A 72,089-nucleotide genomic window follows, 5' to 3' on the forward strand; every position below is an offset into this window, starting at 1 on the left:
ATGCTTTCCATGAGCATGCCTACCCAACCACGTCGTCAGTCCGCCACGAAAATTAGCGCAAAAAGAATCAGACGTCGAGCTCCATGCATTATAAATAGTGAGCGGCAAATCTCCAAAAGAGTAAACATTGATGGTAGAGCCAGATTTTTTGCCCCCCCTGGCAGAACTTGCGACGGTTGGGAGATGCCATCATACGTTGGAGATGAGGCAAACATAGCTTGAGCAAATGACGAAAAAGAAAGCCTAAAGTGTTGTGGCCGGATCGGGACCCAGATAGACCCAATCTTGACAGCATGAAATGAATTCACCGGGTTATGAAGATTTTCAATCTGCACCCACATCGAGAAGGATAATTTTTGGGAAGGCCGTTTAGGATTTCGACTTGCAGGATGATGCTCCAACCAAAAAAAAATTTAGTGATGAGATTCTACCCCGACGAATGGGAATGTGAGGGGTTAGATTGCTTTCGCTTCCAAACTGGGTGATGACGAGAGAGAAAAGATGAGCCACACTTATGACAATGACAACGTTTGTAGAAGTTCAGAGAAAAACAAGCAGCACACCAGAGCATGATTTTAGTGTATGAAAATAGAAGTGTTCTTATTTTTGGAGTACGGATTCCATGCTAGGCATGGTATTAGTTAACGAGATATTAGAGTGTGTTTGCTGGAGGTACATGTTTGACATTATTTTGATATAAATGACTTGAATGTATTGCAATATTTGATATGATTGTATTCATACTTGCATGAAGTTACTTTCAATTTCATTATGACTTTCATGTGAAATTGTATCATGAAAACATGAGAGAGATGGTAGATGCAGACGAAAAATCATTTGCTTTACAGTGAGAACTTAATAAAGGTGAAGTTGTGTGTGAGTAAAAGGTCATGTTCTACTACAGTTAATGGTAATGGTTTTCTCTACCAACAGTCCTTCAATTTTATCAATATACGCAAGTTAAGAGGCCACCATTGGCTGGCTCGATATTGACTTAGTTTGTCACTTTGTAGAGAGTCTATGTTGTAATACAATAAAAAAAAGAGAAATCTCAATATATGTGGTAATGATCTTATCTGCCAACAGTCCAGTTTTATCAATATATGCAAGTTAAGGGGACACCATTGGCTGACTCGATATTGACTTAGTTTGTCACTTTGTAGAGAGTCTATCCTGTAATACAATAAAAAAAAAGAGAAATCTCAATATATGTGGTAATGATCTTATCTGCCGACAGTCCAGTTTTATCAATATATGCAAGTTAAGGGACACCATTGGCTTGACTTAGTTTGTGGCTTTGTAAAGAGTCTATGCTGTAATATAATAAAAAAAAAAGAGAAATTTAAATATATGTGGTAATGATCTTATCTGCCGACAGTTCAGTTTTATCAATATATGCAAGATAAGGGGCCACCATTGGCTGGCTTGATATTGACTTAGCTTGTCACTTTGTAGAGTCTATGCTGTAATACAATAAAAAAAAAAGAAATTTCAATCTATGTGGTAATGATCTTATCTGCCGACAATCCAGTTTTATCAATATATGCAAGTTAAGGGTCCACCATTGGCTGGCTCGATATTGACTTAGTTTGTCACTCTGTAGAGAGTCTATGCTGTAATACAATAAAAAAAAAAGAAAATTTTCAATATATGTGGTAATGATCTTCTCTGCCGACAGTCCAGTTTTATCAATACATGCAAGTTAAGGGGCCACCATTGGCTGGCTCGATATTGACTTAGTTTGCCACTTTGTAGAGAAATTTTAATATATGTGGTAATGATCTCTCTCTCTCTCTCTCTCTCTCTCTCTCTCTATATATATATATATATATATATATATATATATATATATATATATATATATATATTATTCATTCAACAGTAAAGCTCTACGTTAAAACAACAAAGTTCCCGAGTTACATTATTCTCGCCTTGTTCCATGTGGACCTCTTCCTCGTGGCATCACAAAGATGGACCGTGCCTAATTTAGAAACTCATTGACCCAAACTCTATTCTTACTCATTTTATGTTATGGGATTTGCTTAGATCCAACAACTTGGAACTTGGAAGGCAGTTTCAAAGTGATTAAACAAAGGAGGGTGGAGGTGGCCCCCATTATTGGATTCACTTATTTTTTTCTAGTGAAAATCAATGAAAAATATGGAATATTTAATTTTAAATCAAGTATAAAAATTATAAAATATAAAAAAACATGACAAAGACTTCTAATCAATGTGTTTTTGGTTAGCTAACTCTTTTATATTTTTTGATTTGTCCTTTTGGTATTTCTGCATTCTAGCATGTTGTTTCTTTCTATGGTCAAACTAATGTCGTAAATCGATCACTTGTAAATTTATTTTATGCATTCAGTAGGTGATTGGTGCTAACCCATTTTTTGGGGTAGATTTAGCCTCAATTCCTTCTACAGGGTCGGTTCATAAGTTTGTTCAAGAATGAATAGATGCACTTCATAAAGATTTCACCGGTGAGGAACAAACTTAAGGATGATGCCTTTTGAGCCCTGAGAGGCTGATGCAACGCATCTAGAAGTCCTCGAGGAGAGAGCGTTTAAGATACACTTTGGGAAAACGTATCATCAAAATCGATTGCTAAGACCAAGCTTGCACCAAAATATGAGGAACTCAAAATCTACCTATATAGTGTACTTGATCATATCCAAGATATTTTGTGTAGAGATTCGAGACAATCTCATTTTTATTTTTTATTAGGATTAGTTCTGACAACCGTTAGGGTCCATTTTGGGTCTTCGAAGGGTGTATGCAGGTTCAAAGTAGTTTTGTTTTAAGTTTCTAATACTTTTTGTGAAGATTTGGATCCATGACCTATCCAAATGATAAAGAATGGATTTTTTCAGACTTCAATTTCCTCTTACTTGCTAAAGTATTTCTTCCTTCCTACCTAAAAAGGATCAAGATGAAAAGATTTGCTAAAGAAAAACAAAAATCAAATAAGGGTTTTTTTAATGACCAAAATCCAAAAGGTCGGTAGCGACATTACTTGAAACCACACACTACTTTATGTTGCCCTCCGAACTAGGAATGCCAATAGATCAGATTATATCCAGTATCCAATCAAATCTGACTCCATTTGGTCGGATATGGTAATAAGCCAAAACCATATACGGTTACAATCGGATGCAAATATGGTTTTGACTTTTTGCTACCATAGGTGATTCCATTTGATGGATATCTGAATCGGTTCACCTGTAAAAAATTGGATCTGGTATAATTATTTCACCATTCAAATCCATTTAGCCAACATTTGATAGTATTGACCACATTCAATCGGAATCCAAACAGCTAACATCCCTACCCCTGACTCCTCAAATGGCCTTAAATAATGCAACCTCTTTCCATATATTTTCAGTTTTTCCTCCATCAGACAATATATATCTCGTCTACCTCATCTCTTTTTCTCCAAGAAACTTACTCTATCCTATTCTTTTCTTCTTTTGAAAGGTTTTTCCAATTGCACAAGCATGTCATCTAGTTCTTGTCTCAAGAGGGGTATGGCAGGCTGTGCCAGCGAGAAATCGCTAAACATGGAAGTTTTGAGTTTGCTTAAACAAATATATGATGAATTAAGCTTTTTTTCTGAATTGAAATAATTTTCTTTTCTGAAGTGTTTTACCTATTCAGTGTTTCTCTTGTTCAGCTGACTCGATTTTTTCTAAAATCAGATTTCTTGTTTAGCATTTGTCTTGTGTTCTACTGAATTGAATGCAGAGTTTTATTTCTGCATTCTAGCATGTTGTTTCTTTCTATGGTCAAACTAATGTCGTAAATCGATCACTTGTAAATTTATTTTGTGCATTCAGTAGGTGATTGGTGCTAACCCATTTTTTGGGCTAGATTTAGCCTCAATTCCTTCTACAGGGTCGGTTCATAAGTTTGTTCAAAAACGGATAGATGCACTTCATAAAGATTTCACTGGTGAGGAACAAACTTAAGGATGATGCCATTTGATGGATATCTGAATCGGTTCACCTGTAAAAAATTGGATCTGGTATTAATTATTTCATCATTCAAATCCATTTAGCCAACATTTGATAGTATTGACCACATCCAATCGGAATCCAAACAGCTAGCATCCCTACCCCTGACTCCTCAAATGGCCTTAAATAATGCAACCTCTTTCCATATATTTTCAGCTTTTCCTCCATTAGACAAATATCTCGTCTACCTCATCTCTTTTTCTCCAAGAAACTTACTCTATCCTATTCTTTTCTTCTTTTGAAAGGTTTTTCCAATTGCACAAGCATGTCATCTAGTTCTTGTCTCAAGAGGGGTACGGTTCATAACCTCAGAGTTTTATTTTGCTAGCATGATGACCATTGGTATGGCAGGCTGTGCCAGTGAGAAATCGCTAAACATGGAACAGCACTGTCGCAGAACTTGAGCATTGCTTAACAGGCTGAAATTTCGATATATCATTATAGTTACGAAATCACTTTCATATATATATATATATATATATATATATATATAGGATTACTTTGTTGGGTCCGCGTCCAATCTTCATTAGTAAATGGGTACGTAGGGCGTACATTACTCCATTCTTGCTCATTTTACGTCATGGGATTTGCTTAGATCCAATAACTTGCAACCGAAAGTAGACCATGTTAAGGTCTTGTCCGTGTGCTGACTGTGTGAGCGTAATTTGGCCAACGAGAACATCGCTGGAGCTAATAAACTCAACCTGCTTACATCCATATTGATCAAGTGTCGTTGAAATTCTTATTCTGAAGTTTGGAAATCATGTTGTCATTGAAATCATTTTCTCTGTCAAAAAAACTTTGTGCTTTTCTAATTGGTTTTTACAAGGCCTAAAAAAGGTAATGAAAAAAATTAAATCATTTTTTTAGAGAATTTGGTGTTTTCTTTTATTTGTCTCTCCAGTTTCTTCATTTTTTTTTATTTTTGTAATGCACAACTTTTTTGCTCATTTCCTATAGCTCCCCTTATAAACTTCTGCTTCTTCAAAGCCCTGCTATCAAATCATTTATGTAAATGTGCTTACCACCTTTTTACTAAAATCATATAAAATGCATGGACAAGAAGGCATTCACAAATGTGTGAGGCGATTCACATGTGAAAGTTAAAACATTAACAAGCTTAGGTGTATTTAGTTGAAGGAGGTTTGCAAATATAGTATGACCTTTACAAATCATGTTTGCAAATATTTTCAAAGTGTGTGATCCTCCTTTAATAAAATTGCATAAGGGGGTAATGCAAAATGTGTAAGCACATTCACAAATATAAGAGTATTTAGTTAAAAGAGGTCTCAAAATATAGTATGACTTTCACAAATCATGTTTGTGAAGGTCCTCGAATGTGTGAACTTCTTTTTTACTAAAATCATTTTAGTAAAAAAAGGTTCACACATTTGAGGACATTTAAAAAAATAATTTGTGAACATGCTATATTTGGTTTAGAGAAAAAATATCATAAAAAAAGTCAAGAATCAAAATTTTGAACATGAAAAGGATTTTAGCAAATTATAAGGTATTTTTTTAAAAACTCTTTGTTTTACAATGATGGTACAATCATTTTTTGATGATTATGGTCTTACTTGATCTTGATTCCTTCGTGTTAGCAGCAGCTTACGAAGAATCCCCCTCTTACTTAATTCTCCTAAAGGCTCTTCCTCTTTTATAATTTTCTTTGGTAGTACCACTGCATCCTTCTTCTATCCTACAGTGGAAACCAGTTTTTTCATACTTCAGTTTCCTCTTACTTGCTGAAGTATTTCTTCCTTACTACCTAAAAAGGATCAAGATGAAAAGATTTGCTAAAGAAAAACAAAAATCAAATAAGTTTTTTTTAATGACCAAAATCTAAAAAGTTGGTAGCAGTACTACTTGGAACCACACACTACTTTATGGCCCTCCGAACTAGGAATGTCAATAGATCAGATTATATCTAGTATCCAATCAAATCTGACTCCATTTGGTTGGATATGGTAAGCCAAAACCATATCCAGTGATAATCAGATGCAAATATGGTTTTGACCTTTTGCTACCATAGGTATCTCTCCATTTGATGGATATCTAAATCGGTTTACCAGTAAAAATCTGGAAACAAACGTTTCGTAGGACAATTTAAGCCCCTAACATTCCAAGAAACAGTCTTTATGGCACAAAATCTGAAAAAACCCATGGTTGGTGGCACCGAGATGACCTTCTTGGGGACCTAGCATCGGTAGCCAAAATAATTGATGAAGGCCTCCTCCTTCGTTGACCATGCATGATTTGCCGAACACCCCCAACACTGACAGACGACCTCGAGTGACCATCGAAAATGCTCAACTGCTCGCAGTCTGCTCCACCAGAGTGGCAGAGAGAGTCCCTAATAATAGCAGAGATAGCTGAAATCGTAGAATCCATTTCAACAACTATAGCTTGCCGCTGCGAAGAGGAGAGAGAGATATCCAGCAACTTAGCTGCATCGACAACCGTGACACCCAGGGGTTGTGGACTAGGACGTTGCTGAAGCAAAGTGTGAACACCCCAAATTTTTCAAAATGTTGTAAATATTTCTCGAGAAAAAATAAATAAATAAATAGTTGTAAACCCCTTTATTTCCCTTGAGTTTTTAGAGTTTTATTTCAAAAACACAAAAAAATACAAAAAGGGAAAAGAAAAAAAAAAGTAATACAAATCGATTTTAGAAACCTCCTTTTTTAAAAGCCTCTTTTAGCTTAAAAAGCCCATTTTCAGAAAAAAATCTTTTGAAAACAACCATCATTTTGCAAAAATCTCCTTTTAAATTCGTTGTTTTTAAAATTCTCCTTTATATTCTATTTAACTTAGATTTTAAACCCTTTAAAATCATAAAAAAAAGTTTTTTTTTTTTTAAGAAAGGTCGCCCGATGTTGCCTCAGCCCCAAGACCCTCCAGAAAAATGGGAAGAAAAGGAGGAGGAAACAGAGGAAGAAAAACAGGAGGAAATAAGGAGGAAAAGAAGCATAAAAAAAAGGAAGAAAAAGAGCAGAAAAGCTGCAGGAAAAGAAGGAAAAAGAAGAATAAGAAGAGAAAGGAAGGAAGAAGAAAGGGCCAGCAATTCAGCGATTTCAGACATTGAGCAATTGGTGGTCATCTCTCTCTCTCTCATCTCTCCTCTTCACTTTGAGTTTACGAAGTTTGGAGAAGTCTTTCAACCCTTTCTTTCAGATCCTTTCAGCCAAGGTGAGTATTCCTCTTCTATTTCCTTTAAATTTATTGTCATAGCATGATTAATAGATTAGAATCTGAGTTTTCATCTTCTTATTTGCTGCATTTTTAATCTCTGTTTTATATGTTTTGATTGAGCCAAAAGAATTGAAGTGATTTGATCTTTTTAGATCAAATCCTTCTTTCAAATGGGCTACAACAAGTTAGATTTGTGCCTCAGCCATTTTTGTTTTCTCTTAATGCATTTTATTCCTTAATTTTTCATCATCCATGCATGCATTCATGTTTTAAGGCATTAGATCTCATGTTTGAACATCTATGGATGTGCAGTTTGCTTTCATCATGTTCAATTTTTTTTTTTCGAGATTATACTTTGAATTCTGGTGCATTTTATATCTATTGATTTGTATATAACCAGAGCTCATTTTAATCTGAATTTTTTACTGTAACTTTATGCATATGCCTTCATTTTCTCCACCAAAAATCAGATCATTCTGAGTTTGTTTGGTCCACTTTAAAAATCAAGATTCAGAACCTGTTATTTTGCACCGTCACGATTTTAGCAGAATCAGGATCAACTTGCGGGAGTGATTTCTCTCTAACCAGAGATGATCTTTCTAATCCGTAAAAAAGGATGTTTTCTAAATTGAATCTAGTTTGTTCATGCCAAATTTCAGCGATTTTTATAGAGTTTTCATACCGGTTTTGGGTCGAAAACCACAACCCTGTCACCCTGTATCATTTTAACGGCCCAGATTTTGATCCATTTTGTCAGAATTTTATTTCCCTAATGGAAGATCATTTTTCAATTCTGTAAAACAGGTTCTCTTCGTTTATATGTCTAGTTCATCCCTGTAAATTTGTAGAATTTTTTATGGTCAATTGCTATTTTATTTTGATTTAATACCAGAACCCTGTATCCAGATTTTGTAAATATTCTGATTTTGGCCTCCATATCATGACTCTTGTAGCACTCCTTCAACAAATCGTTGTTTGATTGATAATATCCTTCAGAAAATCATGGTTATGATTTTTTTGGGTCCCCAACGGATCTCTATTATAATTTATGGTGTTTTCGGGTCTCCAACGAGCCCCACAACGATTTGTGGTGTTGTTTAGTCTGTTAAACTACGATTTGTAGTGTTTTTGGGTCCCCAATAACCCATACAGCGATTTATAGTGTTGTCCCATTTTTCTACTACGATTTATAGTGTTTTTGGGTCTCTAACGAGACCCACAGCGATTTGTAGCATTGCTGAACATTGCTATAGCGATTTATAGTGTTTCTCGCTAGACACTACAGCGATTTGTGATACAAATCGCTATCCGAATCAGGACCAACTTGTCAGGGCCATATCTCCCTAACCAAACATCGGATTTCAAATTCGTAAAAAATGGTGTCTTTGTTATGGAGTCTAGTTTATTCCTATAAATGTTCAGTGATTTATATGGTCATTTGATACCCTGTTTGAATCTATAATCATACCCCTATCAGTCTGTCTTATTTGAATGACACAGGTTTTTAGTTCATTTTGTAAGAGTCATATCTCCCTAACGGGAAATCATTTTCCAAATCCGTAAAAAGAGTTTTCTTCCTCTATGTGTCTAGTTTATATATGGAAAGTTTTATAACTTTCTATGATCATTTGGTATTTCAAAACCTGCTAAAAACCGAGACTGGTTACAGAATTTTAAATTCTGTAACAGGTTCATTTCCTGTTTGGAAACAGTGATTTCTCGAAGTTGCCATTTTCAAACCAAAATTGATTTTTTTAATTCTGTAAATTGGGTTGGTTTCTTGATTGAATTGATCAACTTCTCCTTCAAATTTGGTAGAAATCGGGTCTGTTTAGCATATGCAACATCCAGTTTACTGAAACCTGCCTGTTAAAATCCAATTTTTTCACAAAATCATGCATCATATGTGTTTATTTTGTTTATTTTTTATCTCTGAGGCATAAAAGGCTAATTTTCGATGTATCCTTCAATTTTTCAATAATTGAGGGAAAATCCATAAAAGCCTACACTTATTTCTATCAAGTTTGCTCATTTTGCTGGATTTTCTGTTTTGTTATTTCTTTTTTTAATTGTTATATCAATTCAAAGGTTGTAATAAATCAATTAATGAGAAGTTTACTTTATGCTTAGATTAGAATGAATGAGCATGTAGTTTAACTTTTCAATTTTCATAATCAATGTGTTGCATTTTTATTTTCATTTTCAATAACACTATAGTGAAACACGAATGACACAAGCACCATTCTAATAAGAGGTGATTAAATCCTAAGTTGATGATTTGCATTTATGGCCATAGTCAAAATGTGAACAAAACTTAGGGTTTTCATCTTTTATGGAATAACATTGGGTCTATACTGGATCTCTTTCCAAAAATCATCATGTTTTCTAAATATTTTCCTCATTTATCAGTGTTTAATTTAAAATTAACTCAAAACATATATCAATGGCCATAGTCAAGATATATTAAGAGTTAATTTTATTTTAAACCCTATAAAGGCACCAAAATGTATTTTATTCTTCAAATGAATTTAAATACGATTATTATATAATACATTTTATGGCATGAGTCAGAAATGTATTATATCTTCAATCTTATTTCAATTCTCTTAAAGAATGAAATATGCTGTCAAAAACCTAATTTCAAATTTCTCTTAATTCATTCATCATTTAAGATAGAATTGCATCATTATCTTTCAAATTATTCAAGTTATTTTTTAATTTCTAAGTGAGTTTTGAAATAATTGTTTTCAAAAATAGTCTTCATTTCAAGGTTATCCTTTTTCTAATTTCATTCCCAATTTATACAATTTCTTATTTTCAAATTAATCCTCTCCATTCAATTACATTTTTAATTTCAAATTCACTTCTTCAAATCTTCAATTTTAAGTCTAAAGTTCAATCTTTTGACTTCTAGATTCAATTCTAACTTCTGATTTTCAAATTCAATTTCAGAATTCGACTTCCCGATCTTCGATTTCAATGCTCTTAAATTCATTTCAAATTCTTGAATTTCAAAATCGTCGTCTGATTTGTGACATCCTTCAGTAAATCTCTATTGCGATTTACTGTCTTTCCATAAACCATTGTGCGATTTACAAAGATTTTTGGCAAATCATCCTCGATTTATCGCTTCTTTCAGAAAATCGCTATTGCGATTTATAACATTCTCCAATGAATTTTAAACCAATTTCTGAATTTTCGGGCCATTTCTTAAAGGATGTTTTCAAAATTTATTCCCAAAATCACTTGGAAAAACTCAAATTTTCTGAAACATTTCTAAAAATATGCATTCTTTCTCAACTTCAAAATCATTGCATAAGCATGATTCAATATGCATTTAGGACTTAGAATAAATACTTAGATAATGTTTTAGCAATGCAAAAAGGCAGAAATTCGATCCTTGGTTCGATTACCCCTGGTAAAGGCGCCAGGAACGGTTGGACCTCGTACCGACGAGCGAATCCCGTCTCTCCATTTTCTCGCAAATTTTTTCAAAACGGAGGCGATTGATTTTCAAAACATTTCTTTGGTCAAATGAGACCTTGCGAAATAGTTCCTCTTCCTTCTTCCTTTTCTTTTTTCTCTTCTTTTCTGTCTTTTATTTCCCCCTTTAAAAAGGGAAATAGAGGCTAGAAAGGCAAAGAGAAGGAAAAGAGGAACAAGAGGAAAAATTTTGCATGATCACAGAAGTTGGCGACCGTGATGGGACACGTCTTCGTCCGGTCAAATTTGTGCCTTTTGCTTTGCTTTGATGTTTTCTAAGTATTTATTCTTCAAATGTCAGCTTCATTTCCATGCAAACCTTAGGAGCTTAGACTCTGTCCTAAGCTGACATCATTGCATATAGGATCTAAGTATGGTTTGGTAGGACCGTATTGAGGAGATTATGCCATGTTCACTTACACTTAGGGTTGAAATACAACTCTCCTCAATTTTAGGGATTGATTGTAAACAATATATGCAAGTGTATGCTCCTGTTCATTTAAATTTTATCTCTTTTAGGACTTGCATTAGAGCTTTCTATTTTTTTTTTTTTTTGCATGATGAACATGTTTTCGAAAACATCCCTACCTATATTGTCCCGGTCTTCACGTTGCTGGGCTGTCTCACTGAACCATAGTTCGGGAAAGAGCCTCACAACTGGACCACTTATTTGGGTTCGCGCCCCCCTACCACGTACCTAAGGGCCATAGTCCAAGGTATATTGGTAGGTGCTCAAGGATGTTGGAAAGCTATTGCCTTAGAACCGGAGAAATATTTTTATGCCACGTACTTCGAGCTTCGGCTTGAGTATATAGGCATACCTTGATTGGAATCAGATGATCCGAACCATAGAGTTAGGATTAAGGTCCTACAAGCCATTTCAAATATTGCATTTAGAGTCAGCCTTTTAGGGAGTGCTGTCTGTGCATCCTTGTTTGCGCAGCTTTAACTTTGTGATGTTTCCTTGTATTCTCCTATATATATCAAACATTCTCGAAACCCTGGGTGTATTATTCAAAGTTTTCCCTTATTTTCGAAAACCCCAGGTGTATATTTTTCCTCTACCCACATTCTTTCTCTTTTATATCAAGTTTTTTTAACAATCCTGAAAATCCTTTTTTCCTAAAATCCCTTGATCTTTCAAAAATTTCCAGAATTTGTGTTTATCCTCTTCTTTCATCAAGAGTCTATCCATAAGTCCTGCATTCTATCTGATTCTCTTCCTCTTTTGCCTCAGTATCATTCCGATGGCGTCAGATTCTCTCGATGCTGTCTTTCCCAAAGATCATGTCTTTTATCAAATGAGAGATGAAATCTCGAATCATCGGGTCATCCAGTCTCATTTCTTCTTCCCTCGGTGGTACTATTCTTGGTTCGCGACCTTCTCGCGTATGTTTCCAGACCACTTGGATGATTGTGGATTGGAGATGGCATCAGTAGTGGGCAACCGGACCATCAACGGAAGTCTGATTCAGGCTATGGCAGAACGGTGAAATCCACGCACCTGCACCTTTTGGTTCCCATGGGGGGAGATGACTCTGCTAATGGACGAATTCAATGACATTATGGGATTGCCCGAACCAGCTGGTCAACCAGATGATCCTGTCGAGCAACAGTTCCTGATCAACATCAAAGGGGTAGATGTTCGAGAAGCTTTGTCCAGAGCAACAGGGAGCAGATCGTGGCCTCTCACTGAGATCAACGGAAGTCAGTTCATCGATCTGTTTGGACTCTATCGCAAATATGGAGCCTACGAAGAAGTTGACACCTTGTCCCGAGCAGCGAAAGATAGAATCCAACATGCCATGGTCCTATGTACAGTGGGATTAACATTCTTCCAAGACGGTCAGAATTTTGTCGATATCAGAATTGTCCAGCTCTTTCGAAGATGGGGAAGCAAGCAGACCCGTCAACTTTCAGTGTCCATGGCAGCTCTAGCCTTTCTCTATCGAGGCTTAGCTCATTTCGCCCTTGGAGAGACCATTCTGGTGGAAGGATGCACTTGCGCTTTGCAGTCGTGGTTCCTGCGACATGTGCCATAGAAAGCCAGTTCCTTCAGGTTTAACAGCAAGAAGCCGAAGTCTACCATTCAGTATCGAGCTTTGATCGAGAGTCTGCATCAAGAAGAGATCCTTTGGGACTACTTTGATAGGCGAGAATCAATTCCTCGCTACACTTATGCTCGTGACAAGCACTACAAATTGCTCAGCTCTTTCTTCTGCGTCGATTATCAACCAGAGAGGTGTCTCCGACAATTCTCGCAGCGGCAGATTTGTGTCAACACCCGCTTCCCGATGGGCCGCATGCCAGAGTTTGATCTACGGTCGGATCAGTGGTCTGGGGCATACCATGTAACCAAATACACTTGGGACTCCTTCATTCCTTTGTCTATATTTCCTGGACCTAGTGTATCTTCTGAATATCAAGAATGGTGGCAGACTGTCTGCCCACCTTCCCTTTGCCTTTAAATTTATCATCAATAAAATTTAAACTTTTTGTTCTATTAAAAAGCTTTTTGGGCCAAATTTTATGTTTTACATCATAAATGGTCATGATTTTCGTAGCGACCTCATCCCTAGCGATGAAACTTTTTCTTCTATTCCTCTTCAAATATCTCTTATCATGATGAACGACCTCGCCTAGGTAACAAGGCACATTTTCTGTTATCGCAAAAATGGTAACGCAATTATCACAAATTTTGTGGTGACCCGATCCCTGGTGATGGGATAACCTGTTTAATTGTCTATCAATTCCTCCATTCTCATCTTTTCTAAAAAAAAAAATTAGGTTTCGAAAGTTCTTCCGCACTCTGACCATTCCCTTGTTCTACAGAAATCATTGGCATTGTCAAGATGGTTCAGACAAGGACTGGGAAAGAGACAGTCCCCCAGCATAGTGGCAGTGAGATCGAAACGATGGAGTCTCCTAAATCAGTCAAAGGACAGGGTCAGAGCAAAGGAGATGACATTGATCCCGCCATGTATGGTATGTTTCAGAAAATGATGGCCAGAATGATGTCAGAGCAAGCGGAGGCAAGTCTGAAGAAGGTCGTTCCTAAGAGCAAACCGAAAAAGAAGGCTGTGAAGAAGCCGATCAGAATTGTCAGAAAGAAGGTCCAATCAGACACTACTTCTGAGGACGCAGAATCAGCAGAAGAAGAGTCGAAAGAGGAAGAGCAGTTTGTGTTCAATCAGAACCCTCCGCGACAGTTTGTAAGGATCACCGAAGAACCCGAATCTGTGAACAAACCTAAGTATGGGATTCCGGCTGAGGATCCGATGCATGAGCAATTGAAGGAGATGACTCAAGCAATCAAAGATATTCAAGCCAAAAGTAAGAGCAAGCAGACCTACACTGGCGAGGATTTTTACGATGGCCTGAACGGGAACGATGATCTGGAAGATCTCCCTCGCAAGTTCATCAAGTTTGATGGAACGGGCAATCCAAAAGCCCATTTGGCCACGTTCTATGCAGAATGCAGTCGTTTCAAAAAGGACAACAGGGCCTTGTTTATCTGCTTCCCTCGTAGCTTGGAAGGAGTAGCGGCCAGGTGGTATTCAGACCACATCAACCCTATCGAACTACGAGAGTTCGATAAAGTAGTAAACCTTTTCATCGAGCGCTTCATGTTCAATGTCGAGGCCTCGCCCACTCTCAATCATCTGTACAATCTAAGGCAGAATGAAAATGAGAGAGTAGGAGAATTCATCCACAGGTGGAGGAGCACCTGTAACAAGATGAAGGTTCCCATTCCAGAGGAACATGCTCTGCAAATTATCCTCAATAACTTCTCTCAGCCTCTGAGGAATCTCATTTCCACGTCTCCTGCAAAGTCATTCATCAAGTTAATCGAGAGAGCCGAATGGCTCGAAACAGGATTGGACAACGGCCTTTATGAAGGTTACCCATTCGTCCGAGGTAACCCTGAGCAGAAAAAGAAGGCACATGTTACTTATTCCACTGATTTTTCAGGCAATAGCAGCAGTTTCAGCGACAAGAAGAATAAGAAAAACCGTAGCAAGGGCTCAGGAAGCTCTAAGGCTGAAAGAACGAATTCTGCAGCTCAGAAAGGCAAATTCATCAAGTCGCAGCCTGTTCAGCCAGTGCCACAACCTGAAGCAAAGCAGCAAATGAAATCAAAACACGATGGTTGGAGTTATGACAGAGAGTTCACCGCCCTAGAGCAATCCCGGGAAGATATCCTGGAATACATGCTGTCGAAAGGGATGGTTAAACTCCCTAAGGTGGCTGATCCACCAGCTGTTATGGGCAAATGGACGGAAAAATTCTGTAAATTCCATCGTACTGTAGGACATGACACAGAGCACTGTTTTGTCCTCAAAAATATCATCCAAGATTGTATCGACAAGAATTTGTTGATTGAGGATGAGGACGAAGAGCAGCCTGAGATCCTGTCTAAGCCCTTTCCCAAGCATTCAGCTTCAGTCATTTCAGAGCAAACAATCCCTCTTCAAAACGGTATTCAGCCATGTTCCAGCCAGGACGTTCAGGATCAGCGTCAGGTCCTCGTACTGTGTCAGGCACAGTCCTCCACCAAGAGGGTGGATATCACTTCGATTTTTAGTAACAAGAAACCAGTCAGCGAGGCAGCAAAGGTAACGGCAGAAGCCACCAGGCAGACTCACGGATTACCAAAGCGCTTCATTAAGTCAGCTTCCAAGAAGGGCAAAGGTGCTGAGTCAGTTCAGAAGCCTATCACGGCATTGTCAAACATCTCCATCCTAGATTTGACCCATGCTTCTCCTGAACACCAGCAAGTGCTAGACGATTTGTTAAGGAAAGTCAAAGTCAAGCCAAGCACGACTCCATAGGACATGGAGCAAATTGTTAATCAAGCCATGACCAACGCACCAATTACCTTCTCAGATGAGGATTTGCCAAAAACCTCATACATTTCACAATAATGCTCTATATATAGTGGTGCGGACCAGGGGCATGACTGTCCCTCATGTGCTTGTTGACGGAGGCAGCAGCCTCAACATCTGTCCAGAGATGACTGCTAAGGCCTTGGGTCTTAAAGAGGAGGAATATGTTCCGGATCCCATTACGATCTACGGCTTCGATAATCATGGGCAAACAGCCAAGGGGAAGGTCTTCCTTGAAATTTTTATCAACTATTCGGTGCATACCGTTCTGTTCTATGTGGTGAACGTATTGCCTACATACAACCTTCTTTTGGGGCGTACTTGGATTCATAATGCCAATGTTGTTCCTTCTACCCTTCACCAGTGCATCAAGCGGTCGAAAGGAGGTATGATCACCACAGTCTTGGGGGAAGATCCAGAAGAGAGACTCCCGCAGCCCATGATTCCTCGTCCTACTTTCACCGCTGACATCCCGAGCATCCGGGAAATTGATGAGATCAATTTGAGTGACAGTTTGGATATGCTGAAATTAAAGGAAGTCCAGCTAACAGAAAATGTCACAGCAATAGTTCGGTGACAAGGACCTCACTTCTACAAGATCGGAGGGCGTCTTAATTGTGCTGCTCTCAAAGATCACCCTCTTTTTCCTCAGTTCTCTAAAGCCAAGAAGGGGTTTGACCTTTTGATAAAACATGGCTACCAGCCCTTCAAAGGCCTCGGTAAGAATGAGGATGGCATCCTAGAGCCAATCGTCCCCAGTCAGCATGTCACTGGTGCAGGATTGGGTTTCACGGGTCAGTCGTCTGGCAGAAGAACCACCTTCGTCAAAGGAGCAGAATGAAGACAATGCCTCTGTTTCCTATTTTCTTTTTCTTGTTTTCCTGTCGTCTTGCAGGGACAGACCCGGTCCCAGTTTCTCCTTTGTTCTTCGTCTGTAAATATCAAGTTGATCTATCAATGAAATTTTGATCTTTTCTCTTCATATCTTGGCGTATATCATTAAAAAACTTTACATCATTCTCTGTTTCTGTACAAAAGGCCATTTTGAATTTCTTATTTTCTCTCAAAAACCTTCTTTATGCTTTACAGGATTGCCAAATCATGGCTCCTAAATCGCTCAAGAGGCTCATTATCAATCCCAGTTTTTCTCAAAATAATTCCGAACCGGCCAGAATCTGCAAGGCAAAGGCAGGGGCAGGAGCTAGGAAGATGGCAGACCAGATTGAAGAGCTAGCAGAGTTTAACTCAGCTATTCAAGAGTTGCCAGAATTTGCCAGTATTCAGAAGCAAGATGAGCCATCACCATTTGTTCAGGATCCGACAGAGGATGCCAATATTGGTTCAGAGGATGATCCGAAGATCCTCAAGATTGGCTCTGGTTTAAGTTCATATGAGAAAGAAAGGCTCATCCATTTTCTCAAGCAACATCAAAAAGTCTTCGCTTGGACTTATGAGGATATGCCAGACTTAGACCCCAAGTTGGTCGAGCATCGTCTTGTGCTGAAGCCAGATGTTAAACCAGTCAAACAGAAACTCAGGAAAATGGATCCCCGAGTGGCACCCCAAGTTAAAGAAGGACTTGAGGAGTTGTTAAAAGCAGGATTCATCCGGACCATTGATTATCCGGACTGGTTGGCGAACATCATAGCAGTTCTCAAAAAGAATGGCAAGGTCCGAATTTGCATTGATTTCAGAGATCTCAACAAGGCTACCCCAAAAGTTGATTATCCACTCCCCAATATCGATCTTCTGATTGATAGCACGGCAGGCCATGCCATGTTTTTCTTTATGGATGGGTATTCAGGCTACAACCAAATCAAACTGGCCACTCGTGATCAATCAAAAACTTCTTTTACCACGCCTTGGGGTACTTTTTGCTACACAGTCATGCCGTTCGGGCTCAAGAATGCTGGGGCAACCTATCAGAGAGCAATGGCAGTTATTTTTCATGACCAGATGCACAAGAACATGGATGCCTATGTGGATGACATCCTGGTCAAGTCTAAAGAAGGAGAGGATCATCTCGATGCTCTCGGCCAAGTCTTCGAAAGACTTATCCTCTATAAGTTGAGGCTCAATCCGCAAAAGTGTGTCTTCGGAGTAGAGTCAGGCAAACTGCTTGGCTTTATGATCAGCAAGAAAGGCATAGAGATGGATCCAGCTAAGGCAAAGGCAATCATTGATATGTCACCTCCCACCAATCTGAGGGAACTGCGGAGCCTTCACGGGCGCATTCAGTCAATCCGGCGCTTCATTTCTAATTTGGCCATGAGATGCGAGCCCTTCAATCACTTGTTGAGAAAAGAAGTGAAATTTGAATGGGGATCAGAATGTCAGCTTTCGTTTGAGCACATCAAGCGGTACCTCCTCCATCCACCCGTTCTGAAGCCACCAAAATTCGGGAAGCCACTCCTCTTATACATTTCCGTCAACCAAAATGCTTGTGGCGGATTTCTTGCGCAGTATGAGGAAGGCAGCCGGATAGAGCACGCCATCTACTATATAAGCAAGACTTTCATCGATTACGAGAAAAGATATTCTCAAATGGAAAAGACATGTCTAGCCTTAGTGTGGATGTGTCAGAAGCTGAGACATTATCTGTTGGCATCAGAAATCAAAATTCTGTCAAGGCTTAATCCTCTCAAGTACATCCTTGAGCAACCTTTCCTTACTGGATGAATTGCAAAATGGCAAGTCCTCCATATGCAATATGACTTAGAGTATGTATCTCAGAAGTCAGTCAAGGGCCAAACTATAGCAGATCAGTTGGCAGATTTCCCGTTGACGAAAGAGATCAAGACAGAAGATGATTTTCCCGACGATCGCATCTGCAACGTTCAAGAATCCTCAGTTTGGACTCTATTCTTCGATGGAGCCAAAAATATGTCCGGCATTGGGATCGGGATCTTATTGATCACTCTCGAAAAGGAGATGATCCCTTATTCCCTCAGACTCAACTTTCAATGTACTCACAACATGGCCGAGTACGAAGCTTTGATACAAGGCCTCAAGATTCTGCAAGACTTCAATGTCAAAAAGTACATGCCTTTGGCGATTCCTTGCTTGTTGTCGGTCAAGTTAATGCTGAGTGGCAAGTCAAAGATTCCAAATTGATTCCTTATCAGAAGATCGCTTTAGCTCTCACAGGCGACTTTGAAGAATTTCAGCTCAATCATGTCAAGAGGGATTACAATCATATCGCAGATGGCCTAGCTTGTCTGGGTTCCATTTTGTCGTTCAAAGACAGCGAATCTTGTCGTTTCTTCGAGATTGGCAGACTTAATCAACCTGCTTTCATTCCAGCTGAGCAAGTAAACCAAGCCACTCAGAAAGAGAAGCCTTGGTACCAAAACATCAAAAACTTTATTAAAACTGGAGAATTCACACCAGAAATGTTAAGAAAGGAGCAACGTGCGATACAACGCATGTCTGTCCATTATTTCATCCTTGCCAATACTCTCTACCGTCGTGGGTTCAGTTCTGAGTATGCCAGATGCTTAGATAAAGATGAAGCTATGAAGGTTGTCCAAGAGGCACACGAGGGAATTTGTGGTGGTCACGTCGGCTACCAAACACTCGTCAAGCAGATTATTCGGGCAGGGTATTATTGGAAAATCATGCAGCAAGATTGCCATTGATTTGTGAGGAAGTGTGTCAAATGTCAAATGCACGCACCTTCCATTCACGCGCCAGCCGCATATTTGCAGTCTGTGGTTTTTCCTTTGCCTTTTTTGATGTGGGCCTTCAACGTGGTAGGTCCGATCACTCCTTTAGCTTCCAATGGCCACAGATACTTTCTCGCAGCTACGGAATACTTCATCAAATGGGTCGAGGTTGTAACTCTGCGAACAGTGAAAGGCCGACACATGGTTTCTTTCATTCATAAGAACATTCTTTGTCGTTTCGGCATCCCACACGATATTGTGTTTGACAATGACAGCCATTTCAAGAATGAGAAGATGAAAACCTTCTGCTCGAAGTTCAGGATTCATCATCACTTCTCAGCTCCTTATTATCCTCAAGGGAATGGTCAGGCAGAGGCCACCAACAAAATTTTAATCCGCATCCTGGAAAGAACTGTAGAAACAGGCCGTGATTGGCATGAGAAGATGCACGATGCACTTTGGGCATACCGAACCACCATTCAGACTCCGACCAATGCTACTCCATCAGAGCTTGTTTACGGGACTGAGGTAGTGTTACCTCTCCATGTCCAGAAGCCTGCCCTCAAATTTGCCTCACTTATAGAATTGCCACTTGATCAATATCAGCAGCAGAGACTGGTGCAACTTGACCTACTAGATGAAAGGAGACTCAAGGCAGCAGAGCATGCTCAAGCTTATCGCCAAAGGATAGCTAGGCATTATGCCAAGTCAGTCATCGAGAGGAGATTCCGAGTTAATGATTTGGTACTCAGATCGACAACTCATCTCAAGCATCGACCACGGGGCAAGTGGTCACCCAATTGGGAAGGCCCTTATGTGGTTAAGGAAGCGCTGCCTCGTAATTCGTATCGTCTGATCAATGCAGATGGAATGGAATTGCCCGATCCAATCAACGCTCTGTACTTGAAGAAATTTTATACTTAAAGTTTTTATTCTAACCTATGTATTCTTCAAAGAGCCTCTTTCAATAAAACGATGATCTTCTATCATTCTCATATTCTTCTCTATGATACTGGGGCATTCTATTTTTATATACATCTATCTTCTCTTTGATGCATGCAAGCAGGATCAGACAAACTCTTTACTTCAAATTCGTCAAAATTTTCATTAAATTTTTGATCAATCTTTATTTTATCAAATTTTATTCAATCTTATCAAATTTTATCATTTTTCATCAATCTTTATTTTTTTAACCCTTTCAGGTTAAGGGACAAACCTGAACCTTGTTCTTTGAGGTATGTCCCCTTCAGGTTAAGGGATAAACCTGAACTATTTCCTATAAATTCCTCAAATCACATCAAATTTTATTATATACTCCTTCAGGATAAGGAAAAATCCTGAAGCCGTAATTAATGGATTCGAATCTTAGGCCATCTTCGGTCAAGGATATCAAATGAATCTCTCATCTTCTTCATCGTCGGAATCTATTCATACATTTTGTCAATCCTTCCAGAATCCGACTCCCGGATTGGAATCACTTCCTTCCCATCTGAGTTCTGACTCAGGTTTCGTTTTGTTCTCTTTTATATAAAAGATCTGAGTTCCGACTCGGGTTTTTCCTTCTTATATTTCGTTTGAAGTTCCGAGTTCTGACTCGGACTTCCTATCAGATTCGACGCTCGTGTTGAAACCGATCGTTCATTTGAAATTTCGGGTTTTCAAAAAACTCGATTTTCCCTTTTGTCTTTTATTTTGAAAAACCGGGTTCCGACTCGGGTTTTCCCTTTTATCTTTTCGCTGGAAGTTACGAGTTCCGACTCAAACTTCCTATCGGATTCAACGCTCGTGTTGGAATCGATCGTTCCTTTGAAGATTCGAGTTTTCAAACTCGAGTTTTTCCTTTTTTTCATTATTTTAAAGATCCGGGTTCCGGCTCGGGTTTTTCCCTTTTATATGGCGTTTGAAGTTCCGAGTTCCGTCTCGGACTTCCTATCGGATTTGACGCTCGTGTTGAAACCGATCGTTTCTTTGAAAAATCGAGTTTTAAAAAAAAACGATTTTCCTTTTGTCTTTTATTTTGAAAAAACCGGGTTCCGACTCGGGTTTTCCCTTTTATCTTTTCGTTTGAAGTTACGAGTTCCGACTCGGGTTTTTAAAAAAATCGATTTTCCCTTTTGTCTTTTATTTTGAAAAACCGGGTTCCGACTCGGGTTTTCCCTTTTTATATTTTCGTTTGAAGTTACGAGTTTCGACTCGGACTTCCTACCGGATTCAACGCTCGTGTTGGAACCGATCGTTCCTTTGAAAATCCGAGTTCTCAAAGTTCGATTTTCTCATTTATCCTCTTACTTTTGAAAAATCGGGTTCTGACTCAGATTTTCGCCTTTATCTTCTATTTTACAATTTCGAGTTTCGACTCAGATTTCCCCTTTTGATCCGATGCTCGTATTGGACCAAAGTTTTCTTCGTTCCCCTTCAGGATAAGGGATAATCCTGAAACGCCGACAATCATTCTCGCTTCAATTTCTAAATATCTTAGGAGTGTCGGTCTCTTCTTCAAAATCCAGCGCTCGTACTGGTGTGCACTTTCAAAAAACCAGTGCTCGTACTGGTATGCACCTTCGAAAACCCAGTGCTCGTGCTGGCATGCATTTCGAAAACCAGTGCTCGTACTGGTATGCATCTTCAAAAACCAGTGCTCATACTGGTATGCACCTTCGAAAACCCAGTGCTCGTGCTGGCGTGCATTTCGAAAACCAGTGCTCGTATTGGTATGCATCTTCGAAAACCAGTGCTCGTACTGGTATGCACCTTCGAAAACCCAGTGCTCGTGCTGGCGTGCATTTTGAAAACCAGTGCTCGTACTGGTATGCATCTTCAAAAACCAGTGCTCGTACTGGTATGCACCTTCGAAAACCCAATGCTCGTGCTAGCGTGCAGTTCGAAAACCCAGTGCTCGTGCTGACGTGTATTTCGAAAACCCAGTGCTTGTACTGGTGCATTTTCGAAACCCAGCGCTCGCACTGGCGCATTTTTCGAAATCCAGTACTCGTACTGGTATATTTTTCAAAACCCAGTGCTCGTACTGGTACAACTAGCGCTCGTGCTAGTGTTTGGCTGACTGATCAGTTAGCCCTCCAGGTTAAGTCTTAGTACTAACCGTTCATCACAATTCAAGCTCCTAAATCTCAAATTCAACCTTCGGGTTACCATTTTGTCAAAATCAATCATTTTCCTCTTGCGAAGGACCCTCTTTCGGGAGAGTTCGAGGGAGCTCGTTCCTTTCGCATGCAACCATCTTTCGTTCGCAAGAACCCTTTTTCCAGGGAGAGTTTGAAGGGACTCATTTTCTTCGCGAACCGTTTGCAAAACAACAACCAACTTTACACAAAGGATCCCCTTTTTGGGGAGAGCTTCGACGGAAGCCCGTTTCCTTATGTGGCCCCTGGTATTTTCTCATCTTGGCCAACCCCTTTATAGAAGACCCTTTTCTAGGGAGAGTATGATGGACTCGTTCCTCTGTGATACTTTTTCAACTTTATTGTCGGCCGCCTTTCCATAAGAGAAGCCTAGAGATAGAGAGTTTTGACGAAAACTTAAATTCTCTTCGAAAGTTTCGCTTTGCAAACACCTCCTCTTCAGGGAAGAGAGGAGTATTTCTAACTTCCCATTCAGGTAAGGGCCTAAGCCTGAGTCTCTCTTTTTGGGGAAAAATAGAGGAGAATTTTGTCACGGACGTGTCAATTCGATATCGAGCAATTACTCTCATCAAGGATTTCAAGAATACTTTGCCAATTTGCTATCAAAAACCATTGTTGATCTCAAAGCTTTCATCGCATGAAGAATTTCCTCAAACTACCTTTAGTATTATTTCCAAAAGAGCGAGACTTTTGCAAAATAAGAACAGAATTCAAGCTTTTTCTGTTGGTCAACCAAGAGGATGAAGAAAAATCTTCGATATGACCGGCAGAGGAAAATTCAATGATGTTAAAAAGTCATAAGTGAACTGATATTGATCATAGCTATGGCACATTCCTAAAGATCATTTTTCTAGCAGTAAGGCAGTGGAAATATCCTGGGCAGTAAAAAATGACCTACTCAATCCGTATTTCCTTAGTCATCTAAGCTGCAATCAAATATCCGCAAAAGGGATCTCTCAATTGTCGTCAAGATGAAGACGAATATGCGAGCTAGACCCCCGGGGCCAAAGAAGATTTGAAACATCTCCAAGATGACGGAGTTTGTGACGGATCCTTCTAGGGAAAGTTCGGATCACCGTCAAGATGAAGGCGAGTGTGATGGACCTACTGACAAACTCTAAAAGATATTTGATTTCTGCTATCATCTAGATATTTTGACCAATGAACTAATATCATCAGCCTAATTCCTGAGAAAGAAAAAGAAGGATCAGAACATCTCCAAGATGAAGGAGTTTGTGACGTACCCTTCCCCGAAAAAGAGAGAAAAGTCAGGACATCTCCAAAATGAAGGATGATGTAAAAGCCCAAGAAATCTCCATGATTCAAAAGAGTGCAAAAGGATCATCACGGGAAAAGCCCCAGGATATCAAACTGCCCGAAACTGCCAGAAATCATCTTTATCTATGTGAAATTCTTTTATCAATATCTTCTCACCAAATTGCTTTTATGAAGCTAAGAATATTTTTTCTCTTTTCATATCAAGGAAATTGATATCTTCCTTGAAGAAACTCAACAGCAACAAATTTGAATTTGATTCTTGATTCTACAGAGTTAGCCCAATTGGAATTAATACTCTAGGTAGAAAGAGGTGATATTTTCACACATATATGCACAATTCAATCATTCTGAATCATCTACAATTTTGGCATCTTATTGGCAATGTTTTCTCATTATCCCAAAATGAAGCAAGAACTTGACATTCGTTTTGACGTGTCCTGACGTCATCCCTCCTTAGGACTGAAAAGTCCTTTCCTTCTGCTTGATCTGAGTCTTTCGGATCTGCACACTTCCCTGTGTTCTCCACTGTCTCGCCATAGACAGTTCCCGCTCAGGATAAGGGTTAAACCCGAACCTTCTGCAAAAGGTCTGTTATTGTCAAAAGCTGATTTAGTCTCAGCAATGAGGCGCCCAAGATCATCCCTTTTCCAAGCTTTAGGGACCCCCATTTTTCCTTTTGCAAACCCCTCTTGGACTTGTTGTGCAAAGTCTAAAGGCCCCATCACAGTTACCTCACTTCTCGAGGTATCACCCAAGCTGTCTGCGAGAGGTCGTCTGTTTTTAAAAGCTGATTTAGTCTTAGCAATGAGGCGCCCAAGATCATCCCTTTTCCAAGCTTTAGGGAACCCCATTTTTCTCTTCTCGCAAACCCCTTCTGGATTTGTTCGTCCAAATTCCGAAGGTCCCATCATGGTTTCTTCACCCGAGGATTCTGTATGGTCGCCCCTTTCAGGTTAAGGGTTAAGCCTGAACCTCGCTCTACGGGGTATTTTCTGCTCAGGATAAGGGTTAAACCTGAACCTTCTGCAAAAGGTCTGTTATTGTCAAAAGCTGATTTAGTCTCGGCAATGAGGCGCCCAAGATCATCCCTTTTCCAAGCTTTAGGGACCCCCATTTTCATCCTTTTGCAAACCCCTCTTGGACTTGTTGTGCAAAGTCTAGAGGCCCCATCACAGTTTCCTCGCTCCTCGAAGATTCTGTATCCATTCAGGCTAAGGATTAAACCTGTTACCTCACTCCTTGAGGTATCACCCAAGCTGTCTGCGAGAGGTCGTCTGTTTTTAAAAGCTGATTTAGTCTCAGCAATGAGGCGCCCAAGATCATCCCTTTTCCAAGCTTTAGGGAACCCCATTTTTCTCTTCTCGCAAACCCCTTCTGGATTTGTTCGTCCAAATTCCGAAGGTCCCATCATGGTTTCTTCACCCGAGGATTCCGTATGGTCGCCCTTTCAGGTTAAGGGTTAAGCCTAAACCTCACTCTACGGGGTACTTTCCATTCAGGTTAGGGTTAAACCTGAGTCTCGTTTCGACTAGATATCCTTTCTAATCCCATCACGGTTTCTTCATCCGAGGATTCTGTGTCGTCCCACTCGGGTTAAGGGATAAACCCGTTTGCCTCAAATTTCCATCAGGTATCTTCCTTTTCAGGTTTAGGTAAAACCTGAGTCTCGTTTCGACGAGGTTCCTCGTTTCAACGAGGTGTATTCTCCCAGTCCCATCAGGGTCTTCCTCACCAAAGAAATTCATATCAATCATATCCACCTAGGAAAGGATCGTACTTGAGTTTCATCTCACAAGGCATTCTTCTCAAAAATGTCCCATCAAGGCCTGCTCATATTCCTTTCCTCATCCAAGTTATCTTGATCTATCTTCGTCCCATCCAGGTTAAGGGCTAAACCTGAGTCATTCCAAAAGTTGATCGTCTCACTCATGAGATATGATCAAAATTCATATTTTTACCATTACAGGATCTTCACCCAAAGTCCCATCATGATTTCCTCGTTCCTATTATTCAGTCATATCATCTTTCGAGGATTTCGTCTCCCTAATGTCATTCAGGATAAGGTGTTAAGCCTGAGGATGATAATGCTTCCACACCCAGTTTAGATCTGCTGGCTGGGGCATTTTTTTCAAAATTTGGAGTGTTTTCTTTGCCACTAAGCTCGGCTTTCAACCGGCTTAGTAGCAAAGAGGGGCATCTGTGAACACCCCAAATTTTTCAAAATGTTGTAAATATTTCTCGAGAAAACAAAAATAAATAAATAAATAAATAGTTGTAAACCCCTTTATTTCCCTTGAGTTTTTAGAGTTTTATTTCAAAAACACAAAAAAATACAAAAAGGGAAAAGAAAAAAAAAAGTAATACAAATCGATTTTAGAAACCTCCTTTTTTAAAAGCCTCTTTTAGCTTAAAAAGCCCATTTTCAGAAAAAAATCTTCTGAAAACAACCATCATTTTGCAAAAATGTCCTTTTAAATTCGTTGTTTTTAAAATTCTCCTTTATATTCTATTTAACTTAGATTTTAAACCCTTTAAAATCATAAAAAAAGTTTTTTTTTTTTTAAGAAAGGTCGCCCGATGTTGCCTCAGCCCCAAGACCCTCCAGAACAATGGGAAGAAAAGGAGGAGGAAACAGAGGAAGAAAAACAGGAGGAAAGAAGGAGGAAAAGAAGCATAAAAAAAAGGAAGAAAAAGAGCAGAAAAACTGCAGGAAAAGAAGGAAAAAGAAGAATAAGAAGAGAAAGGAAGGAAGAAGAAAGGGCCAGCAATTCAGCGATTTCAGACATTGAGCAATTGGTGGTCATCTCTCTCTCTCATCTCTCCTCTTCACTTTGAGTTTACGAAGTTTGGAGAAGTCTTTCAACCCTTTCTTTCAGATCCCTTCAGCCAAGGTGAGTATTCCTCTTCTATTTCCTTTAAATTTATTGTCATAGCATGATTAATAGATTAGAATCTGAGTTTTCATCTTCCTATTTGCTGCATTTTTAATCTCTGTTTCATATGTTTTGATTGAGCCAAAAGAATTGAAGTGATTTGATCTTTTTAGATCAAATCCTTCTTTCAAATGGGCTACAACAAGTTAGATTTGTGCCTCAGTCATTTTTGTTTTCTCTTAAAGCATTTTATGCCTTCATTTTTCATCATCCATGCATGCATTCATGTTTTAAGGCATTAGATCTCATGTTTGAACATCTACGGATGTGCAGTTTGCTTTCATCATGTTCAATTTTTTTTTTTTCTAGATTATACTTTGAATTTTGGTGTATTTTATATCTATGGATTTGTATATAACCAGAGCTCATTTTAATCTGAATTTTTTACTGTAACTTCATGCATATGCCTTCATTTTCTCCACCAAAAATCAGATCATTCTGAGTTTGTTTGACCCACTTTAAAAATCAAGATTTAGAACCTATTATTTTGCACCGTCACGATTTTAGCAGAATCAGGATCAACTTGTGGGAGTGATTTCTCCCTAACCAGAGATGATCTTTCTAAACCGTAAAAAAGGATGTTTTCTAAATTGAATCTAGTTTATTCATGCCAAATTTCAGAGATTTTTATGGAGCTTTCATACCAGTTTTGGGTCGAAAACCACAACCCTGTCACCCTATATCATTTTAACGGCCCAGATTTTGATCCATTTTGTCAGAATTTTATTTCCCTAATGGGAGATCATTTTTCAATTCTGTAAAACGGGTTCTCTTTGTTTATATGTCTAGTTCATCCCTGTAAATTGGTAAATTTTTTTATGGTCAATTGCTATTTTATTTTGATTTAATACCAGAACCCTGTATCCAGATTTTGTAAATATTCTGATTTTGGCCTCCATATCATGACTCTTGTAGCACTCCTTCAACAAATCGCTGTTTGATTGATAATATCCTTCAGAAAATCATGGTTATGATTTTTTTGGGTCCCCAACCGATCTCTATTATAATTTATGGTGTTTTCGGGTCTCCAACGAGCCCCACAACGATTTGTGGTGTTGTTTAGTCTGTTAAACTACGATTTGTAGTGTTTTCGGATCCCCAACGACCCATACAACGATTTATAGTGTTGTCCGGTTTTTCTACTACGATTTATAGTGTTTTTGGGTCTCTATCAAGACCCACAGCGATTTGTAGCATTGCTGGATATCGCTATAGCGATTTATAGTGTTTCTCGCTAGACACTACAGCGATTTGTGATACAAATCGCTATCCGAATCAGGACCAACTTGTCAGGGCCATATCTCCCTAACCAGACATCGGATTTCAAATCCGTAAAAAGTGGTGTCTTCGTTATGGAGTCTAGTTTATTCTTGTAAATTTTCAATGATTTATACGGTCATTTGATACCTTGTTTGAATCTAAAACCATACCCCTATCAGTCTGCCTTATTTGAATGACACGAGTTTTTAGTTCATTTTGTAAGAGTCATATCTCCCTAACGGGAGATCATTTTCTGAATCCGTAAAAAGGGTTTTCTTCCTCTATGTGTCTAGTTTATATCTGGAAAGTTTTATAACTTTCTATAATCATTTGGTATTTCAAAACCTTTTAAAAACCAAGACTGGTTATAGAATTTTAAATTCTGTAACAGGTTCATTTCCTGTTTGGAAACAGTGATTTCTCGAAGTTTCCATTTTCAAACCAAAATTGATTTTTTTAATTCTGTAAATTGGGTTGGTTTCTTGATTGAATTGATCAACTTCTCCTTCAAATTTGGTAGAAATCGGGTCTGTTTAGCATGCGCAACATCCAGTTTATTGAAACCTGCCTGTTAAAATCTAATTTTTTCACAAAATCATGCATCATATGTGTTTATTTTGTTTATTTTTTATCTTTGAGGCATAAAAGGCTAATTTTGGATGTATCCTTCAGTTTTTCAATAATTGAGGGAAAATCCATAAAAGCCTACACTTATTTCTAACAAGTTTGCTCATTTTGCAGGATTTTCTGTTTTGTTATTTCTTTTTTTAATTGTTGTATCAATTCAAAGGTTGTAATAAATCAATTAATGAGAAGTTTACTTTATGCTTAGATTAGAATGAATGAGCATGTAGTTTAACTTTTCATTTTTCATAATCAATGTGTTGCATTTTTATTTTCATTTTCAATAACACTATGGTGAAACACGAATGACACAAGCACCATTCTAATAAGAGGTGATTAAATCCTAAGTTGATGATTTGCATTTATGGCCATAGTCAAAATGTGAACAAAACTTAGGGTTTTCATCTTTTATGGAATAACATTGGGTCCATACTGGATCTCTTTCCAAAAATCATCATGTTTTCTAAATATTTTCCTCCTTTATCAGTGTTTAATTTAAAATTAACTCAAAACATATATCAATGGCCATATTCAGGATATATTGAGAGTTAATTTTATTTAAAACCCTATAAAGGCACCAAAATGTATTTTATTCTTCAAATAAATTTAAATACGATTATTATATAATACATTTTATGGCCATAGTCAGAAATGTATTATATTTTCAATCTTATTTCAATTCTCTTAAAGAATGAAATATGTTGTCCAAAACCTAATTTCAAATTTCTCTTAATTCATTCATCATTTAAGATAGAATTGCATCATTATCTTTCAAATTATTCAAGTTATTTTTGAATTTCTAAGTGAGTTTTGAAATAATTGTTTTCAAAAATAGTCTTCATTTCAAGGTTATCCTTTTTCTAATTTCATTCCCAATTTATACAATTTCTTATTTTCAAATTAATCCTCTCCATTCAATTACATTTTTAATTTCAAACTTCACTTCTTCAAATCTTCAATTTTAAGTCTAAAGTTCAATCTTTTGACTTCTAATTTCAATTCTAACTTCTGATTTTCAAATTCAACTTTAATTTTGAATTCAATTTCAGAATTCGACTTCCCGATCTTCGATTTCAATGCTCTTAAATTCATTTCAAATTCTTGAATTTCAAAATCGTCGTCTGATTTGTGACATCCTTCAGTAAATCTCTATTGCGATTTACCATCTTTCCATAAACCATTGTGCGATTTACAAAGATTTTTGGCAAATCATCCTCGATTTATCGCTTCTTTCAGAAAATCGCTGTTGCGATTTATAACATTCTCCAATGAATTTTAAACCAATTTCTGAATTTTCGGGCCATTTCTTAAAGGATGTTTTCAAAATTCATTCCCAAAATCACTTGGAAAAAATCAATTTTTTTGAAACATTTCTAAAAATATGCATTCTTTCTCAAGTTCAAAATCATTGCACAAGCATGATTCAATGTGCATTTAGGACTTAGAATAAATACTTAGATAATGTTTTAGCAATGCAAAAAGGCAGAAATTCGATCCTTGGTTCGATTACCCCTGGTAAAGGCGCCAGGAACGGTTGGACCTCGTACCGACGAGCGAATCCCGTCTCTCCATTTTCCAGTAAATTTTTTCAAAACGGAGGCGAGTGATTTTCAAAACATTTCTTTGGTCAAATGAGACCTTGCGAAATAGTTCCTCTTCTTTCTTCCTTTTCTTTTCTCTCTTCTTTTCTGTCTTTTATTTCCCCCTTTAAAAAGGGAAATAGAGGCTAGAAAGGCAAAGAGAAGGAAAAGAGGAACAAAAGGAAAAATTTTGCATGATCACACAAAGGCATAAACGGGTGGCTACCCTGACCCCGTTTGACGAAAAACCAAAAGATTTGGTAGATGAAAAACCTTCAGAGACATAATACGATACAGAAAGAGGACGCGGAACCGAGGAGCCAAGCACCATGTATCTGATTGCCAGGTTGGTTCTAGCATTAAACGCAATAAGATTGATAACCAAATAGTCAGAGTGTCTGGAGGGAAAAATAATAAGGGACAATTTCAGATTCGTCCTTTGTCCACCACGCGCAAGCGTTCCCAACTGCACCTCCAAGTTGTAACGGAAAGTGGTACAAACAGAAGCTGACACCAGGCCTCGAGCTTGAGAAATAATTAGCGACTGAACTCCAGTAGAGAAAACATTGCTATCATGGTCAAATTTTTGTGGGCCCACCTTTGACAGAACTTGCGATGGCGAGGATGGCAAAATTTTCGTATGCTTTCCACGAGCATGCCTACCCAACCGCATCGTCAGTCCGTCACAAAAATTAGCGCAAAAAGAATCAGACGTCGAGCTCCATGCATTATAAATAGTGAGCGACAAATCTCCAAAAGAGTAAACATTGATGGTAGAGCCAGATTTTTTGCCCCCCCCCCCTCCCCCTGGCAGAACTTGCGATGGTTGAGAGATGCCATCATACATTGGAGATGAGGCTGACATAGCTGGAGCAAATGACGGAAAAGAAAGCCCAAAGTGCTGTGGCCGGACCAGGACCCAGATAGACCCAATCTTGATTACATGGAATGAATTCACCAGGTTATGAAGATTGTCAATCTGCACCCACATCGAGAAGGATAATTTTTGGGAAGGTCGTTTAGGATTTCGACTTGCAGGATGATGCTCCAACCCAAAAAAAAAAATTAGTGATGAGATTCTGTTCCGACGAATGGGAATGTGAGGGGTTAGATTGCTTTTGCTTCCAAACTGGGTGATGACGAGAGAGAAAAGATGAGCCACACTTATGACAATGACAACGTTTGTAGAAGTTCAGAGAAAAACAAGCAGCACACCAGAGCATGATTTTAGTGTATGAAAATAGAAGTGTTCTTATTTTTGGAGTACGGATTCCATGCTAGGCATGGTATTAGTTAACGAGATATTAGAGTGTGTTTGCTGAAGGTACATGTTTGACATTATTTTGATATAAATGACTTGAATGTATTGCAATATTTAATATGATTGTATTCATACTTGCATGAAGTTACTTTCAATTTGATTATGACTTTCATATAAAATTGTATCATGAAAACATGAGAGAGATGGTAGATGCAGACGAGAAATCATTTGCTTTACAGTGATAACTTAATAAAGGTGAAGTTGTGTGTGAGTAAAAGGCCATGTTCTACTACAGTTAATGGTAATGGTTTTCTCTACCGACAATCCTTCAATTTTATCAATATACGCAAGTTAAGGGGCCACCATTGGCTGGCTCGATATTGACTTGTCTATGCTACAATACAACTAGAGAAAATATATGTGGTAATGATCTTATCTGCCAACAGTCCAGTTTTATCAATATATGCAAGTTAAGGGGACACCATTGGCTGACTCGATATTGACTTAGTTTGTCACTTTGTAGAGAGTCTATCCTGTAATACAATAAAAAAAAAGAGAAATCTCAATATATGTGGTAATGATCTTATCTGCCGACAGTCCAGTTTTATCAATATATGCAAGTTAAGGGACACCATTGGCTGGCTCGATATTGACTTAGTTTGTCACTTTGTAGAGAGTCTATGCTGTAATACAATAAAAAAAAAAGAGAAATTTCAATATATGTGGTAATGATCTTATCTGCCGACAGTCCAGTTTTATCAATATATGCTAGTTAAGGGTCCACCATTGGCTGGCTCGATATTGACTTAGTTTGTCACTTTGTAGAGAGTCTATGCTGTAATACAATAAAAAAAAAGAAAAATTTCAATATATGTGGCAATGATCTTCTCTGCCGACAGTCCAGTTTTATCAATACATGCAAGTTAAGGGGCCATCGTTGGCTGGCTCGATATTGACTTAGTTTCACTTTGTAGAGAAATTTTAATATATGTGGTAATGATCTCTCTCTCTCTCTCTCTCTATATATATATATATATATATATATATATATATATATATATATATATATTATTCATTCAACAGTAAAGCTCTATGTTCAAACAACAAAGTTCCCGAGTTACATTATTCTCGCCTTGTTCCATGTGGACCTCTTCCTCGTGGTATCACAAAGATGGACCGTGCCTAATTGAGAAACTCATTGACCCAAACTCTATTCTTGCTCATTTTATGTTATGGGATTTGCTTAGATCCAACAACTTGGAACTTGAAAGGCAGTTTCAAAGTGATTAAACAAAGGAGGGTGGAGATGGCCCCCAGGATTCACTTATTTTTTTCTAGTGAAAATCAATGAAAAATATGGAATATTTAATTTTAAATCAAATCTAAAAATTGTAAAATATAAAAAAACATGACAAAGACTTCTAATCAATGTGTTTTTGGTTAGCTAACTCTTTTATATTTTTTGATTTGTCCTTTTGGTATTTCTGCATTCTAGCATGTTGTTTCTTTCTATGGTCAAACTAATGTCGTAAATCGATCACTTGTAAATTTATTTTGTGCATTCAGTAGGTGATTGGTGCTAACCCATTTTTTGGGCTAGATTTAGCCTCAATTCCTTCTACAGGGTCTGTTCATAAGTTTGTTCAAGAACGGATAGATGCACTTCATAAAGATTTCACTGGTGAGGAACAAACTTAAGGATGATTCCATTTGATGGATATCTGAATCGGTTCACCTGTAAAAAATTGGATCTGGTATAATTATTTCACCATTCAAATCCATTTAGCCAACATTTGATAGTATTGACCCCATCCAATCGGAATCCAAACAGCTAACATCCCTACTCCTGACTCCTCACTTGTTGGAGAAAAACACAAATGTGCGGCTCTGCCTGTGAGAGCACTTAGAGGCAACCCGACTGCAACATGTTCATCTCTCTCTCTTCACACACACACACACATTCATATTGGGTAAATTTATTTTTGGCCAAATGTTTAGGCTCTCTCGTTGTTTGATGATACATTCCTATGCAGCAGACTCTTAGAGTTCTGGTGATTTGGGCAATGCCCACAAAGTGTTTGAGGGAATTCCCCAGCAAAATGTTTATTCATGAAATGACATTGTCAATGCATGCTTCAAAAGACAATGCCCACCAATTGTTTGTTGCAATGCCTGAGCGAGATGTGGTGTCTTGGAACACTGTGTTTGGTGGGTTTGTTCAGAGTGATGTTGCTTGTGTGCATGTTGGATTATTTCTACTGAATGAGTCTAGTTTGTTCATATATAGTCTATTTGTGTATATATAGCCCGCATAAGCATGAGAAACTCAAAATCTACTTGTAGTGTACTCTATCATATCCAAGATATTTTGTGTAGAGTTTCGAGACAATCTCATTTTTATTTTTTATTAGGATTAGTTGAAACAACCGTTAGGATCCATTTTCAGTCGTCAAAGGGTGTAGATAGGTTCAAAGTAGTTTTTTTAAAGGTTCTAATACTTTTTGTGAAGATTTGGATCCAAGACCTATCCAAAATTATAAAGAATGGATTTTTGAGCCCAAACTTGACCTAGGTAGGTTCCTTCTACCCTCTTTTTCATTCATCTTTCTTTTGTTTTCCTTGTGTCATGGCTTCTGCTCCTTTTTTTTCTCTCCAAAGTTATCTGCTATGTTCCAACATCTCTTTGCCTGTCACTTTTTTCAAATGAGTGTGTCCACCCTCTTTTGTCCAATCTTTTTTTGTTTAATTTTTATTTCCTTGTATCGTAGCATAAACACCCTACAAGTTGACAAACTAAATCAATATCGAGCCGGCTAATGATGGCTCCTTAAGGATTGTCGGTAGAGAAAGAACATGGACTTTACTTTTGCTCACACACAACTTCACCTTTATTGAAATGTTATGTGATAGGAACACGCCATCTGCATTCCTTGGTCATTTCTAAAATCAAAATAAAGACTACATGGACCTCTCGACCTTTTTTTTTTGCACAACCAGACTGTCATTCCTAATGTGTTGATGTGACGTGGAATGGGTTTAAGGCTTGTCGTTCAACTCGGTTCGGCTCGTCCAAGGCTCGTTAGCGAATGAGACGATTACGAGCTCAATCAGGTAGAGTTTGTGGCTTCACGAGGTCGGAGGCTCAATCCCTCTTTCTAGCACACATGCCTCATCATCCTGACTACCCTTCACTGCTATAAGGACCTAAAAGAATCCTACGTATACATAGTTTTATATTTATTTGTTCTAACAAAATATTGTTACTTTTTAAATTATTTATTTTGCCAATAAAAATGCAAGACGTCTTTTAATTTCTCATGAGAATTTGTCCTGCTTCAATTTTGTAGTTTTAAACATTTGTCGCTGTGCTTAAAAATTGCAGGAGACAGTTCGATGAATCACATGAATTTTTATTATTTTGAAATTTTAGTTGACTTTTAATACTAAACATCTTTAGGGATCAGAAGAAACTCAAGTCATTGAGAAATTTGGGCTCTTAATTTGCAAAAAAACACATTTATGCTCATAATCCCATTTAGATATTTAAATCAGCTGTCTTTCATGCATGCTGAAAATAGTCTTTCAATTTTTCACAAAAACATAACATGAAAATGTGTTATTTTTTCGGAATTGAAATCAAATGTGATTTGAAATCATATATTCCACCATGTGATTGAGAATCACATGAAATCCACTTCAAAGTTTCTCATTTGCATGAGATTCCAAATCACATGTTTGATTAGCTGTGAAAATGAGATTCGTGAGATTAATTACAAATCACATGTTTGGTTAGCTGTGCAAATGAGATTCTTCATTGCATGAGATTACAAATCAAATATACAAATGTTTGAGCCTGGTATTAGTACCCTCCACTGCAGCCTAAGATGAAAAGATACTTGAGAACTCCAGGAAATACATAATCCTAATGTGTCGATGTACGAAGAATGTATGTTCGTCTCAGCTTGACGACCCGGTACGAGCTGTTCAGCTCCTATTCATAATTATATAATATTTTTTATATATAATGTAACATAATAAGATTTCATACATTTTATAAATATGAAATAAAATCTTTCTTATTCTTAAATTTTAAAAAGTAAATAATGATGGCATTATGTAATATTTTAATTTTATATTTAAAATTTATTTTAAATGATCGAAGAAAGACCATCACCAACCATGAATAATAAAATACTTTTTTGCAATTACAATTATAACCTCAAGTAAATATTTCATTATGATTTTTATATATATTGCAGCACACATTTTGTAGGCAAATTTGTAATTCAATTACTCTTTTTTTTTTCCCATTAAAAACGCTACGATGAGCAACTAACGAAATCTCATCATGAATATTTGAAAAGATATGTCACCAATCTTCATTAACTTCAAGGACTGATATGCAAGCTTTTTTAACCTAAAGGCAGGGAGTAATTCGTAAAAATATGTCATTAATTTGCAAAAAAACAACAACAAATATCTATGTTGAAATTGAACGTTAGGCAGCAATCGTGTACCTTCCCAAAAGAAATGTGCAAGAAATTTCCCTCTTTTTCACTAATTGTACTGCAGCTTATATTCTCTACATACAAAGTGACAAACTAAGTCAATATCGAGCCAGCCAATGGTGGCCCCTTAACGATAAAATTGAAGAATCGTCGGCAGGGAAGATCATTACCACAATTACCATAGTAGTACGGCCTTTTGCTCACACACAATCACCATTGATGGACCAAGTCCTGATGACAAATCCCCCATTCAAAGCAATTTCTAAAAATTTGGTGTCCGGTTCAAAACAATTGAAAATTACCGATGGTAATTTTTGATATCATTTCAACCAAAATTCTTATTATAAATTCAATGATTTCTATCCCTTCCTTCCACTGTCCTCATCGTTGCAACAATTCCACCACCACCACCACCACCACCACATCCTCCTCCTTCTGTCTCTCTGATGGCAGAAACAGTTATTGGAGCTTTGTTGGGCAAATTGGTTGATCTAGGATGGGAGGAAACCCAAAAACATATTTCAAGAGTTACCTCTGTGAAGGATGAGATGATAAATTTAGAAACTGAACTGAAAGCCATACAGCCTATCCTTGAAGATGCACACAACAAGCAATTCTATGCACACAACGAGCAATTAGAATCAAAGCACATCAAGGATTGGATATCAAGGCTGCATCAGGTTGTTTATGACGCTGAAGACATAATTGACCTCTATAGAGTCAAAACCAGCAACATAAATGCAGAAACCCGACAGACGAAGGTACGTAAGCTGATCTCTTCTCTTTCTTTTTTGTGTCGTAACCTCTCATATCTAAGCAAAACTGCTAAAGAGATCAAATCAATCAACAAGAGGCTTAAGAAGATTTACAAAGAGAAGGGTAATTATGGCCTTGGTCCAATCGCGGGAGGGTCAAGATCTTCACTGGACGTAGGACAGATGTATGGGAACCGTCTGACGACTTCTAGCATCACTGAGCCGCATGCGTTTGGAAGGGAAAAAGATGAAGACGAGGTCGTGGAGTGGTTGAAGAAAGAGCTCAAGCATAAAAGGGGAGAGAATACTAGCGCTATAGCAATTGTTGGAATGGGGGGACTCGGAAAGACGACCCTTGCAAAGACCGTTTACAACAACGAAAGCATCAAAAAACATTTTCAAAAGTCCTCGTGGATTTGTGCATCAGAAAAACCACAGTTGGGGGTGTTATTCAAACATATACTAGATGACGTTGGTGGGAAAGGAAGCGGTGCCAATGAAATAACGAATCCCAACGCTTTGCGAACCGAGATAAGTAAACATTTGAAGGAGAAGAGATTTCTGCTTGTTATAGATGATGCATGGGATACATATTGGTGGAGCGAATTGAATGGACTTTTGCAACATGGTGCCCCGGAGAGTAGAGTCCTGATCACCACCAGAAAGGAGGAAGTTGCAAAGAATATTGATGCAGCTTACTTGCATAGATTGAAGTGCTTATCAGATGATGACAGTTGGCGTTTGTTCATCAGCAAAGCATTAAGGAGAGACGAGAAGGAAGAAGACCTTTATGGACTGAAGGAGATTGGGAGCAATATAGTACAGAAATGCGGCGGGTTGCCTCTGGCCTTAAATGTTGTGGCGAGCTTGTTGAAGCATAAGGCGAGGAATCAGTCTGATTGGCAAGAAGTTGCAAAGAGCCCATTCTGGGGATGGAAAGGAATTACTCACGGTCAAGACAATCTAATTCTTTCTACCATCGCATTAAGCTACATGAATTTACCATTTGCCTTAAAACAATGTCTTGCATATTGCTCCATATTTCCAAAGGACTTTGAGATGCGAAAAGATGATTTAGTGAGACTATGGGTGGCAGAGGGCTTCGTTCCTAAAGTTGAGCAGGAAATGGAGGTTTGTGCTGAGTATTATCTTGAAGCATTGGTTGATTGTTCGCTGATTCAAACTTTTAATGATAATAAGCCGAGATACAAATTACATGATATTGTTCATGATTTTGTTCTTCACATAAAAGGCCAGGAGCGTATAGATGAGATTGTTCTACGCTCAGGAACTGCATCCGATACTGTTCAAGCACGGTTCTTCTTCTTCACAGGGTTTACTGATGTTGCACTAAGTCAACACCCAAAGCTTCGGACATTGTTGTTAGGATTAAGCTGGAGGAATGCTTCTGCACGTTCTTTCTGCTTTGTACACTTTAAGTGGCTTAGGGTGCTAGATCTGAGCCATGACCGCCATAGAACAAAATTGCCAAAATCATTGGGGAATTTAGTGTTACTAAAATACTTGAATGTTTCTTATACGAACATAGAAGTGCTGCCAGAGTCGATTACCAAACTAAGCAGTCTTGAAAGGCTCGACCTTGCTGATACTAGAATAAGAGCTCTACCGGAAGGTACTACGAATCTGAGGGCTCTAAGGCATCTTCATTTGGAAGGCACTACTGAGTTGAGATGTTTACCAAAGGACATTGGGCGGTTGACATGCTTAAGGACATTGAGCAAATTCGTTGTGTGTAGTGATATGAGGAACAGAAGTGGAAGCAGTATCAAGCAGTTGCGTCACCTAAACAGTTTAAGCGGGGAGTTGAGGATAGATGATATAGACAGAGTAGGGAGTAGAGAAGAGGCTAAAGAAGCAGAATTACAAAGGAAAGTGAACTTACAAATGTTGGAGCTATCTGGCAACTGGGCATGGGTCGATAAGTTCGACAAAGAATTTGCAGAAAAAATAGAGGGCATATATGCAGAGCTTCAACCTCCTGTAGGTCTCAAGACACTGAAAATATCTAATTACGGAGGTATTAGCCTACCCGCTTGGGCAAACCCTTCTGGATACGGCAGTTTGGAGGATGTCACCTTAAGTGGATGCAGATTCGTGGAACACCTACCCTCCTCATTGGCACACTTACCCAACCTTGTGAAGCTCAAGATAGAAGGTGCTTCAAACGTCAAGATCATTGATGATGGGTTTCATCATGGTGTTGAACACATGGGGTTTCCCAAGTTAGAAAGTCTAGTCATTCGTGATATGAGCAGCTTAGAGGAGTGGTCGTTTAACGCCCAAGCAGTGACAATGCCCCGTCTCCGAACCTTACAAATTGAAAATTGCCCCAAGTTGAGGGCGTTACCCTTTGGGTTGCAATTCCCCAACTTAGAAAGTCTAGTCATTCGTGGTATGAGCAGCTTAGAGGAGTGGTCGTTTAACTCCCAAGCAGAGACAATGCCCCGTCTCCGAAGCTTAAAAATTGAAGATTGCCCCAAGTTGAGGGCGTTACCCTTTGGGTTGCAATTCCCCAAGTTAGAAAGTCTAGTTATTGGTGATATGAGCAACTTAGAGGAGTGGTCGTTTAACTCCCAAGCAGAGACAATGCCCCGTCTCCGAAGCTTAGAAATTGAAGATTGCCCCAAGTTGAGGGCGCTACCCGATGGGTTGAAACTCACCAATCTGGACAGCCTGAAGATAGTAGACCTTCCTGAGCTTGGTTCGATATCCTTAGCATCATTAGAGAACCTGAGAGAGCTCAGACTGCAGGGATTGCCCAAACTTGACTTGGAAGAGCAAGGGTTTAAAGCAGCAACGACACTCCAAAAGCTGGAGCTGAAAGGTTTTCGGGAGTTGGACTTGGGGTCGAAAGTGCTGGAGGAAGCAATGGAGAGTATGAATCAGTTGAAAGAGTTGTTGCTAGAGGACTGCTCCAAGCTTGCCACTTCCATAGCGGATGTCCTGAAATACCATTACCTCCCAAACATTCGGAACATCCGCTCATCAAAACATCGGTGGCAGTATTCTACATTTGTTTCCTCAGATGAAATACTTGTTGCTAGTTATAACGGACTCTGGTTGGGGTTAGAGGTGGATTCAGTGGAGGGGTTAAGTGGGTTCCAAAGCTTGGGCAGCAGGGTGACTCATCTATCAATCCAGTTGTCGAGTGAAGTGGATTCTCTGCCAGAATGGATCCAACATCTCCACCAGATAGAACACATGGACATTGAAGATAGCCCCAAGCTGACCCACTTGCCGGAATGGCTGGCGAAGTTGTCCAAGCTTCAGAAGTTGTATCTCTACAAGCTTCAGTCGTTGACATTTCTCCCAGATGGGTTGCAAGCTCTCACCCAACTTCAAAAGCTAAGAATCTCTAATTGTCCCAAGTTGAGGGCGTTACCCGATGGGATGCAAGCTCTCACCCAACTTCAAGATCTAGGCATCCATGGTTGTCCCAAGTTGAGGGCGTTACCAGATGGGATGCAAGCTCTCACCCAACTTCAAACTCTATGGATCAATGTTTGTCCCAAGTTGAGGGCGTTACCAGATGGGATGCAAGCTCTCACCCAACTTCAAACTCTATACATCAGTGGTTGTCCCCATTTAGTTGAGCGTTGCAGGGGGGTTGACCGCCACAAGATCGCTCACATATCCCGTGTGCAACTTTTTGATTATTAAGATGGATGCAGTTCCCACAAGATCGCTCACAAGATCAGGTCATTCGTTCGACGATCCTCGCCGTTGGGAATCCCTTCATGATGATGCCACGTGTTGCGGCTTTGCCACACAAACAGAATGTAATGGCGTTACTCCGTTACCTTTAATTAAAAAAAAAAATGATCCCGCTAGGGTTTCCTCCAGCAATCCGACGTAGGTCCTACGTCCGCTGCGTCTCTCTCTCTCTCTGAAGCGTGTTATCCTGCTGCTGTGGGATCACCTCCAGCGACTTCCCTTAAGAGCAACAAAACACAGCAATCCTACTGTGTTTCCTCCTGCGATCCGATGCAGCTCCCCACCACTGCTGTGTCTCTCTCTCCCCCTCCTCTTCTGCCGTGGGTTTAGGCTCCTGCCGTGGGATCAAGTGAGTGGGTTTTATTCGACGATCTGACGCAGCTCCCAACCTCCGCTGCCCTGTTTTCGTCTCCATCAGCGTCACCAGACTCAGGCAACCAAGCTAGGGACTCCCCCGACGATCCTCTCTCTCTCTCTCTCTCTCTCTCAGAGAAAACCCAGGTCGACCCGGATTTTTTCTGCATCTCTTCTACGCACACATTGATAAGGTACGATCTTTCTTTTGCTTGATAAACATTTACTGGTTTTCTTCATTATTTTGACGGGTGAGAAACATTTACTGGTTATGGATGCGTGTCTTTGATCATCTACGTTTTGAAAACACTAACTTATGATGTTTGATTTCCTACTGGGTTTCCTCCTGCATCATGATTAATGTTTTTCTTCAAAGTTTAAAAATCTTTATGTCAAATTAACATGTTAGCAACATAGAAATCAGGGAAGTTTTCATGAATAAATAGTCCTGTGATTACTTTAATTGTGGTTCTTATGAAGGTGCTTGAATTCCAGAGGGGACCTTTAGCATCTTCGCTTTCCATGTCTACTTTTTATCTATTAATGTAAGCATAATTGTTTACTTTGCTTGTTTTAACATCCATCTTATCAGAAGTTTCCTTTTCACCTGATTTGTTATTTAGAATACAAAATTATATTGAAATTAATCCTTATTTTAGTTTGCTTGACCCCTTTTAACTTTTGATCTTCGAGAATTATATTTTATCAGCATCCATTCAGATTTTGGCTTTTCCACCTTTGCTTAGATTCCTATGAAAAAGTATGTTACATGCCTAATTCTGTGATTGATCCAGCTCTGATATAGATGCATAAATACTAACTTAGTGCTGTGGTCAATCCATCAGTGAGTATAGTATGAAAAGTATGTTACCCTTGGAGGTTTCGAACTCATGAGTGAGAAGCTGCATATTATTATTATTATTATTATTATTATTATTATTATTATTATTAACCCTTCAGATGTGATCTATATGTTTGGTTTAGCAGAAACCGGCCCTTGCAACATGTTTTTTCAACGTGTAGATCAGATTTTCTGATGGCTAAAAAATGAACAGGCTACAACATGCTGAAATTTCACCCATAAAAAAAAAACATGTTTTTACATTGAAAAAATACTATCCATGAGTTGTTGCTTACTACTTTGATCTTGCTGAACACATTTATAGCGTCTGATTTGGTCAATATGACCTGTCTCTGTAAGTTTCAGCTAGGGGGTTCAGAATCCAATAGTGATCCATATCTAGTTAGCTTTTGCCTCTTTTAGACTTTAGCATCCATTTTAATTAAACTGGAATAAAAAACAAGTCCAAAACAAGGCTTTAGAGTCATGTACTTAAGGTTACAACCTGCTATGTAACAAACGTTGATTATAATTTGAAAATACATTATTTTGTTTTGACAACATCATGTAAATTGTTGATCAGCTCCTTTCTGCCCCTTTTTTCTCAATCGTGAAACTACCACTATTTTGGGCATTGATTCCCTTGAAGAATTAACTCATTTGTTTCATGATGTACAGCTTATGAATCTGTCTGACTGTGCTAAAGTTGAGAAGCTCATGATCTAAGTCTTCCGTATTGAAGTAGATTATTGCCGGGGATGCTTGAGTTGTGTGAGCATCTTCTTTGGACAAAGGAACCTCAAAGTCATTAGCTTTGGTGGCTTATGTGAATCATAACCTGTACAGTTTTGTTTAGCTTAAAAATTGAAAAACGGCACCAATATCTGATATTTTTGTGGTTGTGTCTGTCACTAAGCAACATTGCTATCATTGTTGTTCTCTTTTAACATGGTTTTGATGACTGTACTTTTGTTAGCAATATTCTCTGCATTGGGTTTCAAAAGCATTGTCACCATTGGTTTCCTGCAATTTTATAATAGCCTAAGCGGTATTCCTTTTGTGTTTTTTGATTGGCAAACTGGGGTTAGCTAGACCCCAACCTGTTACAACAAAATAGAAAACTGTTATGTGCGTGGACAGTTGGTTACCCAACTCCCTTAGCAGGAAGCATAACAGTCATTGTGTTGGTGATTTCTTTTTTATATTTACACAAAGAAACTTCCCCCAGGAACAGAAACCTAGCCATGCCGGGTGCTTGCCGTACTTATGGTCACTGTCCTGATAGCGCAAAACTCCATGGGCGTAACCCTTGCCTCTAGGGAGTCGCCATGCCTTACCTGTGTTGGTGAATTTTGATCTTGCTTTTAGTGAAAATAAAAACACTTGACCTGAATGTTGATATTGCTCATTAGTTGCTATCAATAATAAATGCAGATTCAGTTGGCTCGCTTGCATTGATTTGTGCAATTTGTCAAATCTTTTTACTAATTGTCAATTGATTTACTGTTTTCAAGCATGTTATTGGTTATCAGCATGTTTATTGGCAAGTTAACGGCATCCACAACTGATTTACTGTTTTCAAGCATGTTGGGGCTAAGTTGTTGATGAGCTCGTCTGTGGCACACAGGTTATAGGCAGATGAGTGGTTGGTCTGCACCAGCAAATACCTTGGGACTACTGGGTTGACTATTTTCTCAAATATACCCTGAATGAATGTCATATGACATCTTGAGAAATGGTCATAGTCCTCAAAATGATACTGCATCTCTCACATGACGATGGATATGGATTGATATCCTGAAGACCCTTATCCATTTTCAACAACGTGATCCCTAATATAATAACCATAAGAATTTATGCATGGATCAGATGTAGGGGCGCAAACAGATTCGATGTGGACTGCATCATGCTAAAATTCCTGGCTACATGACCATGAGGGCTTTGCACCTCCGGCCAAGGGTTGTCTAGTATCCTCAACGTGAAAAGCCATGATCACGAGTTCAATAACCATGGAGTGTCCCTCAAAGGTTGAAGCTGTGATTTCATATCCCTATTTATATGGATGTGTTGATCCGCAAGTATGTTTGGTTATTTTTGTTTGATATTCAAGTTTTCTTCTTGTTTTTTTTTTTTTACATCGATTTTTCCTGAATGGAGAGGCTAAAGTCTAGATAATACTTTTTTTCTTTGATAAACAAGCATCGATTTTTTACATGGGTCTATTTATTTATTTATTTTATAACGAGGAACCCTTGCCAAAGTTAGGGAAAAACCCGAGTGAGGCCCCACGACCATCCTGCCTTACATGGTCCACCTCTGAAAGGTACGGACACACCCGTGTGCCAGCAGGGTTTGATCCAGGTCTTCTAACCTTGAGGCTAATTACCCTTCCAGCAATTACAGTCATGGATTTGTTGGTGTTTGGCTTTCTCAACATGAATGTCATCATAAGTTTCACAAGAATGTTAAATAAATTTATTTTGAATTTTATATCTATTTGTTTTGTAGAACGTAAACTAGTATCCGCCAAAAATGAAGGCAAGAAGAACACTAAGATGAGTCACATGGTATGACCTACGTCCACCTTATATCTTGTAACCTCTAGAGACTTTTCTTTTTCGAATCGTTAGTAGAAACTTTCTAAGCTAGTAGTCGAAACCTCAAGAGAGTCACAGAACGATCAATCACAATAAAACTGAATTTAAAGAAATTAACATTTTTTCCAAAGACAGGAATTTACAAAATCTAAAATGACAGTAATGTTTTACTAAAAATAATTAGTAAAGTTTGTTCAAAAACTTTGTTCTCGAGAAAGAAAAATGATTGGCTCTTTGACGTTGCCTCAGTTTCTTGCAAACGCTCTTGCTCAACTACTCTATACTTAAAATGGCTTTTAGTAATAAGTCAGAACAGCTCCCTAATGAGCCTATATGCATAGACGTAGGCAAACATAAAATAACATGTATTTTATATGAAATAAAAATAATCAAAGCATTTCAACAATCAATCTTATTTATAAATGGACATTTAATCTACGCATGACTTACCAATGCAGACGAAAATTAAATCTGGCATAGGTAACTTACAATTCTTTACATTTATATATTTTTTTCTTAGATGATGCATGTCAAGCTTTACTATATGCACAATACATTTTTGTTTATATTTTATACTACTATGTAGGTATGATACAGCCACATCCTGGATTAAAGGCACGACCCAAGGGTATATTCAATTAATTGGTATCATATTATTGTAGCCTTGTACATCCTTTTTTATCTCAGGTAAGGGGCAAGACTATCGAGGGAGAAACCCCCAACACCTTTGAACCTGATATTTCATTATTTTTGATAAATTTCACTACCACCTTGCGGTATAAGTGGTAGTTATCCCCTCTCCATAACTAGGAAAGCAACTTTTCATGCTTTACAATATCTTATAAAGCTGATTGTAATAACTACTCTCTCATTATAGGCCCAAGTATATGAACTTTCATAGCACTTATTATTCAATTCTTTTGACATATGTGCTTAGATCATAATTTCACATTTACAAATTTAGTCGCCTTCGTTTCATTAGGCACAAGCACATATAATTTCAATTAACTGATATATGGTCACTGGCCACCCATTTGGTGCATTAACACATATCAATCCAGTTGTTCATACATAAGGTCATGAGCCACCCATTTGAGCAAGAAATATACATCTTATCAACATAATATTTATATTCACACTACAAGAAAAACTCTAATTAGCGACGGATATTTGTAACAGATTTTTTTCATTGCCCATTTGCTACGAATTAACGAGAGAAAAATATCTGTCGCTAACATTTGAATTATTTATGGAATTAGCCACAGAAAACATTTCGTCGTGAATTCGTCGTGAGTTAGTGACGGATTAGCGATGACCTAATTCTGCCTCAAACTCCATCATAAATGTGTGACAGCTCAGCAACAAATTTTTTTTGTCGCTACTCCGTCGCACATTTGCAACAAAATTGAGTGGTCGCTAATCCGTCACTAAATTTTTCATAAATTCCTAATGCGAGCTCCTTTTTCCTTTCTTTTTCTACTGTCACCCGCTCGTTGCTCATCGAGCTCTTGTCGCCCATTGAGCTCCCATCACCCGCCCTGCGACCTCCCGCCTCCCGTCCGACAACCACATTGAGCTAAATTCATGATTAATAATAAGTAATCAGCCAACCCTCTATTTTCATTTTGATTAAAATAGTATATATTAAATTATAATTAATCAAATAATTATATTTTACATCAAATAATTTTTTTTAGAACGAACTTAGTATCTACCTTTAGTTAAAACTTTTATGCAAAATTCACTTGAACAAAAAGGCAAAATTGATTACAAAAATTTTGATATATTTTGATTATTTAAAAAATAATATTTAAATTTGTTTTTCAACATATTACCAAATCTTATTATATATATTTAAGCATTCATATTTATTTACATTTTTCTTGATTTATGATTATTTTTATATTAACCTTTTTTCCTTTATTTATGCCATGCTCTCTTTGCATTTAATGCCAATGGTTTTATTATTTTTTTAAGATAGCAACGACTAATAGTTTCCTTATATATATATATATACATTTAGTGCATGACAATTTTTTGTCAATACACTTGTATACAAGTGTAAGTCGTGATTCTTCGTTCATTTTAATCGCAATTCTGATGTAAACCTACGTGTTCATGTGACCTCTACCAAGAATCAATCTACTTGCAATCAAAGGAATCAAAACTAACACTTGAAATTCAATAAAAATTGTAATGAAAATAATTTAGAAAAATAACAAAGAAATAGGTAGAGATACAAATCAAGAATATGTTACATAAAAACCAAACTGCTGTGGATATAGATCAGCAACATTGAAGATTCACTTGTCTATCTTTTGACAGCTTAATGACATAAGCATTATTCTCTAAACACTTTAACACTCGAAAATTAATGGCAAAAATTTTATAAGTGAACTTGCCGTAAGTGCCAACAGGAAACACTGAGAAAACACTCAACTCAATATTACAACTCTTGTCAACTCAAGACTTATGGATGGCATAATTCTTTGGAAGGGATTTCTTGACATGAGAATGAACTTCTTACATATAGTCTTTAATATCTTAAACCGTCGGCATAGGTTTGCCAACACGAGGATTTGAAAAAAGCAGAGACGCACACACAATTCTCTCTAAACAAATACCCATCATGGATTTGAAAAAACAAATTGATGGGCACACATTTGAAATACACTTATCCCAAATGGCCTTAAAATCAGAGCTCGAAGAATACAACTCCCAACACACCTCAAAAGACTTCTTTCGACTAAATGCATCTGCTACCTTATTAGTTACTTAACGTTTTTTTACTGTTGAGATTCTTGAGTGTCTCATGATCAGTGTACAGCACAAACTCACATTTGACATCTGATAGTTTTTCTATAAAGAAGTCTACAAAATGTCGATTATGACTTAGAACACCACCAGTACCTACATTTAAGGTATCATATCCAAACTCAAATACTAAAGAGAAATTAGAAACTGCCAACACAGAGGCAGACTCACCTTGTCATTTGATGCTACCGAAAGCCTTTTCAGTCACTTTGGTTCACCCAAACTTAGCACCCTCATGATGGGGGTTGAAATTCTATATAAACCTATGACAAAAACTGGCTAACCTATGAAAACTATGCAGCTTGCCCAGATTTTGTAGGGTAGACTAGTCAACTATCATTTTGACTTTTGAACTGTCTACTCGAACACCCTGATACGACACGACAAAAACCTTAAAATACAATATTGGATGTCAAGAAGGAATACTTCTTGGCATTCACATACATCTTTTTCTTACGCAAAACCTCTAAGATCTGCCTAAGATGAAAAACATGAACATATTCACTAGGTATGTGCACGAAGTTGTCATCATCAACAATGACTACAAACTTGCCTAAAAATGGTTGAAGCACTTGAATCATAATATTCATGAATGTACTAGGTGCATTGGACTTGCTAAAGGCGTCAATAGAACTCAATACTCTCTGTTAGATTCATCTGATATGAAAGCAAGTTGGGAAGATTAGACCCTGAGATCATATCAATTTCATGCTGGAATTGACATCAAAGTTGGTAACTCATCAGACAATTCATATGACATGATATTCTAATATTCAATAAGTTCCATCAGAAACCACAATGTAAACCCACAATCAGAGCCGGACCTGTCAAGATGCCAATGAGGCTTGGGCCTCAGGGCCCCTGGGCCCAAAAAAATTTTAGGAGCCCATTTTTAAGGCCGGAGCTCCCCATTTGTTTAGAAAAGGTTTGGGGCCCATATTATATTTGTTTAATGTGAATGCAAATTTTATTGTTATTTTGATTCTTTAAAAAAAAATCGGAGGCGCTGCCCCGAACTCTTACTATTAATAGGGGGCTTATTTTTTCCCTCCGCCTCAGGCCCCATAAAACACAGGTACGGCTGTGCCCACAATGACAAAGCAATAACCATCCTCATGACAAGAATTTACAAACTCCTTGTAAGCAAGACCATTCAACCCATATTCTTTGACCAGCTCAGGAATACTAAATTAGAGACTCTCTAAGAGAGAGGAGTTTGATCTTTTGGTCATTGAACCAGAATGAATAGGTGTTCTTATCATCAAAATGCAAAGTCTTCCTATCAAACTGCCACAGGTGGCCTAACATGATATAACATGCATCCATGCGGGTGAATCACACCACACCTCATCATGATAATGACGTCTCATGTTAAGCTTAACTAAGCAATGTGTAGTAATTGGGGCTTCATTTTCTTTCTTGAACCAAGGTAAGGGTGGAGATGTTTTTCAATCTTTAATTTAAGCAAGTCTACAATTACAGAAGAAACCATATTCTCGCACACCCCACTATCGATAATGACATCACATAAATACTCCTCACAGTGCGTCATGTGCATAAGATATTGTTTCTCAACCTTTTTTTAGTTCAGGGACACTTAAGAGAAATCATGGCATGTCAAATAGCACAGGCGCATGACTAAGGTTGATGGAGTTGCAAAGAGAGGAAAGTTTATCCCAAAATTCTCTCTTTTGTGTCGAGGTAGAAGCACCATAAACAACAATCAAGCACATAAGGTTGTCGCCATATGCCAACTTCAATCTGAGGGTGACTGTGAAATGTCCCAGAGATAGCATGCACTACAAATTTTTTGTATGACGAGGAACTCTCGTCTAAGCTAGGAAAACCCTACGTAGGGTTCCATGACCACCTTGCCTTGCGTAAAAATGTTCCAGAGATGACATTTGGGATGCACAATGAGCTGAGTTAGATCAGGCTTGACCCATTTAAGCTCGGTTTGATTTTGTTCGAAAAATAAATGAGCCAAGCTTGAACAAAAGTATAGGCTCGGTATACATAAACAATCTGAGCTTGAACAGGTAATCCAGATCGGTTAGGCTCGATAAACCCGATTAGGCTTGGTTCACAAAGTGATATAAAGAAATTAGAGTTTATATATGTATATTGGTTTTCTATACTTGAACATAGAAAGAGTTGTTAGTGTAGAGGGTGTATCTGTTGTCTCTTTGAAAAGTAGCTTGGGTTCAAATATCACCATACACAATTTAAAAAAAAAACTTTTGACACAGCTTAATTTTATTTTTAATAAATGTGTTCAGCTCGAGCCGAGACGAGCCCAGACATATAAGTTGTTCAAGCTCGGCTCGTGGCATAGACAACTTTTTAACCTCTACCATTAGAGAACCTTTTAATAATTTATCTTATGTCAAAGTATTTGTAAAATATACATCAAATATATTTTAATAATTTTGTTTGGTAGAGAAAAGGTCTTCTGACCGATTTTAGATAGCGTATCTTTTTTTTTCTAAAATGGGAAGAGAACTGTATTAATATTAAAAAAGCAAGTCAACATAGAAAGAAGCAACACATTAGAAAACAAAAATACCAAAAAGTAAAATAGAAACAAATAAGAACATAAAAAAGAGTTAGCTAACCAAAACACGTCGGTAAGAAGTCTGTCATGTTTTATATATTTTTTTAAAATAAAATATTCCATATTTTTCATTGATTTTCACTAGAAAAAAATTTAAGTGAATCCAATAATGGGCACCACCTCCACCCTCCTTTGTTTAATCACTTTCAAGTTCCTAGTTATTGGATCTAAACAAATCGGACGATGTAAAATGAGTAGAAATAGAGTTTGGCTTGCTAAGTTTCTCAATTAGGCACGATCTGTCTTTGTGATGCCACGAGGAAGGCAAGGAAGCAATCCACACATGGAACAAGGCGAGGATAATGTAACTCTAGAACTTTGTTATAACGAAAAAACTGAAGGAACGTCCGTAGAGAAGATCATTACCACAAACTGTAGTAGAACATGGTTTTTTGCTCACACAAACCTTCACCTTTATCAAGTTTTATTAAGTTGTCACTGTAAAGCAAATGATTTCTCTTTGTCTGCATCTACCATCTCTCTCAGCTTTGTTGAAATGTTATGTCATAGGGACATGCCATTTGGGTGTTTTTTCCCATTGACATTAGCACGCTCACATAGAGCATGGGATAAACAAAGAAAAAAGGTAAATATAAAAATGAATTATACATCAAGAAAAATGTAAATAAATATGGATTCTTTATTAAGGCATGTTTGCAATAATTCATGGTTCAAGTGGAGATTTTTTTTGTAGTAAAAGTGGAAATTAAGTCACAGTGTCTACCAATAGTATTATAGATAGCCATATAGGACTTGGTTTAAGTGGAGAATCTTTTAAGTACACGAGAGAAATCAACAATTTAAAATTTCATATCATCCATGCAACTTGCAATTTCTAATGGACACCTGGCGAGAGTGGAATGTGGGAGAAAGGATAAACACCTACACCGCAAGCCCGCTTCCACTCACGCAAACCAGGTGGGTGAAAAAAGTAAAAGTTGTCATGATGATTGTCTTTGCCTAATTTTGCACAGTCACATCTACTTTCTCAAGCTTCTCCTTTCTCACTTGTAACCAGTTTGCACAGTTGATTCTAGTGCTAATGTTCATGGTTGGAATATGTGTCACCTTATGTGGGTTATTATCCACTAAGAAGATGAATTCCATAAAACTCATATTTAGGTGTTCCTAAGATTTTCTTCTGACCAACATATCAGGTTTGGGTTCAATTTATAGTGTCTCAGTTTGATAGTAATGAGAGGTTAGTTGGCAATTAGTGGGATTTAGTAGGGTAGGTATTATGAGAACGTGAAGGGGTTCACATGCTGTAACCCCCCCCCCCCCCCCTTATCATCCACTATAAATATGGGGTTTGCCTGCATGATGAGGGGAGTAGCTAAAGCCTATTGCATGTGTCCTCATCATTTCTGTTGGGTTCAGGGTCTTGCTAACCATCGACTTGAAAGCTTGGGCTCATTGTAGGCATCGATAGGCTGAGGAGAATGTCAAACACCCACATGTCGCATCAACCATGATGTCTACTGGTATGTGTTGAATTAGCATTCTGGTTCTAATTTTGAAGCATACACCTACATAGTCACTTGCTAAGATTATTCTAGCTAGCGACCCTCGTCATAATTTGTTGTTTTTTGTTTGAATAAAATTTTACTCCATTTTCATGGAAGTTCCTTCTCAAATATTCTTTGAAAAACTCATAATAACTATTCAAAACTCTGCATGTTATAGATCTTGCATGACATCCAAACCAATTAATTTCAAATGTGTTGAATCTCATGGTTAGACTATACTAGTAGGGATAATATGCAAATCATGCACCATAACAAATCCTTACTGCAACACATTGTTACTATTGATAAAAATTCGAAAGTTGAGAAAGATTGACTTACTCAGATTCCACTAAAATCTTTTTTGAAAGATCTTGGGACGCTATATGGAAGTTTTGATCATCCTTTTTTGGACTTGAAGGTTTGTTTGGTTTTTAGGTTTATTCTCGGCCTTAAAATCTAAATCACATATAAAAAATATATTTAGCATGAATCATGAAATAAAAAATTATAATGTAAAACCCCTAAAATCTAAATCATATATGAAAAAAGTATATTTAGCATGCATTTAATAAATAAATCATAAAATAGATAATTAAAATATAAAACCCCTAAAATCTTAATCATATATGAAAAAAATACATTTAACATGCATTCAATAAGTAAATCATAAAATAGATAATTAAAATGTAAAACCCCTAAAGTATAAATCATATATGAAAAAACATATGTATTCAATAAATAAATCATAAAATAGACAATTAAAATGTAAAACCCCTAAAATCTAAATCATATCTGAAAAACATATTTAACATAAATTCAATAAATAAATCACAAAATAGGTAATTAAAATCTAAAACCCTTAAAATTTAAGATGCATTTATTAAATAAATTAAAGATTAAGCAATTAAAATACACAAACTCTAAAATTAATAAATAAAAAAATTTACCTTGCCGATGAACACAACATGAGGGAGATAGAGGGGCGAAAGAGAAAAAGTAAAAGATAGGGAGTGAGAGAGATGGGGTGGGGGCGAGAGAGTTGGTGGGGGTGATAGAGAGGGTGCGAGGGCGATAGGGAAAGGGCACGGGGGGAGGGCAATTTTTTAATCTTTTTAACTTACTTCTTTACTGACGTGATTTTTTTTTGTGCTAGTAAAGAACGTTATGCTAACGTCGCACCAGTATAACGTTCATCTTTACTGGCACGATCATGTTTTGTGCCAGTAAAGATCTTTACTTCACTAGGGCATAATATAATCGTGCCAATAAAGATATTATACTGTCTCAATGTATGTTGAGATAGTATAATGTGGTTCTTTACTTGCACAAGCATATTTCACACCAATAAAGTTGTTTCATTACTGGTGCACATAAGATGCACATGTAATGGAAGTGAAAAGCGTTTGTGAAGCTATAAAATGAGATAAAACCAATACACAGGCTTGTTATAAAACAATATATATTTTCTTTTAGGAAGTGAAAGAGAATTGATTTGGAAAAAAGGAGGAAGTGGGCTTCCGGATAAAGAGAATCTAGTTTCCTATATATTTTAGAAGTGGGTTTGCCAAAGCTTCTCCTCCTTTTAGGAAAGCGAGGAGTTTCTCACTTTCAAAGCTAGCTTTCGATGACTATGCTCAGCATTGGACCATAATTGCAACAAATCCTAGCATATGTACCAACTACAAATAACTTGGCCACAAACCCTGATTAGTTACTCAGTGTATTCACATGACACGTCCATAAAACAAAGCCTTATGACTGATCTTGATTCCCTAGATCATGACCGGTTGCTGTCATATCTCAAAACGGTATACACGGTCTGAGCTACGGTCATAACCATAAAAAAAATGGCAGCAAAGAGTGACAACATGGACCATGGGTTTCTGAAATAGGTAATGTATCAGATGTTCACGCCATGCATTCCAACCGCTAGCAGTGTACTCCCTCAACTTTCTCTGCACCTCAGATGTGTGATCATCCATCCCATATATGAGACCGTCGCCCAGTTTGTTGAACAGCACGGCAGCAGCATCATCGCTCCCAAGTTCGTTCTTCACTATCCCTCTGGAGCTGAGGTAGCTCACGTCCTCGGCGGTGTCTATGAGATCGTCCATGAAGGCCACGAAGGAGGACACCTCTTTCCCTGTTGGCGGGTGCATGCGCTCGAAGGCCATTAGGTTCATGTAGACCCCTGCTGTGTCGTCGTCTATGATGATGAAAGGAAGAGTGAGCACACCATCTTCAAACTCTACCTCTAACACGCTGCCGCTGCCGCTCGTCCTAAAGGTAACTCCTGCTTCATGAAGCCTCTTTGAGGATCTTATGTACCCAGGATTCTGAATCGAGCAGGCACATGCACAGGACTGGATCCTTTGGAACAGACCCCTCTTGCTCTTACCAACAGCTTGAGGACTCCTTAGACAAGGAGAAGATCTAGAAGCAACACGTTGATCAGAACCATCTCTTGCAGAAGTGGGTCGTTCTTGCTGCAATAATGTACCTTGGACCAGGCACTTCCTGTAGATGTCCAGTACATGTAAACCAAGACCGGGTGGCGGAGGTGATGGAGGATTAAAATAATCTGTGATCAAGCTCTCGATATCACCATCGTCGTTAATCACCTTGTTCTTGTTCCCTTTCTCTGTATCGAGCAACCTGTTTAGGACGAGGAGAGGAATTTGGTTTTCCAGCATCAGCATGTCTCTACTCAACACTGTACTTGCATAGTGCATCCTGCGGTAGCTGAAGAATGGGTCAGTCTCGACTGACAAGCCTTGATTAAAGCGTAGGATCTCAAGCATGAAGCACCCGTCGAGGAGCATCATCTTTATGAAATCATCGGACGGCAACTTGGGTTCGAGTTGGTCGAGTTCATCATAGCAATCCTTGAGATTTTCTTCTACTTCCTTCAGGGAGTTGACAAAGAGAGAGAGTGGAACTTTGGTCCGGTGGAGGATCCTGTAGAGAGCTCTTTCCTTGTGCTGCTCCATGGGCTTCAGGTGCGCCTCCCCATGGTGGTAGGGACCGAAAGACGCCATCTGAGGAATACGTTTTTCCTCGAGCTCCAACGAATTGACAAGGTCTAGGGCCACTTGTAGATCGTCCTCCTCGCCGCCTTCTCCACACCTATTGAAGCAGTGTATTCTGTGTATCCTTTTTTGATGTCCACCACCCAAGAATCGCTCCTCTCCTCTAGCTCCATCCCTCCTCCGGCAGTATCTTTGTGGTTCATGGTCGATCATACACGATCTGCACACAAAAAACCAGTTAATGGTACTTGTGGAAGGTTGTGAACATGCAACACGCATATGGAGATAAGATGAGCTGCAAGAAAATACCTCTACTTGCAAGATGGCTACATGCACCCACACAAACACATTTATATATTAGTTTGTTGGGTTGGATGTTGCTGATCTGAGTGGATGCCCAAATAAATGGAGAGGGTGTTGCGTATTCTCCTCCAAACATATTGAGCTATCCAGATCCGATAATCATGCCTGCCACTGACGTGATTATTGGATCTGGATAACTCAATGGAACATGCACTCTAGCTACAGTGCGTATTCAGGGGAGTACGCCCAACACCCTCTCCATTTATTTGGGCATCCACCCAGATCAGCAACATCCAACCCAACAAACTAATATATAACGTGCGTGTTCGGGGGGTGCACATATAACCTGCCCCTAAATAAATGGTGGTGGTTGACTCGGAAAAGTGTCATCACTCAACCAAGTAGCACGAGGCAGACAGCGTAGTCATGTCCACTCCTTACAATAAAAGAAAAAAAAAAGGTAAATCCAGGTAACAAAAAAGACACACTAGGGATCAGAGCAGCCAGAGGTGAACATTTATGGCATCAGTAAGCATTAAAAGCTTTCATTCTTATGGTTTTTCATAGTTAAACTTGCAAAGATTTTGGGTATCCGTTTATGATCTCTGAAGGTTTCTTAAAGTTTTCCCCTTTAAATTTAACTGATTTGCCTTTAAATTTTAAGTGAAAAAACTACCAGGAAGCTATCTAATGATGCAGAATTCTGACCTTTTTTTATTTTGTGGCTTGGCTCATTTGCATTCTCTGATTCCTCCTGCGATACATAATGTAACACCCCAAAAGTTCTAACCTCAAAAATTTGTAAATTTTTGTTTAAAGAAATATGATACACCTCAAAAGGAGAGAACAGTTAAACATCAAAAAAATGTTTTGAAATAGATTTGACAATTCTAATCTTATAGGAAAAAAACACTACTAGAAAAATGCGAATTGGCGACGGACTCTGTTCATCGCTAATCATGTTTAGTGATGGATTAACGACAGACAGAGTCCATCACATATCCTTGGTCGCTAATTAGCGATGAGACTCATATGTCGCTAATCCATCGCTAAATAGTGACAAATATTTTCCATCACAAATCCATCGCTAAATAAGCAACGAATTTAGTTTTGTGACGGATATATATCCGTCGCTATTTTAGCGACTGAAAATATTCATCACAGATTAGAGATGGATATTATCCATCGCTAATCCATCACAAAATAAAAAAAAAATTTAATAGATATGCATAGGGATATCACTAGATATGTGGATATACATAGAATTTGTCATCTAGCTAAAGCAACTGTTAGTAATATAGGGTTATACTTGCTCTTACCTATCTCTAAGCAGCCATGGCAAGACATTAGCATGGATTTTGTTTTGAGTTTACCAAAGTTTATGTATAGATTAGATTATGTGTTTGTAGAAGTTGATAGATATTAAAAAATGACACATTTTATTTCTTATAGAAAGACCATAGATGTGTCTTATATTGCTGATTTGTTTATCAAAGAAATATATAAATTACATGGCATTCTTAAGACCATCATCTATGATAGATATTCAAAATTTATAGGACAGTTTTTCAGACAACTATGAAAAAGGTTGGGCACTTCACTTTAACACTATGCACCACCCATAAACCGATGGTCAAAGTGAAGTTGTAAATCGATCACTTGTAAATTTATTACGTGCACTTGTAGGTGATCGACCTAAGTCTTGACCTAGTATTTTGTTTCAAGCCGAGTTTGCTTTCAATAAATCAATGAATAGATCCATAGGGTTCAGTCCTTTTGAAATTCTGTATGGTGCTAACCCATTCTTCGCGGTTGATTTAGCCTCAATTCCTTTTGCTTGGCCGGTTCATAAGTATGTTAAAGAATGAATAGATGCACTTCATGAAGTACATGAGCAGATAAAGCAAACTCTGATTGAAAACACTGCAAAATATAAAGAATCTATATATAAGAAGCATCATCTGGTAATCTTTGAACTTGGTGATTTTGTTTGAGCAATTTAATCAAAAGAACCGATTCCTTCTAATATGTGAGGCAAACTTACAAATCACCATATTTGTCCACTTGAGGTCCTCGAAAGAATTATTGAAAACGTGTATAAACTGGATTTGTCTTATCATTAAAACACTTCTGACATATTTAATGTTAAACATCTTTCCAAATATCATGAAGATTTGAAGGGTAAGGAACAAGCTTTGAGGATGATGCCTTTTGAGCCCAGGGAGCCTCATGCAGCGCATCTTACAAGACCTTGTTGAGAGAGTGTTGAAGACACACTCTAGGAAAATGTATCATCGGAATCAAGTGCGAAGACCAAGCCCTCACCATGCATGAGGAACCTAAAAGCCACCTGGAGTGTACTCGATCATATCCAAGATATTCTGTATAGAATTTCAACACAATCTTATTTTTTGTTAGGATTAGTTTTGACAACTGTTAGATCCATTTTGAGTCATCGTATGCGGGTTCAAAGTAGTTTCTTTTTAAGTTGCTAATCCTTTTTGTGAAGATTTTGGATCCAAGACCTATCCAAAATGATTAAGAATGGACTTTTGATAAAAATATATTATAAAAGTTCATTAAACTTGAAAGGTGCATTTGTAATATCAATGGAAATTATTATTTTATATTAACAGAAACAAGATTCTCATGCATGAATTACACACATGTTTTACACTTTAGAAAGCGAGTTTTTTAGGCAGCAACCGTGTAATGTCCCAAAAAAAATGTGCACGAAATTTCCCTTTTTTTCTTTAGTTGTATTGTAGCATAGACTCTCTATAAAGTGACAAACTAAGTCAATATTGAGCCAGGCAATGGTGTTCCCTTAACTTGCATATAATGATAAAACTGAAGGACTGTCGGCAGAGAAGATCATTACCACAATTACCATTAACTGTAGTAGTAGAACATGGCCTTTTGCTCACACAACTTCACCTTTATTAAGTTCTCACTCTAGAGCAAATGATTTCTCTTGTTTGCATCTACCATCTCTCTCTCAACTTTGTTGAAAGGTTATGTCATAGGGACACAACATTCATTTGGGTGTTTTTTCCCATTGACATTAGCACGTTCACATAGAGCATGGGATAAACAAAGGAAAAAAGCTAAATATAAAAACGAATTATGCATCAAGAAAAATGTAAATAAATATGGATTCTTTATTAAGGCATGTTTGCAATGCCTTGTGATTCATGGTTCACGTGGAGGAGTTTTTTTAATAAAAGTGGAAATTAAGTGACAGTGTCTACCAATAATATTATAGATAGCTACATAGGACTTGGTTCAAGTGGAAAAGAATTTTTTAAGTACGTGAGAGAAATCAATAATTTAAAATTTCATATCATCCATACAACTTGCAATTTCTAATGGACACCTGGTGAGAGTGGAACGTGGGAGAAAGGGTACCTACACCACAAACCCACTTCCACTCCGGCAAACCAGGTGGGTGAGAAAAGTAAAAGTTGTCATGATGATTGTCTATGCCTAATTTTGCATAGTCACGTCAATTTTCACAATCTTCTGCTTGCTCACTTGTAACCAGTTTGTACAGTTGAATCTAGTGCTAATGTTCATGATTGGAATATGTGTCACCTTATATGGGTTATCATCCACTAAGAAGATGAATTCCATAAAACTCATGCTTTTCGTCTGACGAGCATATGAATAATCACTTGCCAAGATTATTCTGGTTGGAGACTCTGGTTACAGTTTGTTGTTTTTGTTTGAATAAAATTTTACTCTATTTTCATAAAAGTATGCTTAATTTCCATTTCAAATAATCTTTGGAAAACTCATAACAACTATTTAAAACTTTGTAAGTTAAAGATCTTACATGACATCCAAACCAATTAATGTCAAATGTGTTGAATCTCATGATTAGACTACACTAGTAGGGATAATATCCAAATCATTCACCATATCAAATCCTTATCACTGCACATTGTTACTGTTGATAAAAATTCGAAAGTTGAGAAAGACTGACTTACTCTGATTTTACTAAAATCTTTTTTAAAAGATATGGGGACTCCATATGCAAGTTTTGATCGGCTTTTTTGGGACTCGAAGGTTTGTTTGGTTTTTAGGCTTATTCTCGGACCGATAGTACCTTTGTACAAATACGAGGGTTGTTGCAATAGCTTCGACAATACTTTTGCGTAGGTATGGCAGCTTGAGAGAGAGGGGCATGGCAAGGCTAGAGCTCGTTTTCTCAAAGGCCAATGCTCGGACATGAAATTTTCAAATGACCAGACTATATTGGTGAACCCCTATTTATAGAATTCTGCATGAGATATGAATATAGAAATATTTGAGTTTTAATCCATCCTAAATGGATATATTATTATCTTTATGATAAAACTCATCTAATAAGAGTTATGCTTGTAATATGACTTTCGGTATGATAGAATTTAAGAATATTATATTTTTTTGATTTTTAGGGAGACAAAGACAGGCCTTTGGGTGGTTTATACATCAAACAAGTTTTTTTTTTTTAATTAAAAAGTTTAAAAAAAAATCCATGGTATGGTGTCTTATTTTCTCAAAATTTTCAAGCTTCCAAGTCCAACCATGTCACAGATTTTTATCTTTGTGACATAAGAAGAATTCTATCTATAATTACAAATATGATAGCACGTGGCATGGTTTCAATAAATAAATAATAAAATAAATAATTAAAATATAAAACCCTTAAAATCTAAATCTTATATAAAAAATTGCATATAAATCACAAACTAGATAATTAAAATATAAAATCCCTAAAATCTAAATTATATATAAAAACATATTTAGCATAAATCATAAAATAAAAAATTATAATGTGAAACTCTTAAAATCTAAATCATATATGAGAAAATATATTTAGCATATATTTAATAAATAAATCATAAAATAGATAATTAAATTATAAAACTCCTAAAATCTAAATTATATATGAGAAAAAAATATATTTAGCATGTATTCAATAAATAAATCATAAAATAGGTAATTAAAATGTAAAACCCCTAAAATATAAATCATATATGAAAAATATATTTATTTAATAAATAATTCATAAAATAGGCAATTGAAATATAAAACCCTTAAAATATAAATTATATATATAAATTATATTTATTCAACAAATAAATCATAAAAAGGCAATTAAAATATAAAATCTCTAAAATCTAAATCATATATGAAAAAACACATTTAATATGCATTCTATAAATAAAACATAAAATAGGTAATTAAAATATAAAACACCTAAAATTTAAATGTATTTATTAAATAAATTAAAGATTAAGCAATTAAAATACATAAATCCTAAAATTAATAAATAAAAAAATTACCTTGCCGATGAACACAATGAGAGAGAGAGAGAGAGATGGCAGAAAGAGAGAGAGAGTTGGTGGGTGCGATAAAGAGAGGGTGTGAGGGTTAGAGGGCGACAAAGAAAGGGTGGGGAGAGAGAGAAAGAGGGCGGTTTTTTATTTTTTTAACTTACTTCTTTACTTACATGATTTTTTTTGTGCTAGTAAGGAATGTTATACTAACGTGATACTTTTCTGCGGGGGTATAACGTTCATCTTTACTGGCACAATCATATTTCTTGCCAAGAAAGATCTTTAATTCACTAGGACATAATATAATCATGCCAATAAAGATGTTATACTATAGTAGATGCCAATGGCAGAGGAACAATTGCTATCAAAACAAAATCAAGTAATGAATGATATATTCAAGACGTGTATTATGTTCTTGATTTGGCCCATAACTTACTTAGTGTAGGGAAATTGGTTAAAAAAGGCTACACTCTTTTATTTGAAAATGATGTTCGTGAGATTAAAAACAAGAATGGTGTAGTTCTTGTAAAAATCAACATGGTCCAAAATAAAATGTTCCCACTTGAAACCATCAAGATAGATGACTGCGCCTTTGTGACAAATTGTCTTGATCAATCTAAGTTATGGCATATGAGGTATGGGCATCTTTATTTTAATGGTCTGAAACTCTTACATTAGAAAAACAAGGTGGTTGGTTTGCCAACCATTGATTGTACAAATGAAGTTTGTGAATGGTGTGTTTATAGTAAACAACACCAATTATCATTTCCAGTTAAAAAGGCATGGAGAGCTAAGCAACCTCGTGAATTAGTTCATGCCGGTATATGTGGCCCCATGAGAACTCCTTCATTAAATAATAGCAAATATTTTTTGCTTTTTACTAATGATTTTAGTAGAATGAGTTGGGTATACTTTTTTACTCATAAATCTCATGCAATTGAGAAATTTAAGGAATTCAAGTGCTTTGTGGAAAATAAAAGAAGGAAAACTATAAAAATATTATGCACAGATAGAGGGGAAGAATTCTTATCTGATGAGTTTGATTTATTTTGCAAAGATCATGGCATTCATAGGCTGCCAGTAAGAAAGACCCCATAACAAAACAGAGTGGCTGAAAAGAAAAATCATACAGTGGTGAAAATGGCACACACCATGCTAAATGAAAAATAGATGCCTAACGATTTTAGGACATAAGCCATCAACACGGCAGTGCATATTGTAAATCTCTCTCCAACAATGGCAGTTCAAAATAAAACTCCATATGAAGCCTGGTGGAATAAAAAAACCAAATGTAATTATGCTGAGAGTGTTTGGATGTATAGCATATGCCTTGATTGAATCTTTAGAAAGAACCAACTTAGATAAAAAGAGCGAAAATGTATTTTTTTGGTTATAGTAATGAGATTAAAGGGTATTGTCTTTATAATTCTACTTCTACAAAAATGATTATAAGGATGGATGCTATTTTTTATAAAAAAGCTCGTTGGGAATGGGCTAACAATAAAACCTTGAAGTTGCAAATTGATGGAATGCAACAAAATCAAATCATTTTGATGCTAATATAGCATTATCATCAAAAGCGTTAGGCGTGGGAGATAAATTTACAAAAGATCACACTATTGAAAACATTGAGTGCACACTTGATGATGAGACTCCTCCCAGAAAGGTACGCTTCCTGGCAAATATTTCTAAATGTGCTTTCACTTTTGTTGTAGTAGAACCATCATCGTATGATGAAGCATGTGCAGATAAAAAATGGATAGATGCATTGAGAGAAGAAATGAAAGTCATTAAAAAGAATGACACATGGGAACTTTCTGATTTGTCACCCAAAAAAGAGTCAATTGGAGTGAAGTGGGTCTACAAGGTCAAATATGATGTTGTTGGAAATGTGAAAAAATATAAGGCAAGGTTAGTTGCTAGAGGATTTTTACAAAAATATGGAATTGATTTTACCAAAACTTTTTCACCTATTGCAAGATTTGAAACTTTTTCACATGTTGCAATTGCAACTTAATTTAAATGGAAGGTTTAGCAATTTAACATTAAAGCTGCATTTTTAAATGGTTTTCTCAATGAAGTTGTGTATGTTGACCAGCCACCCAAATTTGTTGTTAAAGGAAAAGAAGAAAAAGTTTATAAATTTAAAAAGGCTTTATACGGGCTAAAACAAGCCCCACATGCTTGGTATAGTTGCCTTGATAAAATTTTTCATCAAAATGGTTTTCAAAAAAGTTATAGTGAACCTACACTCTATGTCAAAGTGAATGAGAAAGAATTGTTTATAATCAATGTTTATGTATATGATATTATCTACACCGGTTCTTCATCTAAACTTATTGCAAAATTTAAAGATAGTATGATAAAGGAGTTTGAAATGTCAGATTTGGGATTGTTATATTTTTTTCTTGGCATTCATATCGTGCAATCTGATGAAAGGATTTTCATTGCTCAAGAAAAGTATTTATTGGATCTTCTCAAAAGGGCAAAAATGTTGAATTGCAAAGTTTGTGCAATTCCGATGAATTCAAATGAAAAATTGAGTTTGAAAGATGGAATGGCAAGAGCAAATGAAAGGTATTTTAGAAGCATGGTCGGTGGATTGATGTACTTAATGCACACTCAGCCATACATTGTATTTTCAGCCAGTATGATCTCAAGATTTATGCACAATCCATCCGTGCAACACTTAGGTGCAACAAAAAGGATTCTTTGTTATATCCAGGCAACAACCAATTCTGGATTTTTTTTATAAGCAAGTTATTAACTTTAATTTACTTGAATATATTGGCAATGATTGGGCAGGTTCAATGGGCGATCAAAAAAGCACAAGTGGTTTTGTGTTTAGTTTTGGCCTATGCGTTGTGTTGTGGTGCTTAAAGCAGCAAAATTCAATAGCTTTATCATCCTCAAAAGCAGAATATATTGATGCTACATCTGCTACCTATCAAGCGATCTAGATGATGTGTGTTTTAAAAGATTTGCATGTGAAACAAAAACTTCCAACTAAGCTCTATTGTAATAATAAGTCTACAATTTTCATTGCCAAAAATCCTACCTTTTATGGTAGAACAAAGCGCATTGAGCTTAGATATCATTTTATAAGAAATGCAATTGAAGAATGTGAAGTAGTGATGAAGCACTGTTCTACAAATGAACAAGTTGATGATGGTTTCACAAAAGTCTTGTCATCTCCAAAATTTTCGGTGTTCAGAGAACCCATAGGTGTGCAGGGATTTTCACATTAAAGGGGAGAAAATGTTAGTTAATGTTCAAAATAGTGGACAAAGAGCATCCAATGCTCACGTCAAGTTAGAGTTCAAGTGTGGATATAATTGATAAGAGCATCCAATGCTCACGTTGGGTTAGAGTTCAAGAATATAGAGCTTCCAAAGCTCACATATGTTGAGTCCTAAAAAATCGGGGTTGGTTTTTAGTAATGTCTAGAAAAACTGAAATAGTGGTTCGATGTGTGTGGTGGAGCAGTTATTGCTCTTATTTTTATGCTTGTCTTCCTATTTTTATGCTATGTTCTCTTTTTGAATAGGGGTCTTTTTGCCTAGGTTAAGTATTGTAGAAAAAGCAAATTAAAATAATGAGTAAAAAGAAAAGGTTGTTTTTTTATATAGCTGATGCGTTTCACATTTTTCTCTTGGCTATTTGAATAGGCAGAAAGTGGGCAGACTTGGTGATAACTCAGATTGCATCGTGGTACCTGAGGGTCTTCGATAATCGTACTATGAAATCCATGATAATACATTCTCATTTCTACTACGGAATCGCAATTCACTATATCATCCCACTTGGTCTCTGGTAATCAATCTTGATATGCTAACAAGTCAAGCACTTTAAGACATACACTATTACTTTTCGCTTCATCTCGTTCCACTTGCAAGTCTTTGAATATCTTTGTGCCTCTAGGATATATGGTGAACTTGGTTTTATAGGCTTCATCGAGTAACTTTTCTTTCAACTTCGGGACATTGGGCACCCAAAGTCGATCCTTCAAGTGAATGCTCCCATCCTTGCTACAACTAAGAGATGAATCTCCCTGTTGGATACGTGCCATAAGCTTCTCATATTGAGAGTCCTTCTTCTCTATGGTACTTCTAATGAGAGTTTTAGGCTGAATAATCAACCTGGATAACTGGATAGCTTCATGATCGTCTGCAAATGATTTTCATGCTACAAAACCCACAACAAGTTTTCACGCTACAAAACCCACAACAAGTTTTCAACTTGCACCCACAAGATTGACTGATACACTACCAGACTTGCGGCTAAGAGTGCCTGCCACGATATTCGCCTTTTTTAAATGATAAGATAAGAAAAAAAACATAGTTCTTGATGAACTCTATCTAACATCGTCGCCTCATATTCAATTCTTTCTACGAGAACAAATATTTGAAGCTCTTATGATAAAAAAAGACTTTGAACTGCTCACCATATAAATAATGTTATCATAACTTCAATGTGAATACTACAACTGCCAACTCCATATCAAGAGTCAGACAATTTTTTTCATAAATCTTTAGCTAACGTGATGCATAAGCTATAACGTTGTTAGTCTGCATTAGAATACAACCCAAACGTGTACTATATGCATGTGTATAAACCACAAAACCACCTCGACTAGATGATAGTGCCAAAGTTGATGCAAAAGTGAGTTTCTTCTTTAGAATTTGAAAATTATCCTCCCACTTCTCGTCCAATACAAACTTGATCACTTGTCTTAGAAGGTTTGTCATTGGCATGGTGATCCTGAAAAAATCTCGAATGAATCGTTGGTATCTTATGGTTGTGGTGCATTCAACAGGTCATGTTGTGCTTGGGTGAGTTCGTCGCACTCGTCTGTCTAAGCCATCTACCCAACATGTATACAAATATAAATTTTATATCTTTAGTAAAAGGAATATTAACAATATGATAGTCGGACGCTGGACCGATCATGAAGCACTTTCTATTAGTTATACAAAACCTGACTGTGATACCAATGTTGTGATACTCCAAAATTTCTATCCTAAAAGTTTGTGAAATTTTGTTTTTTTTAGTATGATACACCTCAAATGAGGGAATTGTTAAACAACAAAAAATTAGTTAAACTTTGTTGCTATAGTTTCGGGCAAGCATATTTACTTGAAGATGCACGACTTAATGAGCTGGGAGAGTTAAAATATTGCCCCATCTTTGCCATGAAAGTGAATAGTAGTTCCAGAAAGAACTTGCTGACAGCATCACTCATTGAAATTGCGGATGAGATTGTGTATCGTCTTTGGCATCTGCATGAATTTAATTTGCTTAATTCTTATTTAATTAGATAGTTTAGGATTTGATTCTAACATCCTTTGGTTATGATAAACCCTGTACTTGTGTTACAAAAAGTGATCTCTTTGATGTATTACCTTTTGATATCATCTTTTTGACACTCTTCTCAACCATAATCTACATTCATGAAACTAAAGTTGTGGTTGCTTTGTAATTTAGTCATTAGCAGCTAATTTAGATGAATAGTTAAGTTACAGTCCACCATGTTGAGCACCTTCATTATCTTATTAATCAAATTCTTTTTTTGGTTTTTCAAATGCAGAGAACTGTAGTTAGAATTTGTGATCCGTCCATAAGGATGTGGCCGTTATTCTATTATATATTGGAAAAGTGTCAGCTGTCTACCACTTTTTTAGCCTACCCCCAGCCAATAAGTGTTTCCGGATTATATTTAGCAAATCTGACCCTGCAGAAGTCATGTTTTTTCGATGAAAAAATGTGATTTTATGAGTTTAAATTTATAAAAAAAATTGGGTATTCGATTTTTGAAGCCTTATAAAAACCTCCTAGCTTGTTATTTAATCAGATGATTCAAAAGCTTATATACCAAGTAATAACCATGTAGACCATACCTGTAAGGTTAGATTCCAGAAAGAAAACTAAAAAGTTTAAAATTTAGACCATCTCCCGCTTCCCACTCTGCAAAGGGTCTCTCTCTCTCTATATATCTCTCTCCGTTGACCATTTTTTCCTTCTTAATCTTACCTAATGGCCACTGCTCCTTAGTCTAATGGTTGGACGTAAAAGTGCCATACAGAGGGTCTAAGGTTCGAAAGTTGGCATTCAACTTGGGCATTTTTGCAAACAGACGTGGCCATTCAACTTGTATTTTAAAAAGCTAAAAAGTCAACAAAACCACGTGGCATTCATAAAAAATGCAAACAGACGACCACGACTTTTATAAATATGAAATAAAATATTTCTTATTTTTAAAGTAAATAATGATGGCATTTATGTAATATTTTAATTTTATATTTAAAATTTATTTTAAATGATCGACCACCAACCTTGAATAATAAAATACTTTTTCGTAATTACAATTATAACTTCAAGTAAATATTTTATTATAATTTTTTTCTTATATATATTGCATCGATCACACGTTTTGTAGAAAAGTTTGTAACTTCAATTACTCTTTTTTTTTTTCTAATTTCTTTTCAATAAAAAATGCTACGATGAGAAGCTGACGAAACCTCATCATGAATATTTGAAAAGAAATTGACTTGATATAAAAAACATATTGTATTTAATATAACAGAATCAGACAAAATGGTTTTGAACGTTATGCTCGTGATGCTGTGTGAGTTTCATAAAAGAAGCAGTCAAAAAAAAAAAAACTTAAATATTTTTACATTTCTTCATTCACGTAGCTTAGTTTTCAGTGAAAAAAAAAAGACAAGCTATGTCTTGTGAACTGTGTATGATCACCACAAGTCTCCCATTGGCCACGTGCAATCATCTTCTCACTTTTCATCATAATTTACGAGTCAGACCCACATAGGAATCCATATCCTAATACCAAATACCAATGCCACGCACATGGGCACATGCATCAAAATTAATAAAAGGTGTTTAATTATAAAACAAGTTAAATTAAAGAAGCGTATACGATGGCATGTGGGATAAGTTTTCCATTTCTTCTGCTATGCAATAATTCCTGTGAGAATTTTGAATTGACCTGGATAACTTAATACATAAGATAGGCTGATACACCATCAGACTTGCTGTTAACAATATTTGCTTTTTTTTTAATGATAGATATGAAAAAAATAGTAACTCTTGATGAACTCTTGGCAATGTTGTCATCTCATATTCAATTATTTCTATAAAAGAAAATATTTGAAGCTCTTTTGATCAAAAAAGACTTTGAACTGATCACCATACAAATAATATTGTTATAACTTTAATGTGAATATTACGGCTGCCAAATCTAAATTATGAATCAAATAATTTCACTCATAAATCTTCAGCTAATGCGATACATAAGCTATAACATTTTCAGTCTGCATCAGAACACAACCTCAACTAGATGATAGTGCCAAAACAGGTGCAGAAGTGAGTTTCTTCTTTAGAATTTAAAAACTATCCTCACACTTCTCATCCTTTATTCCTTTTCCCAAAAAACTTTGTCATCAGTATGGTGATCCTGAAAAACTCCCGAATGAATCACCAGTATCTTATGGTTCTGGGGCATTCAACAGGTCTGGGCATGGATGAGTTTGTCACACTGGTCGCTCCAAGCCATCTATACCTAACACACACATACAAATATAAATTTTGTATCTAAAGTAAAATGAATATTCATAGTAACAAGGTCGAACCAGTCATGAACAACTTTCTATCAGTTATACAAAACTTGATTGTGATACAAATGTTTTAACCCACCAAAACTTTTATTTAAATATTTGTAAATTAAAAAAAAAATAGTATGATACACCTCAAATTAAATGATGGAATCGTTAAACAACGAAAAATTGTTTTGAAATAAGTTTGACAATTATGAGTGAACTACAGGAAGAAAACACAAGAATGAACTAGAACCATTTATTTTTTAAGACTTGGACCAAGATTCATACTACACGGGGATTTCATGAATAAAACAGACTCTCATTCATACAAAGATTAAAAATTTTACACCAATCTAACAATGAATAAAAAGAAATATAAATAAAGCAGTTAATGAGGCAAAAATTTTAGGATCCCCAAAAATTTAAGTCTTGGTCCATTGGCCCGCCACCATGTCACATCATCACACCACCAATTATTACATTCAATTACATAAGTTAATAAGACAGATAATGGGCTTGGGTTTTAAGTGCGGTCTGGCCTGACTATTTATTAATAGGCTGGGTTTTGCCTCAATTTTTAATGGGCTTGGGTTTGATGAGCAATTCATGATCCGGCCTATTGACTTGATGAACCAATGTTTAGTGGATCGGTCCCAAACTCATTTGTAGGTTATTTTTTAATGTAGTTTATAAATTAATTTCTATAATACTAAAAAATAATAAATTCAATAAAATATTAATGCACTTAATTAATTATCTTTCTATTTTTCATATAATTAATTGAACTGATTAAGTAATTATCAAGTAATCACTATGCAACCAACTATTAAAAAAATTTAATTAGGTAGCTTAGGCTCATCGGTCGATCAGGTTTCGATAGCTAACATATCCATGATGAACTGAGTTGACTTGTCCCTATCATTATCAGTGTCAAATCAAGAGCCAGCTAGCTCTCGCTATACCTTCAATGCACAAAATTTTATAATCAAAATTCGGGGTTTAAATTGCAACCCAAGTGCATTCCTTGGTCGATGTTGGGGGCAAAATTTAAGAAGATTTGGATCCAACGTATGTCTTGAATCTAAGTCTCATATATTAGGCTCTCTTAAACCCATTGTAGACCATCATATCTTTATCCTTGAAAACCATAAAATAGACCTAAACTTGAGCTTATTAAATCCAATCCCAAACCCTTATCATGTCCAATTTTCTAACCAAATCCAACACCCAATCCAAACCAACCTAAGTTGGATGCATAATGCCATTAACAATGATCCTGTCAACATTCAACCAGATCCAACCCAAAACCTTTAGCCCCACCCTCTTAACCTATATATAAATAAAACCCAAGTTCATACACAATCCCTATAACTAAAGGCGTGGCTGAGGGGGTGCCTCCCGAAATAGTTATTTTTTTTTTTAAAAGCCCAGTCCTAGCCCAGCCCTGATTCCATATAAAATAGATTTTTATCCATTTTTGTAGCCCAACCCAGCCCTGACTGGAGCAAATAGTTTGATTTGTCCATATGAAATAGATTTTTATTAATAATTGTAGTCATTTTTTATTTTTTATTGTTTTGTCCTCCTGTAAATCTATATATAGATGTACCATTCTTAGTTTATTTTTAATAAAGTTTATTCATAGATTTCTCTACGTTTCATTCTTGGTTCATGTTTTTATTATTTGACAGAGCATATTTCTTCCTTGCTCGTCATCTACCTAGAAGAAACACCTTTTCTTCATCTCTTGCTATCGAACCATGCCATCCAGGAAAGATGTCTCTCTCCCCCATCGCTACACACTCCTTGTTCATGTGGTGTGCATCCCTCTCCCGAGCCATGCCTCAATATTCTTTGTGCCTAGATCAATAGAACCCATCTCCATGGGAGCTTGGGTTTTGACCTATGCATATCGTTAGTAGTCATTAATAGTCATTAGTGAGTGGTTAAGATGAAAATTCATAGTTAAACATTTGATTCATGAAAGAGGGCAAACACTATCATTTATATATATAAGTGTGTAGAAATGACCCTCAACTCTATATATACCTATACACTATGTATTTTGAGCATGAGGCAAGAGTATTATGCGATAAATTGATGTTTTTAAGTGCTTATCCCTCTTGAATTTTCTGTTCATGGTGCACATCAGTTCCTACTCATCCGTTATGTCATCTCTATCTTTGTACCCTTCCTTGGGATTTCATTGATGCAAGTTATTTTGATCAAATCAGACACTACATATGTGATTTACATCATTCACTTAGTGAGGATTGATATTTAAATCACCCAAATCTGATCAACGGTTGACAAAACATAAATTTTGTATTTAAAAAATCATATTTTTTTTGTTGATCTAATCAGACACTAACATCATTAACTTAGTGAGTTTTGATATTTAAATCACTGAAATCTAACTTGTTTGCAGGATTTTTTGGCAATTCAAAAATCAATGGTTGACAAAACATAAATTTTGTATTTAAAAATATCATATTTTTTTGTTGGAAAACTATAATACAAGGGTCGACTTTTATTAAATTGACCATGTTGAATCCATCTATAGGGTCAGATTTCAACAAAACAACTTATGCCATAAGATTTAAGAGGGGTATGAAGATGGGGGTGATATAAGTCCATGGCATACTTCCAACCCACGTACAGTGCCACAAATGCCAGCAAGTTATTGAAAAACACATGATTTTAGATACTAATGAGTTTACTAATATATATATATATATATATATTTGAGATATTGTTCTTAAAAATATCATGTTTTTGTCATGATGGTGTCTTGATATAAACACCATTGAATTTCAAAATTTTCAGTCTTTTTTTACTCTACAAGATTTCTTAATTTTAAATCATTATGTATGATGACATTTTCCTGATGTTTTGCCAAAAATCGAATTTTAAATTTATCATGAGATTTTCCCTAATGTGACCAAATCCCAATTATGAGATTTGTGAGGTTGGGCAAGATCCATGGAACATAACAGGTGGTTTGAAGGTTGGCCAAGTTTCGCTTTGGTTTTTCCCAAGCAAATCTGGATCTTTTCTAAGCTCAACCTGGATTGTCCAAGAGAAACTGCACCTCCCACCCACTCCCGATTGTTGACCGCACATTAGCTAGCCTGCACCATAGTGACAAACATTTTAAACGGCAATTTCTCGTTTTTCAAAAACTTGCAAGAAATTGAAAAAAACTCATAAATCTCAGGTTTTTTTGGAAAAATCTCGGCAATAAAAAATTTTAAAAATAAAAAATTTATTTTGTATAAGAAAATATTAATAAAAATTATTTAAAAATAAAAATGCATGTTTTTTCATGATAAAGAGTCGTTTAAAACGTAAATATCGTGTTTAAATCGTGGTATTTATGCTTTTTCATAAATCTTGCGAGATTTTGAAAATCTTGCTAGAAATTGCCGTTTTAAACTTTAAGGCAATTTCTCGTGATATTATCGCAAGATTTTCAAAAATCTTGCGATATTTGTCACTATGGCCTGCACATCGGAGAGTACACCCAACTTTGACCTTGTGGTAAGCGATGCCACCTATGGGTTTTGAACTTGTGACATCCCGTCAACTTGGTGACATTTATGTCACCCCTATCAGATGAGTGAAGCATTTGTGGGCTTAAACTCAGCCTGCATTATATGTGAGAAATTGTAAATACCCCCAAAAATTGAGCCATGATTTTTGGTGGTCTCCCATGACACGAGCGGACACATGGACACAACCATTCACACCTACAACTAATATTTTAATGTTTGTAATAATTTTTTGTATGATTTTAATTAAAAATATATTTTTATATTAAAATAAAAAATTAAAGGACTATTAATTAAAATTTAAAAGATTAAAAATATAAATATTTGTATTCTTAATCAAATTTGAGGAGGTTAGATCGAATCCAAATCTGAAATACATGTGGTAATACTGGATCTGAAAAAAAATAGAACAAAACAAACTATTTACATGGAAAAAATGCATTGGAGTCAGATTTTAATTGGGATCAACTCTAGATCCAACTTAAAATGCTGATATGAATCTGACCGGAATCCGAAGATGATCTGATTAAGAATAATCGAATCCTATCCAAATCTACATTTGGATTTTACTTAAAAGATCCATATCTGAAAAAACAAGGCAGACTCAGATCAGATATCCAATCATATCCGATCCATTTGCATGACGCTAACTGGTTCTTTGTGTACCCTGCACCAAATGGAACACCACGACTGAGTTGTGGGTCCTCAAAAAAGTTACCCTACATGGTTTAGTGGGATGGCAGGATGCAAAGGACTGGATATGGGCCAGATCATGGCAGATCTCGTGAGATCTAAAACAATCCGAGTCCCAATCTAAATGATATTCGATGAGGTAGAGTTGAATAAAGATCTGAATGAAAATATATATTATTGTGATACCAGACCTGGTGAAAGTAGTCTAAAAATTAATAAGCCTTTTACATCTAAAAAGTTTCAAATAGACCAGTGTAATCCAAACCAGAACATGATCCGTCACAAAATATTGATAGGAATATGTTTCGCATATGAAAGACAATCCCTTTAAGCAAACAAGAATCTCATAAGGATGCATTTCCAGCAACACGTCCTTAATTGAAGTTCCCCTTGGTGATGATAGAACTAATCTCTGTGACTTGAATCCTGATACGTGGAGCAGCAGAATAAGAGAACGATCACCGGCTAATGTGATATGCCAAAACGGCATACATGGTTTGAGCTACGGTCATTGCTTCTAAAATAAGGGC

General features: G+C 36.9%; 3 protein-coding genes across 5 annotated transcripts; 2 read left to right on the forward strand and 1 right to left on the reverse strand.

Annotated features, from left to right (window-relative positions):
- The first annotated feature begins 6,689 nt into the window (after positions 1 to 6,689).
- On the forward strand, positions 6,690 to 29,055 carry LOC149829293 (uncharacterized). 3 transcript variants are annotated; one of them, XM_090018018.1, is made up of 2 exons: positions 6,690 to 7,207; positions 13,526 to 16,561. In XM_090018018.1, exons 1-2 carry the CDS (start codon positions 6,892 to 6,894, stop codon positions 15,523 to 15,525), a joined length of 2,316 nt encoding a protein of 771 aa, XP_089874144.1. In that variant the 5' UTR covers positions 6,690 to 6,891; the 3' UTR covers positions 15,526 to 16,561. The 3 variants fall into 3 exon arrangements, 1 of the variants encoding a protein (XP_089874144.1); XR_016434432.1 differs by lacking the exon at positions 13,526 to 16,561 and adding an exon at positions 26,232 to 29,055 and having other exon boundaries at positions 7,073 to 7,207; XR_016434431.1 differs by lacking the exon at positions 13,526 to 16,561 and adding an exon at positions 11,931 to 13,519 and having other exon boundaries at positions 7,083 to 7,207.
- A 6,671-nt stretch (positions 29,056 to 35,726) lies between these two features.
- On the forward strand, positions 35,727 to 42,575 carry LOC149829294 (putative disease resistance protein RGA3). Its single transcript, XM_090018014.1, has 2 exons — positions 35,727 to 40,866; positions 42,192 to 42,575. Exon 1 carries the CDS (start codon positions 36,275 to 36,277, stop codon positions 40,262 to 40,264), a length of 3,990 nt encoding a protein of 1,329 aa, XP_089874140.1. The 5' UTR covers positions 35,727 to 36,274; the 3' UTR covers positions 40,265 to 40,866; positions 42,192 to 42,575.
- Positions 42,576 to 52,839: 10,264 nt separating this feature from the next.
- On the reverse strand, positions 52,840 to 54,288 carry LOC149829295 (UPF0481 protein At3g47200-like). The gene has a single exon (XM_090017245.1). It carries the CDS (start codon positions 54,286 to 54,288, stop codon positions 52,840 to 52,842), a length of 1,449 nt encoding a protein of 482 aa, XP_089873371.1.
- Between the last annotated feature and the right edge of the window lie 17,801 nt (positions 54,289 to 72,089).

This window comes from Nuphar pumila, chromosome 9, assembly GCF_984573655.1.
Source record: "Nuphar pumila chromosome 9, dmNupPumi1.hap1.1, whole genome shotgun sequence".
Lineage (NCBI taxonomy): Eukaryota > Viridiplantae > Streptophyta > Magnoliopsida > Nymphaeales > Nymphaeaceae > Nuphar > Nuphar pumila.

Excerpts from the sequence above, each read along its gene's own strand:
- LOC149829295 (XM_090017245.1), bottom strand. The coding sequence starts at position 54,288 with ATGATCGACCATGAACCACAAAGATACTGCCGGAGGAGGGATGGAGCT.
- LOC149829294 (XM_090018014.1), top strand. The coding sequence starts at position 36,275 with ATGGCAGAAACAGTTATTGGAGCTTTGTTGGGCAAATTGGTTGATCTA.
- LOC149829293 (XM_090018018.1), top strand. The coding sequence starts at position 6,892 with ATGTTGCCTCAGCCCCAAGACCCTCCAGAAAAATGGGAAGAAAAGGAG. Across the intron at positions 7,208-13,525 it reads TTCAGATCCTTTCAGCCAAG|AAATCATTGGCATTGTCAAG; the intron begins GTGAGTATTCCT and ends CTTGTTCTACAG.